The 63,710-nt window shown below is 51.8% G+C and overlaps 2 protein-coding genes across 4 annotated transcripts in view; both read left to right on the forward strand.

The window, feature by feature from the left end:
- Nucleotides 1–22,067, forward strand: part of PARVB (parvin beta) — a 139,337-nt gene extending 117,270 nt beyond the window's left edge. For both annotated transcript variants that reach the window (XM_058431119.1, XM_032139637.3), the window contains exons 10-13: nucleotides 1,128–1,196; nucleotides 7,236–7,337; nucleotides 13,052–13,124; nucleotides 17,750–22,067. In XM_058431119.1, the coding sequence (XP_058287102.1) occupies nucleotides 1,128–1,196; nucleotides 7,236–7,337; nucleotides 13,052–13,124; nucleotides 17,750–17,826 (321 nt within the window). In that variant the 3' untranslated portion in view covers nucleotides 17,827–22,067. The remainder of the gene's footprint in view (nucleotides 1–1,127; nucleotides 1,197–7,235; nucleotides 7,338–13,051; nucleotides 13,125–17,749) is intronic.
- A 9,261-nt stretch (nucleotides 22,068–31,328) lies between these two features.
- On the forward strand, nucleotides 31,329–58,906 carry PARVG (parvin gamma). 2 transcript variants are annotated; one of them, XM_032138495.2, is made up of 13 exons: nucleotides 31,331–31,708; nucleotides 33,109–33,199; nucleotides 35,578–35,642; nucleotides 37,543–37,645; nucleotides 38,881–39,021; nucleotides 40,290–40,405; nucleotides 41,776–41,831; nucleotides 42,302–42,324; nucleotides 44,673–44,731; nucleotides 44,865–44,933; nucleotides 47,141–47,242; nucleotides 54,309–54,381; nucleotides 54,869–57,016. In XM_032138495.2, exons 2-13 carry the CDS (start codon nucleotides 33,121–33,123, stop codon nucleotides 54,976–54,978), a joined length of 996 nt encoding a protein of 331 aa, XP_031994386.1. In that variant the 5' UTR covers nucleotides 31,331–31,708; nucleotides 33,109–33,120; the 3' UTR covers nucleotides 54,979–57,016. The 2 variants fall into 2 exon arrangements, with proteins under 2 accessions (XP_058287103.1, XP_031994386.1); XM_058431120.1 differs by lacking the exons at nucleotides 54,309–54,381; nucleotides 54,869–57,016 and adding an exon at nucleotides 58,701–58,906 and having other exon boundaries at nucleotides 31,329–31,708.
- The last annotated feature ends 4,804 nt before the right edge of the window (nucleotides 58,907–63,710 follow it).

Below are 63,710 nucleotides of genomic sequence, written 5' to 3' on the forward strand. Positions count from 1 at the left end.
AAACCCCATCTCTACTAAAAAATACAAAAAAGTAGCCCGGCGTGGTGGCGGGCACCTGTAGTCCCAGCTACTTGGGAGGCTGAGGCAGGAGAATGGCGTGAACCCGGGAGGTGGAGCTTGCAGTGAGCTGAGATTGCGCCACTGCACCCCAGCCTGGGCGACAGAGTGAGACTCTGTCTCAAACAAAACAAAACAAAAAAATCATATCATGGGCAGTGGTGGGTGATATTGAGTTTCCATCAAAGTTGGGTTTGGTCACTGAGGAATTACAGGTGACAGGTTTTAAGCTTGTGCTGGAGAGAAGCCAGTGCCCATTGGTACCTACATAATAGGGCTCAGAAAATCCCCACAGCCCAGAGAGATCACCCTGGGTGGATCTCCCCATGTATTGCAAATCGATAGGCGGACTGGGCCCTATGGCTCACGCCTGTAATTTCAGCACTTTGGGAGGCCAAAGTGGGTGGATCACTTGAGGTCTGGAGTTCGAGACCAGCCTGACCAGCATGGAGAAACCCCATTTCTACTAAAAATACAAAATTAGCCGGGCTTGGTGATGGGTGCCTATAATCCCAGCTACTTGGGAGGCTGAGGCAGGAGAATTGCTTGAACCTGGGAGGTGGAGGTTGCAGTGAGCTGGGATCGTGCCATTGCACTTTAGCCGGGGCAACAAGAGCAAAACTCCATCTCAAAAAAAAAAAAATTCAGTAGGTGTGGCTCAAGGCAGCACTCTCCTCGGTCTTCTGAATGTGCCGTTTACTGTTCCAGGTCACATCTAAGATACATTTGCAAATGTAATGATCCTCCCCTGGCAGTTTCATCTTTCTTAAGAGCACAGAGTGCTCTCCAGTTTGATTGTTAAATATGGCATGCGTGCACGGATTGGCATATGTGTGCATGGGTTGGTGAACAGAGACATGTGTAGCCAGGATAGATGTGGGCATTATGCCATGAAAACTAGGGGCTACTGTCGGGATGTTGAGTTTGAAACATGGGCTTTTTATTTTAGCAAACAGGAGATGATGAAAGCATTTCACAGAGCTGGGGCTGGCAAATGTCAAGCCTGCCCCTCCAGATGGGACCTGCACGCCGGCCATTCACGGCTCCTGTGTCTCTTTTGTTCTTGGCAGTCTCTCATCACTTTTGTGAACAAGCACCTGAACAAGCTGAATTTGGAGGTGACGGAACTGGAGACCCAGGTATGCGCTGCTTTGGCTTGAAGGATCCTTTGTCCACCGCCGTTTGCAGTCAGCGTTTTGATCCCAGGTGGGGTGTGTGAACAAAGCTGGCGCCATTTTGTTCATCTCACAAGGAGCTCCCGTGGTGCGGGCAGAAATAACCACCGCGGCCTTCTCAGCCCCTCCGTCTTCCTTTCCTGGGGCTGCTGCCACAAAACACCACAAACCGAGTGGCCGAAACAACAGAGCTTTGTGTCCTCGAAGTGCTGGAGGCCGAAGTCCAAAGTCAAGGTGGGACCCGGGTGGGCTCCCTCCAAGGCTGTGAGGGAGGAGCTGTTCCTGGCCTCCCTCTCAGCTTCTGGGGTTTTGCCAGGATCTTTAGCATTCCTTGGCTTGTACACACATCACTCCCTTCTCTGCCTTCATCTTCATGTGGTGTCGTCCTTGTGTGTGTGTCTCTGTGTCCAAATGTCCCCCTTTTATCAGGACGTGGTCACGTTGGATTAGAGCCCACTCATGGCTTCATCCCAACCTGACTGCATCTGTGTAAACCTTGTTTCCAGATACGGTCACATTCAGAGGTCCTGGTGATTAGGGTTCCACTGTATCTTTTTTTTTTTTTTTTAAGACAGAGTTCCGCTCTGTCACCCCGGCTGGAGTGCAGTGGCGTGATCTCGGCTCACTGCAACCTCCGCCTCCCGGGTTCCAATGATTCTCCTGCCTCAGCCTCCCGAGTAGCTGGGACTACAGGTGCGTCCCACCATGCCCAGCTAATTTTTGTATTGTTAGTAGAGACAGGGTTTCACCATGTTGGACAGGATGGTCTCGATATCTTGGCCTCATGATCTGCCTGCCTCAGCTTCCCAACTACTGTATCTTTTTTTGGAAGATGCAAAACCCCAAAACACCTGAATGGTGTTACTCAACCCATAACACCTCCAGGGCTCCACCCCAGCCCACCACAGGGCCTTTGCACATGCAGTTCCTCTGTCTAGAACATGCTGGCCCCTTCAGCCTCTGCTCAGTGCTGCTGTCACACTGTGGCCAGGACCTAGCAAATATCCCCCTGGTAAGTACATACAACACATTTCTTCTGCAATAAGTATATCAAATCTACTCCCCCAGCCCCGACCCCTACTCAAAGCTAAAGGAGCATCCTTAAATTATGTTTTTGGGCACTCCGCGAGCATTAAAGACAAAATATAATTTTCCCAGGATTAGCGGGATGCTTGAATGCGGAAGTTTTTGAGCTCTTGGTACAGATATCCCTAATGCACAGCTGATCCTTCTTAAACCCCAGGGTGAATGCATTCATTCCCTTCTCTTTCTTTAACTTTTCTCATTTGCTTTTCTAATTAGAAAAGTAATTCAGGTTCATTGTAGAAATGTCTGAAAATGCAGATAAGCAAAACAAAAATCACCCGTAATCCCGTCACCCGGAGATGAATGCACAGAGGGTTTTGTTCAGGCCTTTTTTCTACACATACGGCGAGTCATGGACAGCATGGGTCTGTGTGCAAAAGCATCACGGTCTGTTTTTAATGTGTGTATTTATTTGTGTATCACTGGCCAACACATTTCTTATTTTCCGCAGTTTACAAATGTTGCACATTTAGCCTCGGATTATTTTCTGTTTGAGACGTTAGCACCCCAGAAGCAGCCGAGGTGAAAAGTAAAAATCCTCCTTTCTGCTTTTCTGGAGACCTCCCCCTTCAGACTCTCCAGGGGCAGTTAACTGCAGTTCATGGTTGGATGTGTATTTTTCTAGATATTTTCTTGTCCTTTCTTTCTTTTTTTTGAGACAGTGTCTCGCTCTGTCGCCCAGGCTGGAGTGCAGTGACACAATCTCAGCTCACTGCAACCTCTACCTCCTGGGTTCAAGCAATTCTCCTGCCTCAGCCTTCTGAGTAGCTGGGACTACAGGTGCGTGCCACCATGCCTGGCTAATTTTTTTGTATTTTTAGTAGAGACGGGTTTCACCATGTTGGTCAGGCTGGTCTCGAACTCCTGACCTCGTGACCTGCCTGCCTCGGCCTCTCAAAGTGTTGGGATTACAGCTATGAGCCACATTTTCTATGCACAAAGGTATTTTTCTAAATAACAGTGGATCTTACTGCCCACTGTTTTGTAATGTGTTTTGTGTCACTAAATACACTGTGGGCATCTTTTGGTGTTAAGAGAAAGTGTGTGTGTGTGTTTCTGTCTTTTTTCCCTTTTTCCCTTGCTCGATCTATTGGTCTATCTATATTTTGTCACTTTTAATGGGAAGTGTATCTCATCAGCGGGAAGGCTGCACTGCACCTCATTAAACCAGTGCCTCACGACTGGATGTTTTTCTGCTCCTGTAAACAGCAGTGCAGAGAGCATCTTTGTGCATGGCTGGCTGTGCTCGTGCCTGCTTCCTCGGAATAAAAGCCTAGAAGTGGAGTCATTAGAGCGAAGCCTGTACCGCACACTTTGAAGGCTCAGGAAGATTTGCTGTGTGGGGGCCCCTGGTACTGTCATGGGGCGTGTGGGGGCACTGCTCCCCCACATCCATGCCAGGTGTCCCCACAGCCCTCTCAGAGCGTCTGCACATCAGTATTCGCAGCTGGGCTTCTTACACTGAGACTCTAACATTAAATTTGCATTTATTTTTATTTATTCAATATCTTCATTTTTTTTCCCTATTAATCATACTATATAGAGTCTTAAAAGTACGTTTAACCACTGGTCCCCCAGAAAAGGTCGCTGGTCACAGAAATGCACGGATTTTTGTTTTGTTTTGTTGCAAAGGAATTTGGGTGTTTTTATAAATACCGTATACATTTATGAAGACTGTAAATCTTTAACGTCTTGATGCCCTAGGAGTCAGAGAGGCCCTGGTTTAATTTCTTCAGTTTCTGCTTGTGTGTGTGTGTGTGTGTGGTTTATGTAGTCTGGTGTGTGTGTGTGTGTGTGTGTGGTTTATGTAGTCTGGTGTGTGTGTATGTGTGTGGTTTATGTAGTCTAGTGTGTGTGTGTGGTTTATGTAGTCTAGTGTGTGTGTGATTTATGTAGTCTAGTGTGTGTGTGTGTGATTTATGTAGTCTAGTGTGTGTGTGTGTGTGGTTTATGTAGTCTAGTTGTGTGTGTGTGGTTTATGTAGTCTAGTGTGTGTGTGTGTGTGTGTGTGTGTGTGGTGTGTGTGTGTGTGTGTGTGGTGTAGGTGTGTGTTTTCCCTCCTTTTCCAAACCATTCTTACGTTGCGGACAGCGTTCCAGCTCTGTGATGTGAGTGAGCTCCTCAGCCTCCCTGAGCTTCTGTCCACAGGATTAAACTGGAGGCGACGGGCAGTGTGAGGATCGGGTGAGACAGCGCACTGAGATCAAGTGGGCAGGGCTCGGCAGGGGTTAGCACTGCGGATGAGGAGGCGGTGGTGGGGCCTCCGGGCCTCCGTGGGGATTCTGCTCCCTGCAGAGCTACACAGCAGGTTGCAGAGAGAGGGCACCGCCCTGGGTGCTTGTGAAAGTGGAGGGTCATCCGCTCACAGCTGGGCTCCCTGGCCCTGCCCTCCCTCTCCGTGTGGCCGTCCCTCCCTCCTTCCTGTGACCCCGTGTGCTGGGACGGTGAGGAGACACCACGGAAGGAAGAAAAGACTCAGCAGGCTCAGGGCCTGCGGGCGCAGCGGCGTGGCCACCCCAGACCTCCTGGGGAGAGGTGTGGGTTGGTGCCTTCATTCACGCGGCAGCTTCCATTCCCTGGAAGTTAGTCCATGGAGACTTGGGCATGACAGCTCAGTGTTGTTCTGCTGGGAAAATGCCAGCACGCTTGACCAGGGTGCTGTGGGCATGAAGCTTCCGTGTGGAGACACACTTAAACGAATTCTTCAAACCCGTCTGATCTCCTTAATGAGAGGAGTGGCTGGCTGCTTCATGGTGTGGAAGGCTGAGGGCATGTGACATGGAGGCCAAGTGCCATTTGGCCATCAACTGATAGCGCGTTGAATTTCCAGGCGCAGTGGCTCATGCCTGTAATCCTAGCACTTTGGGTGGCTGAGGTGGGTGGATCATGAGGTCAGGAGTTCAAGACCAGCCTGACCAACATGGTGAAACCCCCGTCTTACTACAAAATACAAAAATTGGTGGGTATGGTGGCGCGCGCCTGTAATCCCGGCTACTCGGGAGGCGGGGTCAGGAGAATTGCTTGAACCCAGGAGGCGGAGGTTGCAGTGAGCCGAGATCACACCGCTGCACTCCAGCAGGGCCCAGACCCTGTCCTGAGTCCCTTGAGGGACTGTTGCCCACTGGCACTTGCTTTATGCTTTACAGCTCTAGCTGCAGCTCCCCCTGCTAAAGGTCAGGGCTTCTGATATTGGATGTTTGTGATTTTGACTTTTCATCTTTTTTTTTTTTTTTTTGAGACAGTTTCACTCCTGTTACCCAGGCTGGAGTACAATGGTGCGATCTTGGCTCACTGCAACCTCTGCCTCCCAGGTTAAAGCGATTCTCCCGCCTCAACCTCCCGAGTAGCTGGGATTACAAGCACGCACCACCACACCCACTAATTTTTGTATTTTTACTAGAGACGGGGTTTCACCATGTTGGTCAGGCTGGTCCTGAACTCCTGACCTCGTGATCCACCCACCTCGGCCACCCAAAGTGCTAGGATTACAGGCATGAGCCACTGCTCCTGGAAATTTTTAATTTTAATTTTTTTAATTCAAATTTAAGGATTCTGGAGATTGTTTGTACAGTAATGTGAATGCACCTAACATGATTGAGCTGGACACTTAAAAGTAGTTAAGATGGTAAATGTTATGGTATATTTTATGGTATATTTTACAATTTAAATTAATTAAAGAGAAAGGTCAGCATAAGCGAGACACAAAAAGACAAATGGATATGTGATTCCACTTACGTGAGATATGCAGAGGAGTCAAATTCATGTAGAGAGAGAGCAGAATGATTGGTGGTTCTCAAGGGCTGGGGGGAGGGTAGAATAGAGAATTGGGGGAGAGAGTGTCACTTGGGGAACATGAAGAAGTTCTGGAGATGGGTGGTGGTGAGGGTGGCCCAACAGTGAGGATATACTTAATGCTACTGACCTGTGCACTTACACACGGTTAAGATGGTAAATTTCAGCTTATGTATATGTTATCACAATAAAAAATAAGTTAGCAACATTCAAACAAAAACATTTTAATTTAAATAGCTGCATGTGGCCATTGGGTACCATGTTGAATAGCAGCTCTAGAGGCCCCCTGGAGCCTGGGGCCGCAGTCACTGTGGTCTCTGCTGCAAGACAGAGTGGTGAGGGCCACCAGGTCCCAGCTCTGCGCCCTGCAGATTTGAATGAATCATTCCAGCAGCTGATGCTGATGGAGGACTCACGTGTGCCAGGTGCTCCCTGCCAGCCGTCTCGCTGTGTCTTCATGACAGCCCTGAGTGATGGGAGTCACTACTATCCCTGGGGTCAGCAGTGGGGGACAGTTCCAGAGGCACGGTCCTAGCCAGGCAGCTGCACTCAGCTCCAAACACTCATTATATTTGGTCTTTGCAGTGCCCCATGTATTAGAGCCCTCCTCCCCTTTTGCTTTTTTCTAGATTAGGAGCCAGGTCTCAAAAGACTTCACGTTCAGGCCTTCAGTTGATTCCAGATTCTCCTGCCTAAAGTGAGAGGAGGGATGGATTGCTTTACTTTAAAATATTTCCAGCTGGGTACAGTGGCTCGCACCTGTAATCCTAGCACTTTGGGAGGCTGAGGCAAGTGGATCACTTCAGCCCAGGAATTTGAGACCAGCCTGGGCAACATGGCGAAACCCTGTCTCTACAAAAAATGCAAAAATTAGCCGGGCATGGTGGTGCATGCCTGTAGTCCCAGCTACTTGGGAGGCTGAGGTGGGAGGATCGCCTCAGGGAGGATCACCTGAGCCTGGGAGGCCGAGGCCGCAGTGAGACTTGATTGCAGCAGTGCACTCCAGCCTGGGTGACAGAGTGAGACCCTGTCTCAGAAGAAAAAAATATGCCCGCCTTGAGTTTGTGCAAAGCATTTGCCAACTCCTTAACGCTGCCCGGAAACATCACAAGTCTTTCTCTGCAGTTTGCAGATGGCGTATACCTGGTTCTGCTCATGGGCCTTCTGGAAGACTACTTTGTTCCTCTCCACCACTTCTACCTGACTCCAGAAAGCTTCGATCAGAAGGTATGTGCATGGTCTCCGTCCTTGGTAGTGGCTCAAGAAATGCTCATTGAAATGCAGAGCACAGACTATCCCAGCAGCTCTTTCTGCAGCCTGGCTGCATTCTTCAGAAAGTAAAAATTGCACAAGTGATATTGCAATTAGATGTAACTCTCAGCAAAAGAAATAAGCCCATCAGCCGTCCACAACACATCCGAGTTTTGTTTGCCACATTTTCTTTGCGATCTTTTCCATGGGACTGTGTAGTTTTTAATAATTGTGGTCACATCTCGGTAGAGTTGTAAACCCTTCCCCCGTTCTGCTGCAGCTCCAGCACCTGTGGTTTTCCCTGCTGCTTCCCAAGCTTTCCACATACCATCTCCAGTGGTGGCACAAAGTCCCAAGGATGGCTCTGTTACCAGCGTCTTTCCATTCCCCATTCTTGGGCAGTTAACTTGAACGCGTTTCTATTTTTTTTCCCTACTGAAACAACAGAGCGTCTTTTTGATACAGACTTTTTTTTTTTCATTCTGTGGATTGTTTTCTTAGGAAAATTTCTCAAATAGGGTCAAATTTGGGGCATTCCTTTCAATCTGGGCTGGCCCATGCCACCTGGTCCCACTGTCACTGCCCTTGTGCGTGGGCCTCTCCCTGCTGTCTGCCCTCTGTCCAGGGCTTCCCGCAGCCAAGCCTCTCACAGCAGTATTTAGCACATTGCCTTTAAAAACTTGGCCATGGATGGTCTATGTTGCTTTGGATTCATGGGCATCTGTCATTTTATTTTCCCAAAGTGTTAGACCCATGAGTCAGGGAGGCAGACAATGTAAGCTGGTGGCGGCAGCCAGAGAAATAGCAGAAATGGGGCCAGTGTTTATCAATCTGCCCACTTCTGGCATGTTGCAGTCTGTTTGCTTGTGGCCAAATGTTGTTCCTATCTTGCCTGCTGAGATGGAATCAGGACAGATTAGAGAGGTCTTGGCACATGGAGTCCATGTTGAATCGAGAGAGAGAGAGAGAGCGAGCAAAAGGGAGTGCAGAGGGAATGAGCAGAATTATGCAGAACTCACCAGGAAACATGGGTGTGCCTGTGCTGTCATCCTGGAAATGAAAGGTCAGACCATCCAGAGAAGAAGCGCATGCATTTCCCGGCCCCGATATGGCTGGTTGCAGACACATTGTTTTGGAGAGATGTTTTCTTTGTTCAAACTAATAAGAACGCTGGCGAGAACAGTGAGTTTAGCCAGGAGACCTAGAGCTGGTTTCTTTCCAAGACAAGGCTTTGTACAAATGTCAGAGGCATCATCTCCTGGGCCCTGGCCTTCTTCCCTTTGAAACTGGGATGAAAGTCTTTGACAATTGCTGCCCTGGCCTGCGAGGCTTGAGTCATACACCTTCCCCTCTGAATCAGAGCGAGGAAGGGAAGGCTATTTTCAGGTATAGCATGCAGCACACCATTCATCCTGTTCACTCAGGAGAAAGGGAGCCTGGGGTGGTGGCGTGGCTCTGCGGGAGGCTGGAACACTCTCCTTCGGAGGATGGGAGGCTGTCAGTAGTTCCTCCTCCAGCCCCTGCCTTTTTTCCCTTTCTCCTCGTGGCGGCTGCTGGCAAGGTCTTCGTGAGCCCATAGTGTTTGTTATCTACCTTGTAGTCTTCATGACCCCTAGACAGGTGGGTGGTCCCCTCCTGTGGAGGACTCACCCACTTCAGGCTGGGCCCAACACCCGTGTGCTCAAAACTGCTTGCAGATGGGACGTTGATGATATCCCTTGCTAATGTCTCCTGTGGGCTGAGACCCCAAGGTGCGTTTGCTCTGGCCCTGGGGATCCTTACAGCTGCTCCACATTTTTGGAGGAGGGACTGAGGTTCAGTGAGCAAAACCAGAGATGCATCGTGAGCTGCTGTCCCCGAGGGTACTAATAACTTATGGTTTAAAACAATTACATTGGATTTAAAAAATATCACAGTGGACAGCTCAGAGCCTGTAGGCTCATGCCCTGTGAGCTTCCTCAGAGGCATGAGTGTGGCCTTCGGTTTTTTGTTGCAAAGCCACTGTTTGAGCCTTACCCTGCACTGGCCACGTGCTGAGCAGCTTGCACCCATTGGTAATCATTTTGGGAGACTCTGCAGGCTCCCTCTCTCTGTGGAGTGGGGTGCATCCTGGAGACGTGGAGATCACTCCTAGAAGAAGACACGAGTTGCTTCCCCCTCAGCATTACTGGACGAGGACAGGGAATCTCGGGAAGGCTTAGAGACCAGCCCAGGGTTGCACGGCCAGCAAGGACAGAGCCAGGAGGGTCGACTCCTATTCCAGAACCCTCTATTCTTTCGTCACCTGGTCAGGTTGATTAAAACCTTTTGAATTGCAGAGAGAAAGGATTTCTGCCCATGTAGCTGGCTCGAAGCAGGTGTGTATATGGCCTGGTCTCTGCTGGGCCTTGGGGCCTCCTATTGCAGTCACAGCTGGGGTGAGCAGTCCCCACGCCTCGCCGGGTGCTGCGTGCTGGGTATCCAGGGGCCTAGGCTCAGGGGACACTTCTATGCCGGGCATGAAAAAGGGCTGGGGGAGGAGGCATGGCCTTGAGAGATAACAGGCATGGGAGGGTGGCAGTTTCCTGCCTGGCATTTCCTCAGCCTGAGAAGAAAGCAGAAGGAAAATCTCACTTCAAAACCACTTACTGTGGGGCCGAGCGGCTGCAGAGCAGTGAGGCTTGGAAGGGGCTTTGCTCTCCCCTTAAACTGTTCTCTCATGCGGTAGGGGTGACCACCTCGTCACCCGATCACACTCTCCAGCCATCTCTGAGTGTCTCCGCGTGTCATGCATCTCATCCCCAGCTCCTCCTGAGCATCCGCTCCCTCTGCGTGGAAGAGGATTCCTCAGGCTTAAGAGGTGCACGGGAAAGGCACGTGAAAAGACCGGTCCAAATTGGTGCTGACGTTTACAATGGAGAAGAATCTTTTCTTAAAAGAAAAATCTTTTCTCGCTATTCCCCCTCTTTGCTACCCTGTCTCCATCTCGATTTGGGGTCAAGCGTGTTGTGTGTGTGTGAGTGTGCATGTGTGCACGTGCATACGTGTATGTGAGTTCATTTGATGATATGGACGGTGGTCAGCTAAAGGGGCCTGCGTTGCTAGGGGAGTGGAGGTGGGAGGCTCTTGGAGGAGAACAGGCATGGATTCTGTGTTTCAGTCCTGGTTCCATGCCTCTGAGCCTTGTGCCTTTTTTTTCTTTTTTTGGGGGGAGGTGGGGGAAGGAATCTCACTCTGTCGCCCAGGCTGGAGTGCAGTGGCATGATCTCGGCTCACTGCAACCCCCGCCCCCTGGGTTCAAGCGATTCTTCTGCCTCAGCCTCCTGAGTAGCTGGGATTACAGGCACACGCCGCCACGCCTGGCTAATTTTTGTATTTTTAGTAGAGATGGGGTTTTACCATGTTGGTCAGGCTGGTCTTGAACTCCAGACCTCATGATCCACCTGCCTTGGCCTCCCAAAGTGCTGGGATTACAGGCATGAGCCATTGCATCTGGCCGCCCTGTGCCTTTTTAGGGCACCGATATCCTAGCCCGTCTCAGCCCAGTGCCCTCCTCTGTGAAGGAAGATGATACCCACCTCGTACAGGGCTGGGAGGGGACAGGGAGCCTGTACGGAATACACTGACCCCATGGTGGGTGCCCAGCACCCGCAGGTCGCTCCCTGCTCTCTCCTTAGGGGAACTGCGTTCTGCACCCTCCGCACGGGCCATTCTCACTCCTCTCCCATTGCCAGTGTTTGACCATCCTCAGGCCCAGCCCTGGTGCAGCACTCCCGCACCTCCAGGCAGGCTGTCCTGCAGGGTTGGGGTGTCTGCCATGTTGCCCAGGGTTCCTATTGGCAGTTTCTGAGTTGGCCTCTGGAGCAGGGTCTCGGTCTGCTGCGCCCCTGCCCCTGGGTGGACATGGCCTGCCCTCCTGCCGGGCTGTGTCTTCCTCACTGATCCCGTGACTCGCGGTTGGTGCTGGCACGTCATTCACCCCTTTGCTTCTCCAAGCACAGGCCGTGTGCACTGTGGAAGCTTTTCCAAAGCATCCCACACTGTTTTCCAGTGTTGTGCGTTTGATTAACCCAGGGAAGCCTCTTTTTCCTGGTTAATTATTAAATTACATTGCAAGTAAAATTGTTCATGTTTCTGATTCATTGACCTCAAAATCATGAAAATATAATTGTTGAAAGGATTTTTTGTTTGTTTGTTTTGAGTCATAGTGTTACTCTGTCGCCCAGGCTGGAGTACGATGGCACGATCTCAGCTCACTGCAACCTCCGCCTCGCGGGTTCAAGTGATTCTCGTGCCTCAGCCACCCAAATAGCTGGGATTACCGGTGTGCACCATCATGCCTGGCTAATTTTTGTATTTTTAGTAGAGATGGGGTTTCACCACATTGGTCAGGCTGGTCTCGAATGCCTGACCTCAATTGATCCACCTGCTTCGGCCTCCCAAAGTGCTAGGATTACAGGTATGAACCACCACGCCTGTTCAGGATGTTTGATTACTAAGAACCCCGAAGTCCCTTGCACTATGACAACATCTGTGTTTGTTTGCTGTTTGTTTGTTTGATGTCCCCTCCTCCTATCAGCCTTGGCTTGTGGCAGGTAGGTGGCTGGATGTAATCTGGTTGATCACCTGCATCCCTCTCGAGTGGTCTTTAAACACAGCCCAGAAGGCTTTTATTGTAAACCTGTTCAGCCATCATTAGCAGAATAAAAGCTTCAAGTACACTTGGGGGCTGAGGAATAATAGACACTTTAATTTCAGGGGAAGTCATGGTAGGGCAGAGGTGGCCACCTTTCTGCAGCATCTAACAGGACCAAGGCCCTGCAGGCTGACTCTTGCAGCCACCATCGGTCTGACTTCCGTTCTGACCGGTCCACTGTCCCTACTCAGTGCTAGGGCCCTCCCTCCCCTGAGGGTACCCCATCCTGCAGAGACACAGCCTCACTTGCAGGTCTTTACAGCCCTTCCTGGGGGCAGTGCCAGGCCTGTGTGCCTCTGCATGGGACTCATCCTCTCTGGGCCTCGGTTTCCCTGTCTGTAAAATGGGGTCACTGCGGGCCAGGCGCGGTGGCTCACGCTTGTAATCCCAGCACTTTGGGAGGCTGAGGCGGGTGGATCATTTGAGTCCAAGAGTTAGAGACTAGCCTGACCAACATGGCAAAACCCATCTCTAAAAAAAATAATAATAATACAAAAATTAGCCAGGCACAGTGATGTGTGCCTGTAGTCCCAACTACTGGGGAAGCTGAGGCAGGAAGATGGCTTGAGCCTGGGAGGCGGAGGTTGCAGTGAGCCGAGATCTCGCCACTGTGCACTAGCCTGCGCTCTAGACCCTGTCTCAAAAAAAGTAAATAAATAAATAAATAAATAAAATGGGGTCAATGTGACTTCTCATCGTGTGGCTGGCGTCTGGGGCAGAGCAGGCTCTTGGTGGCCGTGAGCCCTCTAGAGCAGGCCGGGCACCTCATCCTTCCATCTCGCAGCCCAGATCGCTGGTGTGAGGGGTGAGAGCCACCTAGTAAGTGCATGTGGCCCTCCGCAGACTTCCTCACCCGTCTCTGCCCACCCTGTGGGCTGCCACAGGCTTACTGGGTCCTTGTGGACGTCAGCGTTGCAGAGGCTCGGTCCTGTCCATGCTGGGTGTCCTCCAGCAGTGGGCAGTGGGTGGGAACGACTGTTGGACCCTAACGCTGACCCACCCCCTTCCTTGGCAGGTCCACAATGTGTCCTTCGCCTTTGAGCTGATGCTGGACGGAGGCCTCAAGAAACCCAAGGCTCGTCCTGAAGGTAATGCCCCTGGCTCAGGTTCCTCCAGGAGGGGTGCGCGTGGAGGGGAAGAAAAACGGGTCCTAGAAGTGGCTGGAAGGCTGGCATGTTGTTCCCCAGATGGGCCCCAGGTCTCTGGCTCTGGGGCAAGGGTCTGCCAACCCCAGCTCCTCAATGTCCTCATTTTGAGAACCAGGAGGACTTTGCTGGTGGAGCTGGCAGTGCCGGTTCTTTAATAACCACTTGACTTTGAAGGACGTGGCCTCTGCCCACAGACCTCAGGATTAAGTGCGTCTCTAGCTGGCCACTCAGGCTGGAAATGCAGCTTCGTGCCCTGAGAAGATATTAAAGGCTTACTCACATGTAATGACTGTTGGGCTGGAGGTCCCCTGATGCTCAGCCAAAGGCAGTACTTGGTAGCAGGGACTTGGCACGCTCCTGCCCTGCGTGGGTCCGAGCTGGAGGCAGGAGGCCAGCAGAGCCGGGGCGGGCGGTTGCTTCCCTGTCCCCACCTGGCTCCTGTGCCAAGTTACCTATAGGAGGACTCTCTAACCTGAGTGAGCATCAGAATTCCTGGGAAGGCTTCTTCCTAGGTGCTTGGGGACAGCCAGGCTCAGCAGAATGTGGGTGGCACTGCCTGTGAACCCTGCTGGAAAGTTACAGGGCAGAGCTGAACATTAAAGGCTTTGACAAGTCCTGTATGAAGACATCTCTTTGCCTCCATCAAAACCTTTGCCATACAGGAGGAGCCCACAGAACTCAGACACTGTGGTTTAGTGCCCTGGGCCCCCACTTTGACCATGGCCCCCTACCTAGCCCTGCTCCCTCTCCTGAGTGCCCCGTGGTGGTATATGAGTTGGGAGTCCATGGTGCTTCCTACACCTGTTGCCAGCATCTGCTCAATGGCAGGCTTTGTGGAGTCTCCAAAATAGCTAGAAAATGGATCCTGTCCCTTCCATCTACCCACTGCAGCTACCGCCTCCTGCCAGTCCACGCGGAAGGTTCCTGGCCGGTCCCTTCCTGCCTGTTCATCCTCCTCTTGGGGTTCACAGGACAATTTCACACCCTCCTGTCTCGTGTGTGTGGCTGTTTATTCTTTTTTGTTTTGAGACAGGGTCTCACTCTGTTGCCCAGGCTGGAGTGCAGTGGTGTGATCACAGCTCACTGCAACCTCTTCCTCTTGGGTTCACACCATCCTCCCACCTCAGCCTGTTGAGTAACTGGGACTAAGGTGCATACCACCATGCCCGGCTCGTGTTTTCACTTTTCTTTTTTGTAGAGACTATGCTGCCCAGACTGGTCTTGAACTTCTGGGCTCAAGCCATTCGCCTTGTTAATTTTTTATTGTCCCTCCCTCCCCACTAGAACCGAAGCCTCAAGGGAGCAGGGCTTTGTCCCCTGCACACCGGTGCTGAGAACGGTGCCTGGCCTGGAAACCGCTCGACGGCACTGGATCAAAGCACACGTCCAGCGGGGAGTGTGGCGAGCTGCTGCCTGTACAGGCCGGCCCGGCCTGGGTCTCTGGGACCCCTCGTTGCTGCTGCCCTGCAGCCCTTTTGTTGCTGCGAGGCAGGGGCATGAGGGAGTGGCTAGGGGCCTGAGGGATGCTGCTTTGCCTCTCCCCAGCTGTGCATCCTTGAACAGGTCACTTTGCCTTTCTGTGTCAGGGCCTCCTCATGTGTGCAGGGGAGTGATGACGGCACCTGCCTCCACGCGTCTCATGGGGTTGCTGGCGGAGGGGGCGGGTGCATCACACCAGACTTGTCAGAGCCTTCACTGTTCAACTCTGCCCTGTAACTTTCCAGCAGCACTCACGGGCAGTGCCACCCATGTGCTGCTGAGCCTCACTGCCCCTGAGCACCTATTACACTCAAGTGAGCTGCTCCTATGAGCACTGGAAGAGGGTCCTGCCCACAGAACACACCAGGTTGTGGCTGCTAGCTCGGCGTTAGTGTCTGGTGGGTCGCACACTGTCAGGGAGGAGAAATCCTTGCTCATGTCCACTGTGGGCTTGGCTGGGGATTCCTTTAGTTTCCTGAAGCCCAAAGCTGCAGCATGGGGTGCTTCCCCCATACCCTCAGAAGAGCCCCTGGTGGCCCTTGGCCTCCGAGCTGCTGAGGGAGCCCTGGTTCTTTGTCCTCCCGAACCCCCCGACTTTTTTTTTTTTTCTGAGACAGAGTCTTACTTTGTTACCCAGGCTGGAGTGCAGTGGCGCGATCCCAGCTCACTGCAATCTCCATCTCCTAGGTTCAAGCAATTCTCTTGCCTCAGCCTCCCAAGTAGCTGGGATTACAGGCAGCCACCACCATGCCTGGCTAATTTTTGTATTTTTAGTAGAGATGGGGTTTCACCATGTTGGCTAGGCTGGTCTTGAACTCCTGACCTCAGGTGATCCACCTGCCTCGCCCTCCCAAAGAGCTGGGATTACAGGTTGTGAGCCATCGCACCTGGCCCTTTGTCCCGTTTTTGAGGAGTGAGGCAGGAGCCTGTCCAGAGGCCAGGATATCCTCTGACAGGCTGGCCTCCAAGGAGGGGGTTTGCCCCTGAGCCCAGATGTGTTTCCTACTCATCTGCCGCTGGACGGCACATTAGGGAACCCACCACGGACATGTGGAAACCAGGCCATAGGCAGCGGCGCCGGCCCAGGGCAAATAGCAAGTTCTGCAGCCTCCCAGGCAGGGTCCCTTGAGTGTCCCAGGGCCTCTGTCCAGCCCAGGCAGGGGGCAGAGCTGGTCTGCAGTGCTCATTAGCACCTTCGCTGGGCCAGCACTGGGCAGGGGCCAAGCCGCAGAGATTTATGAGATGGGCTCCCTGCTGGGCCTCTTTATTTTGTGGCTGATGCAATGAATGAGAGACTTTTCCTTCTTCATTCAAAACCAGCTGGGGAGCAAGAATCAGGAGGTAACAGAGATGAGAATGATATGGAGAATGGGGTGCAGTGGCTGTGGTCTCCCTGATACCCTCCTCTGAGCTAGGCAGACTTACCCGGGTACCCAGGGCTGGTGGGGAGGGAGGCAGTGGCTGTGGCCTCCCCTGCAGGCCTGAGACTGCCCTGTTGGTCCCCACCCGGAGGAAGCAGAGCAGTCTCATGCCCCCTGCATGTGGGTGGGTCTGAAGAGCCAGGCCCGCACCTGGTTCCCTAGGCCCCCAGCTCTGATGGGCATCCTGGCCCCCTGCAACCCTTGCGGGGACCTGGCGGAGACTCCAATGGGGTCCCTGACCCTGCTCTTAAGGAGGCCCCTTGCCTGGGAGAAAGGGTTGTGGCTCGCTCGAAATTCACAGATCTGAGTGCCAGAGCTGGATGGTGGGGTGGGCGTTTGGGGGGCACAGAGGGACTGAGGTTCACGGGTCACAGAAGGGGATTCCTATCCCTGGGCGCAGGTGCTAAGGGATGGCCGTGGTTAGCAGGTCTGGCAGGGGTGTGAGGGTTGAGTTCTGTTTGTCCAGCGAGGCTGTCTTGAGGTTCTCAGAGCTCAGACCTGGGGGCTGCTGCGTGGGAGCATCGGTGTCAGGCTGCTGCTCTGGTCTCCCTGTGAGTCCACCATGGGAGTGGACTCAGAGGGGGCCAAGGGGTGGCGGTCCCCACCCCTGGGAGCTCCTCTGTCCTTGCTGCCCCCCTTGCCTTGGCCACCTCCAACTCCATGGCCGCCATTCTCCCTCCCCTGCCTCCACTGGGCTGTTGGGAGCTGGGGTGGACTCTTCAGGCCGGGGGAGACCCTGGATTCCCCGACAGAGCCCCGGATATGTCCCCAAGCCCGCCAAGCCGAGTTCCCCGACAGAGCCCCGGGTGTGTCCCCAAGCCCGCTGAGCCGAGTTCAGCCCTGCTTTTGCTGTGACAGCACACTCGTGGGCAGGTCATTTCTCCACGTGAGTCTTGGTCCTCTTTGTAAAATGAGAGGGAAGGAAAGGAGGCTGTGCAGGCTCTGAGGAGGATGTGCAAGTGAAGAAACTCCACGCCCAGTGACAAGGACAGTTGCTGATTCTTAGCGTCCACCCCACCTGCTCTCTTAGTAACCGACGTCATTTCTTACTCTTGTGATCACGGCTAAAGCACAGGGTCATCCTGTGGCTGCTTTTGGATCACAGGGAGTCAGGACTCAAAGGGCCTTGAGCGTTATCTGGTCCAGGCCCGTTTTACAGATGAAGAGACTGAGCCCCAAATCACAGAAGTCACTTAGAGGTCACAGAGCAAGTGAAATGAACAAGGTGTCTGATTCCCAGGAAGGTTCTTGTCCACCCAAAGAAAGTGGCCCAAGACTTCCAGGGCCCCAGAGGGAGCTGTCGGGTCCATTAAGTGTTACTGGGGTTTTTGGTCCCGGTAAGTGTCATTAGCTATGTCCCCCAACCGGTTCTTAGACACGTCCTGATGCACATCTAGGAGGGGCTGTGGGAGTGTCTCTGTTCTTTTCACCCCAGGTGCCTGTCCCCGCAGGGTGTCAGCCCACCCCGGGAGCTCTCACACAACCTGTGTGTCTGGGGAGGCGCTGTCCAGAGCGTCCTGGACATGGTGGCGCCCGGTCTTTAAGGTGAAGCGCTCTGTGTGGACGCGGCAGCTGGTGTCATGCTGGAGACATGGCTTCTGAGAGTACCTACTGCAATGACAGGAGGATGGCACACCTCTGAAGTTTCTCTGTTTCCTTCTGCAGACGTGGTTAACTTGGACCTCAAATCCACTCTGAGGGTTCTTTACAACCTGTTCACCAAGTACAAGAACGTGGAGTGACGGAGGAGCTGTGGACGGTGGCAGCAGTGTCCCAGCAAGAAAGGCGGCATCCGTCTGTGCCCTGTGCCTTTCCAGGGAGCCAGGTGCCATGGGCTTCTGGTCCAAGCTGTGTTGACTGTCATCCCCACCCCACCCCTACCTCACGCCCGCCCCACCCCCTGCCTCTTTTGGTTGTTGTTCTTAATCTCCTTTCTGTGTAATTCCCAGTGGGCAAGAGCCTTTGAAAATGCAGGATTCTAAACACTCGTGCTTGCGTTTGAGGCCTCGCGTCACTCAGTTGTGTGGGATGATGAGTCTGTTGTCTGCCTTGGCCGAAAGATGAAAAAAAGCCTGAACCCCAACCCCCAGCTGATTGAGAGCGCCCTGCATTCTGCCTGATGGTGCAATTAGCGATCACAGGCCTTCAGAAGTACAACATCAGCTCAGCAGGAACGCCAGCTCCCCGAGGACCCGGGCTTGGTGATTCACCGGGGATCTCCTGGGCTGGGCTCTCCTTGGAAGTGAGGCCTTTTTCATAAAAGGGTTTTGCAGTTTGAAAAACTTTAAAGTCCCAGAAGCTTAGATGTGACATGGGTGTCCTCCACCCACATTCCTATCACTTCTTGGCCACTCGTTTTAATGTAGCTTTTGCACAAACATCCAAGACCCAGGATGGCCCAGCTCCCAGTCCTTGAAAGGAGCTGTTTGCTGGGGACGTTTCTTAATTTCTTGCTGGGGTTGAGGGGCTGGGTCTGGAGATGGCTCTAATTGTGCTGCTTGAGACAGCCTGGGCCACAGCTTTCCCCTTCAGAGGCCCTTTTGGGGAATGAATGCATCTTTGGAAACTTTAAACTGAGGGGGTGCATTGGTTCACTGGCACTGTGTAGTAAAGTGCCACAGGGGAGTGGCTAAGACATCAGAGAGTTACATCCTCAGGCCTTTCGCCTTGGCTTGTAGATGCTGGCTTCTCCCTGTGTCTTCACATGGTCTCCCCTCTGTGTGTCTGTGTCCTCACCGCCTCTTTTATTTTTTATTTTTATTTTTATTTTTTGAGACAGAGTCTCACTCTGTCACCAGGCTGGAGTGCAGTGGTGCAATCTCAGCTCACTGCAACGTCTGCCTCCTGGGTTCAAGCGATTCTCCTGCCTCAGCTTCCCAAGTAGCTGGCATTACAGGCAGGTGCCACCACATCTGGCTAATTTTTGTATTTTTAGTAGAGACGGGGTTTCACCATGTTGGCCAGGATGATCTCCATCTCCTGCCCGCCTCAGCCTCCCAAAGTGTTGGGGTTACAGGTGTGAGCCACTGTGCCCAGCCTATTTATTTATTTTTTTTTTGAGACAAGGTCTCACTGTGTCACCCAGGAGTAAAGTGGTGCCATCTCAGCTCACTGCAGCCTTGATCTCCCAGGCTCCATTGATCCTCCCATCTCAGCCTCCCAAGTAGCTGGGACCACAAGTGCACACCACTAGGCCCATCTAATTTTTTAATTTTTTGTAGAGACGGGGTTTCATCATGTTGCCCAGGCTGGTCTCAAACTCCTGGGCTTGAGCGACCCGCCCACCTCAGCCTCCCAAGGTGCTGGGATTATAGGCATGAGCGGCCATGCCCAGCCTGAGCCCCTCTTTTTAGAAGGGCCGCAGTCCTATTGGATTAGGGCCCACTTATATGACCTCATTTAACCTTGATTACCTCCATAAAGACCCTGTCTCCAAATACCATCACATCAGAGGTGCTGGGGTTAGGACTTCAGCATGTGGATTTGCGGGGAGCATAATTCCCCTTGTAACGGGAGGATATGAAGTGTTCATCTCACTCTCCCTGTAGCCCTGAGAGCATCTCCCTTAGAGTATCCTATAAAAGGAGTCGCTGCTCACTCAGTTATGGGGTGTTCACCCCCTCGCTCACCCCAGTTCTGCAGAGAATTGGGGATCCCATCGGCCATGCTTTCTGGGCTGGCCTCTGGTCGCAGTCAGTCCCTCGCTGTGGCGCCCCCTCCCCAGCTCCTTCCCAGGGTTATGACTCGCTGACCCCCTGGGGTGTACCTGCTGCGAAGCAGCCCCCTTCCTTGGCTTCTCTCAGCGTTCTCCGTAGTGAGCCTGGCCTTTCTGATCTTGTTAGCTTTTTGTCTTCCTGCCGCAGATCAGAGCTGTGGAATAAGTTTTAATATGAAATCGAATGCCAACACCGAAGTTTTAGAAAACAGTTTAATATTCCCCCTCAGTTCCGGCTGTTGCTAGGCTGGGAATGGGTTCAGAATAGCCATTTTGATGGAGGTGATTTCCCAGCAGGGGAAAGAAATAATTAAAACAGCATTACGGTGTCTCCTGCGGGATGCAGTGACATTAAAGAGCCACACTGACAAAAAACCTGGGGCTGGAACGTTCTGTGCTGCCTGCATGGCATGTACAGGACCGCGGCCCCCTGGAGTTGGCAGAGCGGCCCAGCCTTGCCCTGCTTACAGGTGGGCCTCGAGAGGGCACTGTGCCTTCCCAGGGATTGGGATTTGAAAAGAACAGAGCTTGGCCAGGTGCGGTGGCTCACGCCTGTAATCCTAGCACTTTGGGAGGCTGAGGCAGGTGGATCACTCGGGGTCAGAAGTTCGAGACCAGCCTGGCCAACATGGTGAAACCCCGTGTCTACTAAAAATACAAAAATTAGCCATGCATGGTATGCATGCCTGTAATCCCAGCTACTGTGGAGGCTGAGGCAGGAGAATTGCATGAACCCGGGAGGTGGAAGTTGCTGTGAGCTGAGATCTGCCACTGCACTCCAGCCTGGGCAACAGAGTGAGACTCTGTCTCAAAAAAAAAAAAAAAGAAAGAAAGAAAAAAGAAAAAAAAAAAAAAAAGAACAGAGCTGTGATTTTCAGCCAAAATGAGCAGTCCTGGCCCATTCTGTGTCATCAGAGGGGAGAGGACGGTTACTCTGGGAGGGGGCTTCAGCTTCTCAGGGAGGTCCTGGTGGCTCCCATCTAGTAAACACATGCCTGTCCTCATGCCCACGTCACACTCTTCTGGGTTTCAAGTCGAACAGTAAAAGGAATCATAAGATCTGTGGGGAAGCTACATGGGCACTCGTGTTTCACAACAGGGACCCTTAAAGACCATGTTTCCAGCAAAGGATGTGATTTTTTAAATTATTATTATTTTGAGATAAGTTCTCACTGCGTTGCCCAGGCTGGAGTGCAGTGGTCATTCACAGACACACACATAGCAGACTACAGACTACAGCCTTGAACTCCTGGGCTCAAGTGACCCACCCGCTTCTGCAACCCGAGTCCCTGGAACTGCAGGTGCACACCACCACACCCGGCTTGGATGTGATCTTTTGTCCACATTCTTTTCCAATTGGTTCAACGTGTAGGTGTGTCTTTGGCATACTTGGGAAGGGCCCCGTTAGGCTTGACTCCTCTCATTTTTCTCCATTCACCGTCAGTTTGAGTCTGAATTCATAGCATGGCCTGGACAGATGCATCAAGGGGCCAGTTCCAAGGCAGAATTCAGGGTGAACTCGATTCCTATAGGCTCGGGATGAATGGCTGCTGGGACATGAGGCTTGGGTATGAGACGCCCCGTCTGTTGCTGCTCTTGGTTCTTAGTTCAGAGAAATTCTGGGACCCTTCCTCCTCCCGGCACCACATTTTCAGTGAATGGTTCTTTGAAGAGGAACCCTGGTCCACAGGAACTAAGTGAAAGCAAGGCCAAGTATGTCCATCCATGGGGACAGACGTCCCAGCACGAAGGGGTCTCAGGCCTGCAAGGCCCAAGTGGATGCTCGGACAAGGGCAGGAAGGTATTTGCTGATTCTCCTTCTCCATGTGACATGTCTCTCAGCCCACACCAGCTAGGGGAGCCTCCCGCAGCTTCCTTTCCCCTTTGACACCCACACAGTGTTATGCAAGCACCGAGCCCAGAGTCCCGCTGGGCCGTGCTGTCCTAATTGGAGGTGACAAAGAGCAATTTTATTTTAAAGCAACTGAATCCATTCCCCCTGTCTTGTGTGCCAGTATTTTACTGTCTTCTTGTTTTAAGCAATGTTTACTTTGGATTTCTGGATGTTCAATAAAAGCCACGAAAATCGTGGCCATGCTGTTGGTCAGGCCCACCTGGCTGACCGCAGGAAGCAGGCGCTTTTCAGGAGCTCGCTGCAACACCGGGCAAACACTTCTTAAGCCAGAGATGTGGTTAGGACAATGCCATGTGGCATCACAGTATGCTGTTATTTATTCCAATAAAGACCTTGTGAGCATGGGCCTGTCCACCGTCTTTGTTTGGCTGCTGTTTTAATCTTTCATGCGTTTAGCAGTCATGGATGGTGCCAGCCAAGGAACAGGTGCCAGGGCGTTGTGACTCCACCCAGCCCTGCTTCCCGGGGCCTTCCAGTTGGACAGGAGCTGGGGGAAGAGCCGGTTCATAGCCCTTTGTGGGGGATGGGACTTTGGGAACCCCAAACTTCTGCTGGGACCACAAGGAGAAGAGGGCAGCAGAGTCACAGCTGCAGGTGAGTAATAAAGGCTCATCTGCCCCTCTGCCTGGGTCCAGACCATACATGCACAAAGCTAGTGGCCAGGGGCACAGGCTGCATGAACACGTGGAGGTGGTCTCCTTACTCTTCATGATGTGACGTCATGGGACCTTGCATGCTGACCAGTAAGTGACTGCTTTTGACTCTGCAAGGCAAGGAACCCCTGTGTGACGGAGATGGTGGCCTGCCCTCCATGCTGGCCCTGCCATAAACCCTCCTTGGCACAGGTCACAGCAGGCTTCAGGCGCATCGAACTTTATGAAATGATGATCAAATTGTGACTAGTCCAGGATGGGTAGCCCGGAGAGAAAGGCAACCATGCTATTAAAAAAAAAAAAAACAACTAAAAATTATAAACTGTGGATGGAGGGAATCTGGGCTTTGGAGAAGTGCCTGGGTTTGTGTCCAGCTTTGTCACTGTGTGACTGTGACTTCGGGGAGTGAAGTAATCCCCACCTTCCAGCTGAGGGTTCTGAGGGACAAATTCAACCTCCTTCCTTCAGAGTCAGCCATCGTCAGCGGAGAGGGAGGTTCTGCCCCTTGGGGGATCTTTGGCAATGTCTGGAGACAGTTTGGGTTCTGGGCAGGTAGCTGGTGGGGCCCGGGTTACTGCTTAACGTCCCGCAGTGCACGGGACAGGCTCCCTTGTCCCCAGCAAAGAATCACCCTGCCCCTCTGTGCACTGTGCTGCGGTTGGGAAGCCATGAAGTAGAGTGCCAGGTCCCTGAGCCGGCCTGTCTTCGCCTGTGCTTTTATTGGGTAGGACTCAACTGTTACTATTGATGGGGATAAAATATTGTCCACTGAGATGCCGAGTCTTTAAGGCCAGCAATGGTGCAGAACCTTCTGGGGATCTTCCGATTGGTTCTGTTCAGCAGTCATTTACCAAGGGTCTGGTTTGTCCAAGGCTGGGGCGAGTGGCCAGTGAGAAGAGCATCCCCTGCCCTTGAGCCGGTGGAGTGAGAGAAAACGCCCAGAAAGGAGGGGTGTGGGTGGGGCAGGGGAGTGAGAGGGAACTCCAGAAAGGAGGGGTGCAGGTGGGGCAGGGGGGTGCTTACTGTCTGGAGAGGGACAGCTGAAGCCTGGAGATGGTGTGGTGGAAGCCTGTCTTCGAGAAGGAACAGGACCTGAGTGCTTCAGGTGGACCGGAGTAGGGACTAATCCAGGTGGCTTTAATTATTTGCCTATTATAAAAATTGGTTTTGGGCTGAGTGTAGTGGGCTCTGGCTCACGCCTGTAATCCCAGCACTTTGAGAGGCCGAGGTGGGTGGATCACTTGAGGCTAGGAGTTCAAGACCAGCCTGGCCAACATGGCAAAACCCTGTCTCCACTAAAAACAAACAAACAAAAAACCCACAAAAAATAAAAATTAGCTGGGCATGGTGGCGCACACCTGTAATCCCAGCTACTTGGGAGTCTAAGGCATGAGAATCACTTGAACCCGGGAGGCAAAGGTTGCAGTGAGCCAAGATCACCCCACTGCACTCCAGCCTGGGTAACAGAGTGAGACTGTGCCTCAAAAACAAAAAAGAAAAGTGTAGGTGATATAGGACGGTTCTGAAGGTGCTCTTAGACTGACCTGATTCTCCAAACTTTCTCACTTGTTCTCAAATATAACTGCAGTCCGGGCACGGTGGCTCACGCCTGTAATCCCAGCACTTTGGGAGACTGGGGCAGGTAGATCACCTGAGGTCAGGAGTTCAAGACCAGCCTGGCTAACATGGTGAAACCCTATCTCTACTAAATATAAAAAAATTAGCCAGGTGTGGTGCCAGGCGCTTGTAATCCCAGCTACTAGGGAGGCTGAAGCAAGAGAATCACTTGAACCCAGGAGGCGGAGGTTGCAGTAAGCTGAGATTGTACCACTGCACTCCAGCCTAGGCAACAAGAGGGAAACTCTATCTCAAAAACAAAACAAAACATTGCTTCTGTCCCATTCTTCCAGGCCGATGCACTGGCGTAGCTGCATGTCCCCAGAAAGGCCCCCCCAATTCAGCTGTCACCTCCCCAGGGGGCTGTGGTGGGGAGAGGGCTCTCTGCTCAGGACAGGGCCCCTCCTTTCCTGGTGGCCACAGCCACTTGCCCTCAGATGTGACAGAACTGGCAGAATCTGAGAATCTCGAGAAGGAAGGGACCTTCTGAGGTCACCTCCATTCATCCTTACCCAGGCAGGAATCCCCGGCCACTGCAGGGATGGGCATCTCTGTTCCTTCCGCAAGGACAGTGCTCTGGGGTTGGGCAGCTCGGAATTAGTGAGGTTTTCCGTGGAAGCCCACTCTTTGGGGTTTAAATTTGATTTAATATACCATCATCATCTTCACCAGGGTGAGGCTTTGCCCTGGGGCAGGGAGTGGGGAATCCCTGTGTCCAACACAGTAGGACCTGGAGCATTCATTGGGTCAGTGCATATTGGGAGCCTGCTGTGTGCTGCTGAGGTGTTGGGCGTTGTGGGGGGTGGGGGTGTGCTAGGGCACGAGAACCAGGAGAGAGTGGAGCGGCAGGTGGACAACACAGTGAGGCCGATGAAGAAATGCAGCTGGGGGCAGGTCTGGGACGAAGATGGAGCAGAGGGCTGCATCTGTGCATAGAGGCGGGTAGGGAGGTCTCTGACACCAGGGAAATGGGGCAAAGGCCACATATTCTTCCAGTCCCCAGCCCCCCGGATTTAGGTGGCCATGTGGCTGGTCCTAACAGCCAGGACGTGGTCACACCGGACAGCTTTTGTCGCATCGTAGGGCAGACCGTCACCTTAAAGTATGCAACACCTTTGTGGATGTTTGGTGTGTTTTCAAAACATCCACACAGGGTTCTGATGTTCTAGATGGCTTTGGAATGTAGTGCTAGATTTCCTCCCACAATCTCATTCTGAAAAATGTATTGCCAAGGTGAGCCTGAAACGCTGTGCTGGAAAGCAGGGAAGCACAGTCATTCCTGGTATCCTCTGTGGAGTGAATCCGGGACCCTGGAGGATACCAAAATCTGAAGATGCTCAAGTCCCTGATATCCAACTGCACAGTATTTGCATATAACCTATGCACATCCTCCTGCATACTTTAAACCAGCTCTAAATTACTTATAATACCTAATACAATGTAAATGCTATGTAAATAGTTGTTACACTGTATCACTTAGGGAATAATGACAGGGAGAAAAAATCTGTACGTGTCTGGTACAGATGCAATTTTTTCTTGATATTTTTAATTCGTGGTTGGTTAAATCCATGAATGCGCAACCAAGGATATGGAGGGCCAACTGCACTCAAGGAATGATGGGGACATGTCAAAAGGACAGAGGCACAAACAGCGTCCACATTTTGGATACTTCAAACATCTGAAGGAGCAACGTGGAGTATAACACATTGGATTTTTTTTTAATTCATGCACTTAGCGTGATATTAAACTAGGATGAGAGCAAAGGCTTTTTTTTTTCTTTTAACATTTTACTTTTATATAGTTTCAAACCTGCAGAAAAGTGGCAGGAATACGATTAATATGTGTATTAATCCATTCTCATGCTGCTAAAAGAGACATACCGAAGACGGGGTAATTTTAAAAGGAAAAAGGTTTAATGGACTCACCGTTCCACATGGCTGGGGAGGCCTCACAACGATGGTGGAAGGCGAAGGAGGAGCAAAGGCACATCTTACATGGCGGCAGGCAAGAGACTGTGTGCAGGGGAAATGTCCTTAATAAAACCATCAGATCTCATGAGACTCATTGACCATCATGAGAACAGCATGGAAAAACCCATCCCCATGATTCAATTGTCTCCCACGACATGTGGGGATTATGGGAGCTGCAATTCAAGATGAGATTTGGGTAGGGACACAGCCAAACCCTATCACTATGTTTATCTGGAGACTCATGAATGTTAACATTTTTACTTTATCCTCTTTACTCTCTGTCTATCCCCGCCTGTCTGCCTGCCTCTCTCTTGATTTAATAATAATGATATATATATATTTCTTTAGACACACACATTTTTTTTTTTTTTTTTTTTGAGACAGAGTCTCGCTCTGTCGCCCAGGCTGGAGCGCAGTGGCGCAATCTCGGCTCACTGCAAGCTCTGCCTCCCGGGTTCACGCCATTCTCCTGCCTCAGCCTCTCCGAGTAGCTGGGACTACAGGCGCCCGCCACCATGCCTGGCTAATTTTTTGTATTTTTAGTAGAGACGGGGTTTCACCGTGGTCTCGATCTCCTGACCTCGTGATCTGCCCGCCTCGGCCTCCCAAAGTGCTGGGATTACAAGCGTGAACCACTGCACCCAGCCTAGACACACACATTTACCTGGTGATATATACATTTTCTGAATCTTTGAGGGTAAGTTGCATGCATTATATCCTCTTCACCTCTACATACATCAGTGTATGCTTCCTAAAAGTAAAGACATTCTCTTCCATAATCTCAGTATGTGTCATAATCAGGAAATAACACTGATACAATGGCATTGTCTAATCTACAAACCTTAATTATGTTTTTTTCCAATTGTCTCAATGATGTCCTTTATACCAAAATAAGAGGCAGGACAAGGCATTGAATGAGTTGTCCCATCTCTCCAGCCTCCTGTAGTCTGGAGTGGCCCTTCAGTCTTTCCTTATGTTTCATAGCCTTGATTCTTTGGAGAATCCAAGCCAGTTATGTTCCAGAATGTCTTGCAGCTTGGATTGGTCTAGTATTTTCCTTGTTATTAGATCCAGGTTATGCATTTTTGGCAGAAGTGATGTGTTCTTCTCAGCGCATCATTACCAGGAGACATGTCATGTTGATTGGTCTATTTTCTTATGATGTTAATTTTGATTACTTAGCCTGTGAGCACATGTCTGTGGTCCCAGCTACCTGGGAGGCTGAGCGGGAAGGATCACTTGAGCCCAGGAGTTCAAAGCCGCAGTGAGCTGTGATCACACCACTGCATTCCAGTCCAGGTGACAGAGTGAGACACTATTTCTATTTTTTAAAAATATATATTGCTTAGTTAATATAGTGTTTATCAAATTTGTACACTAAAAAATGTAACTCTTCTTTGTAATTGATCAACATTTATGAGGAAAGAATTTTCGCTTTTGGAGTTACCTTTCCATCAGGAATAACTAGAAGCCTCCATAAAACATGGGAAACAGTTACTTCAGACTTTGGACGTGCCTTTGCTCCCCCTTCACCTTCCACCATGACTATGGGGCCTCCCCAGCCATGGTGGAACTGTGAGTCCATTAAACTGTCTTTCTTTATAAATTACCCAGTCTAGGGTATGTCTGTTTTAGCAGCATGAAAACAGACTAATACACATAGGAACTCTTTGTACTTCCCTGCAGCTTTTCTGTGAGTTTGAAACTATATAAAAGTAAAATGTTAAGAGGCGAGTCAGATCTGTGATCCCCAAGAAAAGGGTGGCAAGTGAGGTGAGCCCTACCCTGGTCTTGGCTTTCTGCCTGGACATAATTCCTGGACTGTGCTGTAGTGAGGGGGACCCAGACAGAGCCAGGTCTCACTGATTTGAGGAGACAAAGATCAGAGCTTGCAGAGATTACGCTTATTAAAAACAGACATCAAAAGAATATTTCTGCCAGAAAAATTCCAACACTTCTTAAAGAAATGCATCAAAATTCAGCACGCAACGACATAAAAATTTAATGTCTAGCATTCAATAAAACACTCTTATAAAGAAGCAGGAAAATGTGACCCACAATCAGGAGAAAAATCAGTCCACAGAAGCAGACCAGGAAATGACAGAGGTGATAGATTCTAGAGGACAACTGACCTGGATGTTTAAAAAATGTTAGTGTCATGGAAGATTGTTGTAGATTAAAGGGCTCTAAAGAGACATGAAAACCAAATGCAATCACATGTGATATGTGATGCCTGAATGGATCTTGGAGTAAAAAAAAAAAAATACAGCTGTAATAGACATTTTTTGAAGCCTTGGTGAAATTTGAATGTGGATGAAGTATTAGAAAACCTTCTATCAATGCTAATTTTCTTAGGTATCATAATGGTACTGTGTCATGCAGGAGAATGCTTTTAGGAGAAACACTGAAGTATTTAGAGACATCCCTAAAGTGATATGATCCCTGCAATTTTTGTTTTTATTTTATTAATTTTGAAAAATTTTAGTTGTGGTTAAAAATACACGTAACATAAAATTTACTGTCTTAACTATTTTTAAGTATACAGTTCAGTAGTGTTAGGCATATTTGCACAGGTATATTTCACACTGTGTCTCTGGAAAAAAAAAAGGCTGGAATAATTCCCTTCTATCCATGCCTTTCTCTTAATTGGGGTTTGGGGGTGCTTGGACTTATCTCCATGTTACTCTTCCAATTCTTAGAGTCCCTCTCTTCCCCTAAACAACGCTCTACACACAGGAGGCTTGGTGAGCTGTGGATTTAGTCTGTTGTAACTCCACACCATACAGGATTAGATTCCGCATCTGATTCTTACATCAGCCCTGCAGCCCCAAGAGATAAGAGATGCTTTGAGGGCTATCAGAGAACTCCCTGTATTCTGAACATACCTTGAGCTGAGAATGTAAAGCCCCGGGACTGTGCTTTTCTTGCTTTAAACTCTTTGGTGTGATGATAACAAGCTCACCCCACAGTCCTTAGATAACCTGTGTTTGTATTGGGTGTGGAAGCCACAACTCTGCCAAAGCCGCAATTTAATAGGTACTTAGTTCTGAGTGATGACAGGTAATTATTTTGCCATCACAGGCTACGATCTATTAGAACTCCATTCTCTAACAGTTACTAGGTCCCCACTGCCTTTAAATCAACCAGAACAAGTAACCAATCCCAGTTCCCATCCTGGAGGTCATGTTGCCTGCGATTGTTTCTGGTAACAAATCCGAAGTTAATAGGGATTCAGCTGCCGATGATTAGAGTCTCTTCAGTTGTTTGGAGGAGAAAGGAATCTAATACAGGAAACTGTGATTCTCAAGCTGTTGGAAGGCTGGAGGCAGCGCCTCCAGCAAAGACTCTTGGAAGAATACTGCAGAGCTGGCTCCTGAAGGAAGCTGCCGAGTGAGGCTGGCCCTTTTCAGAAGCATGCTTTCTGGGTTGAATGCTTTAGGTTCACCTCTGCAGATCCACTCCCCACCATTTTCTCTCCTCACATCTATGGGCCGCAGCAGGGGACTTCTTTTCTCTGGCTTCTGGCTGGATGTGGCCAGGGGAGGCCCTGGCAGGAGGGAGGAGAGTGAGGCCTGGTCATTGATACCTCTGCCCTTCTGCTGGTTCACCATGAGCTAGCTGTGTCCCTCTACCAAAGGCCACAGCTCCTATCCCGAGGCCCCTCTTAGAGCTTTAGCGATTCTGTTCCTGGGCTCTGCCACCCACTCCCTCCTTTGCCCTCTAGGTTTTGAAGAAGTAACAGCTCCCCCATGTTGCTAGCCTGGGGTGCAGCACTGTCTCTTCTGGGTTCCTTTAACCCTGCCCTAGCTGTCCCTTTATTAAGCAGTCTTCAGTTAGCACACGGGAATGTACCGTCTCTTTGCTGCTGCGACTGTGACTGCTACATCTATGTGGCTGTGATCCAGAGTCAGAAGCCCCACCAGAACCACTGGGTCCAGAGATGGACTGAGCCTGCTACACAAACCCCAGCAAAATAGGTCCTGCACGGTGGCTTCTCTCCCCACCTGTCACAAGCCCCAGTCTAGCACGGGCACATCAGAATGGCAGGGACTGACTCATGTGCCTCAGTTTCTTCCTCTGTAATATGGGGATGATGATTGTACCTACCTCACAAGGAAGTTTCCAGTAAAATGAAAGCCCTTAAAATTACGTTTGTTTCATCACCAATGACTCCATAAATATTAGCAACAATACCAGTACTAAGTTTTGTCATTTTTTATTAACTTCTTGTAAACCCTACTTTCCTGCTATCACACACTCCTTATACCTGCATCCCACCTGATTTAGCCACTTTCTGCCTAACCTGTCAGAAAGGGTAGATAGCTTCCCAGTCACCTGTTGCTAGGGAAACTCACCATTTCAGCCCGGATGGTGAAGATTCCAGCTTGAGAGACCAGCTCAGGTCTGAAGTGTTTCTCTGACTATCTACTGTGCTGAGATCTCTCCTTCTCGAACCCTGCTATGCCTTTGCATGTGCTATTTTCTCCACCTGCCAGGTTCTCACCCCTTCTTCCACTGCAGCCATCAAGGCCCCATTCTCCTCTGGAAAGCCTTCCCGATCCCCTCGGCAACAACCACCACCAATATTTATTCACTGAGCCCACTTTGTGCCAAGCATTGTTCTAGACACGGGTGTGTAACCATGATTGAAAGAGACAGACCATAGCAGCTTCTGAGGAGCAAAGGTCTGGTGGGGAGGCAGGTGTCACACACCAGCTGACCGACTGGTTGAGCCAATAACGCCATGGGTTTAAGTGCCATGAAGGAAAGCTCCAGGGGCCGTGCTAAATAATTACAAGGAGGACCTACTTCAGGTATGGCAATCAGGGAAGGCTTCCCAGAGGAGGAGGTGTTTAAGCAGGTGTGAAGGATAAGGACTCAGCCACGTGAAAACTGGGGCAGGGGCTTCCAGGCGGAGGGAAAAGGACATGGGAAGATGCCAAGGCAGGGAGGCAGGTGGTCGCTGTGGCCGGGACAGAGGTTAGGGGATGAGGACGCAGGTGTGGCTGGCAGGTTACTTATGCTGGGGCTCCTAGGCTGGGCTGCACAGCCTGGATTTTATTTTAAGAGCTATTGGGCGCCGTTGGTGGGTTTGAGAGAGTGGGGACAAGAAGTGACTCACTCCTCCGAGGGCTTGTGGGAGCCTCAGCTCAGGGGCGGGCAGGGGGCGTGGGGAAGGCTGCAGCCAAGAGTCCAGGTAGGAGGCTCCCGCTTGGTCCCGGGAGAGGAAGGGGCCTGGCCCGGGGCGGGGTGTGGAGGTGGGAGGACGGCGGTGCGGGATGGAGCGTGGAGGCCAGGCTGACAGGGTGCTGGGGGTGGGTTGTGGGGGTGGACCCCAGGCTCTGGCCTAAGTAGCTGCCATTTTGGAGGTGAACAGCCTGCAGGGAAACTGGCATGGTTTGGGGAAGGCGGGGAGAGGGAGAAAAATAAAAGCATTGAGTTTAAGTGGCCCGCAGAACCCCGGGGGCCCAGGCGGCACGGCGGGCGCTGGGGCTCCGGGCAGAGCTTTCTGGAGGTTTGTGGCAGCTTCACTTTCACAGCATCCACCCCCCTCGGGCCCTGCCGCAGAGAGGAGGAAGCTCCTGCCGGCTCAGCGGGCCCTGGAGGAAGTGAGCAGCGGGGCTACTGCCTCCCGGCCTGGTCCCCGAACCCCCAGAAGACCCCAGAAGAACCCGGAACTTGCTTCCATTCGGAACCCAGGGACCACCCTTTGCACCCAGTAGGCCTTTGTTTTCCTGCGTGGAAAGCGGTTGGGTGAGTTCTGGCATCGGGGCCGCCATACTTGGGTGCTGGGGGTCACGGAGGGAGGGGCCCAGACACCACCTGGGAAGGATTCCAGAGTGCAGTCCCAGCCGAGGCCACCTGGGGAAGGGAGTCGGTACAGTGGGACCTTGAGTCCCCATGGCCCCTCCCGCTGCCCCTGCTCAGAGGCTGCTCGGCGTCCTCCCTCCCTGTTCTATGGAGGAGTTGCTGCCCCTGAACTTCCGCCAACCCCTCCGTCTCCAGGGTGAAGAAACTGAGGCCCTGGGGCCAGGAAGGGGCTTGCCAAGGCTGCTGATCCCTTTGGGCAGCATCGAGTCCAGGCCCTCCTTGTAACCATGCATCAGGACCAGAGAGGGCAGGGGGTTTGCCCAACGTCACACAGCCCGAGTGAGGAGGAGCTGGCCTGGGACCCAGGCTTCCTGACGCCCAGGCTGGGTGCTTTCATTTTCTCTGGCCATGGCCCTCAGCTTGGGGATTAAGGGGCTGGGAGTCAGTTGTGTGCCCACCACCTCCACGCTACAGGGCAGGATGGAGTCTGGCATCCCCCACCCCAGGCTGGCTGCTGGTGTGACACAGGTGACTCTGCTCGAGTGAATGCCTCCGTCTCCCACAGCTCTGGGGGCTCCCTGCTCTGGCCACCAGCTTCTGCCATGTGACCCCCCTACCTCAATGTCTGACTGAGTTTGAAAACACTGAGAAGACCCAGGGGCTGAAAAGGGAGGAAGAGGGAGGCCAGAAGGCGCCCGCCGAGCCGGCGAAGCCTTCACAGAAGAGGAAGTGGGCCAGGGGAACAGGAAGGAGGGCTGGGCTGGCCCCTGGGTCTGCCCCTGTCCCGGGCATGTGGTGAGCCCCCAGCTTCTGCCCGTAATGAGGAGGAGGAAGATGAACAGTGCCTCTGTCAACCCTGGCCCTTCCAGTTTATGGGATGGGAGATGTCACCATTCCACGCGTCCACCTCAGCCAGCCCCACACAGGCCGACCGGGGAGGTTTCCCTTGAGCTCAACCTGACAAGCTCTGAGGAGTGAGCTGTACCTGCTTTGTCCTGTCTGGGGTGGGGTGGGGGTCCCTGGGTAGGGTGCTGGGGGCTGCAGGAGCATGGTGGGCGGCCGCTCTGCACCTGCCTGAGGAAGGACCACTTCCCCACCAAGCCTTTGCTTGGCTGTGCCCGCCCTCAGCTTCTGTGCCTTTTTCTGCCCCGTCATCCCGCAAGGGTTGGCTCAAGGGCTCTTTCTCACAGGGCCCGTACCCCCTGCCTAGGCTGGCATGGTGACGTGTCCCCGGAACCTGGCTTCGACCCTCCTTCTGTGCCTCCTGGTCTAGAGGAAATGAAGGGCTCAGTGAGTTTGGGGCTTCTCAGACCATGACGCCCTCTCCTGCCTCCTCTGTACAGGCTTGGGAGGCGATGGAGCCAGAGTTCTTGTATGACCTGCTGCAGCTCCCCAAGGGGGTGGAGCCCCCAGCGGAGGAGGAGCTCTCACAAGGTGTGTGCCCATGCGGGTCTGAGGGTGGAAGGTGAGGGTCTGTGTGGCAAGAGTGAGCCTGGCCATGCCTGGAACTTGCAGTGCCTTCCCAGCTGTCAGCTGAGCGCCCAATTCTGCTCACCCCTGCCTTCACCTTCTGCTTTATGCTTGACCCAACTCCTCCTCCTGGAACCTTCTGCAGAGCTAGAACCTCTTCTCTCCAGGTGAGAGACAGTGTGGATAACGATGATGAATACCGATTGCTGTCGTTCTGTGAGCCTTCTGTGTGCCCCTACTACACTAGCACCTCTTGCCTATAGCAACTCATTTATTCTCAAGGGTGGGCAGCATTGCCTGCTTTATACAGATGAGGAAACTGAGGCACAAGGGGTAATGTGCCACAGTAACAGGAAACTCTTAGCAAGCGGTGGAGCTGGGTTCTGAGCCCAAGGAGAGTGGTCCCAGAACTGAGGTTCCACACGGACCACACAGCGATGCCCACCATGGAGTGATGCTTTGCAGGGTGTGGGGCTCCTGATGTGCTCCCCTCACACATGTGGGTCTCTTTCAAAAGCGAGGTGAGCATAGGATGGAGCAATTCAACGAGCGTGGGTCACCCTTTCAGCAAAGCTCTGTGTCATGAGCCCTTTAGGGGGTTGGCGGCCACAGTTCCTGCAACCTCCCTTTTAGGAGATGGCTCAAAAGAAGGACAGGGGCAGGTACCCAGAGCTGTCACCCTCCCTGTGTTCTCTGAAAGAAACAAATGAACAACAGCATGCAAGGAAGCAGCCAGATGTCCCAGTGGGGAAGGGCTTTAGGTGAACTCACTGGAATTTATGTAACCACAAAAACATAAATGTGCTGACAAAGAAGACATGTGAAATAATTTAAGGGAAGGGAGCAGAATGCGGCTTTCTCCAGCTCCTGTGAATACTGCCTTTTAATGTTTGTTAATTTTTTTTTTCTTGAGACAGAAATCTCATGTCACCCAGGCTGGAGTGCAGTGCCATGATCTCGGCTCACTGCAGCCTCCCCCTCCCAGGTTCAAGAGATTCTCCTGCCTCAGCCTCCCGAGTAGCTGGGATTATAGGCACCTGCCACCACACCTGGCTAATTTTTGTATTTTTAGTAGTGACGGGGTTTCACCAAGTTGGCCAGCCTGGCCTCAAACTCCTGACCTCAAGTGATCCACCCACCTCAGCCTCCCAAAAGTACTGGGATTACAGGCATGAGCCACTGCACCCAGCCCTGAATGCCACCTTTTAAGTAGGTGTTATGGAGCGAGAACTCCAGCGCTAACAGGGTCCCTGGCATGGCAAGTGAGACCCCAGAAGGGACAAGCTTGGTCCAGAGTCAGCTGGCTGGCTTCTTCACCATCTGGTATTCTGTGTTTAAACCATTGAAGATTAGAAAGTGTCCTGAGGAAAGTTGCTGAGTTAGAATAGTAGGATTTAGTTACTACAAAACAAAACAAACAAACAAAAAACCCATTAATTTTTTTGTTTTACAACTGATTTAAGATACTAAAAGTTCTGGCAAGCAGAGCTGGGACATTGGATGATTCAAGTGGTGAGAAGTCTGCTCCAGGAAGGAGCAGCACCATATTCATTCATTCATTCGTTCATTCATTCACCTGCTCACTTGCCCAAGTGTTTGCTGAGAGCCTGCCCTGTGCTGGGCACATCAGCCCATGACGCTGTTGCCTTCCCTTTCATCAGAAGACATGGGTCTGGGTAGTACTTGAAGGTTTTCAGGATGTCTAGGAAAAGCCTTTATTGGGGTCACATGAGAGATGATGCATTTTGTGAATTTAGGCAAGACAGTCCCCATTACTGACTCAGTTTCCCCCCATGTATGTTGGAACTAGTTGATCTCAGAGGTCGTTCTTGGCCCTGACATTTTGTGGGTTCTGTGAGTCTAAAATGTGGGCAGATGCTGGCCATGGCCTTGGGGAAGGGGAGCTGCTGGGCCTCGGAGGGCCACCCCGGGGAGTCTGACTACGAGAGGGGCCATAGAGGGGCCTGGCAGGCCTGGGGTGAGTCCCACCTTAGCCGCTTAGAGCCTGGTGAGCCTGGGCACCTCTTTCCCTCTCTGGCTGGGGTTTCACTTTACCTAAATAGGTAGGGCTGCCAGATATATCAAACATAGGATACCCGGTTAACTTTGAATGTCAAGTAATCAAGAAATAACTTCCGAGTTTATGTCTGAAAGTATAAATGCTGCAGTGTCTGAGGATGAGCTGGTGTTCGTGAGGGAAATGAGGGAAAGCACGCTGGGGCGGAAGTGGCAGGACCAGTGCCCCGGGTCTGCGGTGCTGAAATCTGTGGGTGACCTGCAGGGAGCGTGGCCAAGCGCCCCACAGGGTCACCATGTGCCTGTCATACCCACTCTGCTTCCAGGAGGAAAGAAAAAATACCTGCCACCCACTTCCCGGAAGGACCCCAAATTTGAAGAACTGCAGAAGGTACAGCAGCCTCCACAGCCCTGACTTCCCTGGGTGCCTCTTCTTGGCAGACCAGGCAGCGGCCTCCATGGGGCAGGGGCAGCAGGCCGCCTCCACTCCTTGACCTCAGGCTGGGGGGTGGTGACCCCTGAAGACCCCTGGAAGGCCTTTTGAATGGAGCAAGTCACCCACAGAGCCTGCATGAACAAACATCTATTGAGCACCAAATGTGTGCCTTCACATACACCATCCCAGCAACCTCATGGGATTTGAGGGGAATCTATTGTCCCTCACATCCTGGGGACAGGACAGACAGCGAGGCTTAGACAGGTGACCTCATCTGTCAGGGGCATGCAGCTGCCCGTAACGGAGCTCTGGTTTGACATGAGCTGCCAGCCCCTAAGCCTGTGCTCCTCCCCAGCTTGTCTGCCCGAGGTGTAGGAGAACTGGTGAGGTGGTGGCGGTGGGCCTGGGTCACCCATTCTTAGTTCTCTCCTTGGTCATGGGTCTGCTGCTATGGCCACTGGACCAGCTGGTCACAGGTGGGCTCCAGGCCTCTGTTTCCCTCAGCCTCTGTGTCTCCAGTCTCCACATGGCCTCTCTGTTGCCTCCTCCAGGGAGGCCTCCTGGCCTACACCATCTTCCATACCCAGAGGCTTTGTGGGCCATTTTCCATCCTCCTTCCTATTCCCTCACTCCATCCACCCACCTTTCCCACCTTTGACCAGCACACCTGGCCCAGCCCTGTGACTGGCACTGGGGACACCATCGTGGTCTTGCCTGGAAGACCTGGCGGGGTGCTGACACGTCATCCCAGCTTGGGCTCCTCCAGAGGCTGATCCAGAGACAAGGATTTGGATGCCAGTAGTTGAGTTGGGAGGTTATCCCAGGGGTCATGGGAGGGAAGGGACCAACACATGGTTAATGATGGAGCTGGTCATGGTTTTGGGGGCTCAAGCCTGCTGGGTACCCTGGAGCCAGCATAGAGCAAGCTCAGAGCATTCCTGCCCGAGGGGCGATGGAGCTGGGGTATTTATACACCACGCCCTGACAACCTCCTGACAACCTTTAGTGAACAGCTGCTCCCTGAGAAAGGGCTGGGCCTTGATTCCCTGGCACTGTGACCTTTTGAGCACAGCAGAGTAGGGACAGTTTCGAGCAGAGCTGCAGGTGGGAGCTGGGCCAGTAGGCACCAGTCAAGGAGTGGGTAGGGCACCAGCAGCCCCTGCATTAGCTTCCTAGGGCTACTGTAACATGTGACCACAGACTGAACGGCTTAAACCACAGAAACCTATTGTCTTACAGTGCTGGAGGCCAGAGGCCCTTACCCAAGGGGTTGGCAGGATTGGCTCCTTCTGGAGGCTCTCGGGGGGCCCTTGTCTTCTCCCTTTCCTCCAGCTGTGATGGCTGCAGCATCCTGGTCTCGCAGACCTGTGGATGCATCGCTGCAGTCCCCACCTCCATCTTCACATCCAATGTCATGTCCCTCATTTCCTCCTCGGACCTCAGCAGGGGCACCTTTAACATCCATATTTCTACTGACCACCTCTTCAGGGCAATCTAGGCTTTTTCTATCAAGTGTTCATTGTCCAATTCTTTCCATTCCCCAAGCCATTTCCCCATTTTTGGGTATTCGCTGTGGTAGTACCCCATTTCCTGGTACTAAAACCTCACACATGATAATGACAGCCCCACACTGCTCAGGTTTGTGATGGAGAGAAGGAGGGAGTCTGCAGGAACCTGAAGCAGGCCCCTAACTCAGCCTGGGAGATCAAGGAGGGCTTCCCAGTGGAGGTGACATTTGACCAGGCCTTGAAGTATGGGTAGGAGTTGGCAGGCGAGAGGCAGGCATTCCGAGCCAGGTGGCAGGCCAGGTGAGAAGTCCCCATCCCCCCAAAAGTTGTCCCCTTGGAGCCTGCAGGTGCTGATGGAGTGGATCAACACCACTCTTCTCCCTGAGCACATTGTGGTCCGCAGCCTGGAGGAGGACATGTTCGACGGGCTCATCCTACACCACCTATTCCGTAAGTGGCGTTTCTGGGGCTGCCTGGGTCTCGGCCCCATCCCCCTGACCTGGTCCCTCCAGGACCCACAGGTGGGCTCTCTCCTTCAGTCCCCACAATGGTCCCGGGTTTAGGGACACCTGTCTCACTTTCCAGATGGGCCTGGGCTGGAGAGATGGAGGCGCTGTCCACGGCCCATGAGTGAGGGGGCTGAGGTGGGGCTCAGGCTGGGGCTCTGACGCCAGGGTTGGTGCTCTTTCTACCATACCACACTGCCTGTGTAACACTTATTGAATGCCTGCTGTTTTGAGGTGCTGGGAGGTAACAAAAGAACCCATGGTCCCTGCCCTCGGGCTGCCCCGGGCTGCTAGAGAGAAAAAGGGCAGTCCTGGGTGGCTGGGGGCAGGGCTGGGCTCCTGCCTCCGTGTTCCTCCTCAGTCTGGAAAGCTCCAAGGCGCTTTGCAGGGGGTGTGCATTCTCAGGGCCTCCTTCTAGCCCCGGGCAAGTGTTCCCCACAAGCCCCAGAGTCACCCTCTCCCTTTGCCCTTGTGTGGTCATGTCTGGTCTACGCATCTCTTCTGCACACAACTGTGGTGTCGGAGGCCACAGATAGGCCCAATTCCATGTCCTTAGCACTTCGCCTGGGGCCAGCCTCCGCAGTGTTCGCCAAGCTCTTTGGAGATGGGCTGCACAATCCCCCTCATTTGGCTAGCACTTCCGGGCGTGTCCCATGTAGCAGGCGCAGTTCATCCTTAGAACAGCCCTGTGCTGTTACTATCCCCATTTCACAGATGAGGAAAGGGAGCCTCTGAGAGGCCTCATAATTTGTCCAAAGTCTCATGGTTAGGGAAGCAGGGGGGTCAGGATAGAAGCCTAGGAGTGTAGGCTTTAACCAGTAGGCCACACTGCCCTGCAGAGATGAAGTGGACACAGCTGTGCAGAAGGGTAAGGGCTGCAGGCACAGGCTGATCAAGGTGAGGTGGGCTGTCTTGACCAGCTCAGGGGGCTGAGGCTTGCTCACATCATGTGGCCTGCATGCCCCACCAATCCTGTTCTGTGTGGATGAGGGTCTCCTGGGAGCTGGAGGGCATACCCGATTGAGGCTGTGGGTGTGGCCCAGGGTCCAACACCAAGAATGGGCTCTCCAGACCCATGTTCTCTGAAGCACCAGGCAGGCTCAGCCTCCTGGAGGGTCCCTGAGGTGCTCTCTGGTCTGTCCCTGGCCAGGGGCCCTCATCACCCTCTCCTGCCTCCAGAGAGGCTGGCGGCGCTCAAGCTGGAAGCAGAGGACATTGCCCTGACAGCCACAAGCCAGAAGCACAAGCTCACAGTGGTGCTGGAGGCCGTGAACCAGAGTCTGCAGCTGGAGGAGCGGCAGGCCAAGTGGAGCGTGGAGAGTATGTGGGCCACAACCTGGCCACCCCGGGGGAGTGTGGGGCCACTGGGGTCCTTCTGCTCCAGGCTTCTCACCCACCAGGAAGGTGCACTCATCCTTCTCCCAGCAGGGGTACAACCTGGGAGTCAGGAAGGAGGTAGAAGCCTCAGGCAGCCACAGTCAGGCATCTGGCTGAGCAGCCAACAGCCCAGCACACATCTGTGCCCCAGAGGGTATTACTGCAGCAAAGTGCAGCCCAAGGATAGCAAACAGTCTCTGTTTGCTATCTGAATGACAGCCACTGTTGAGCCCATCCACACTCTCATTAAAGTATTAGAATATCTGCAGGGCCTGCTTGTACAAAAAGTGAGTGTGCCTGGCCGGGCACAGTGGCTCATGCCTGTAATTCCAGCACTTTGGGAGGCCGAGGCGGGTGGATCACCTGGGGTCAGGAGTTTGAGACCAGCCTGGTCAACACGGTGAAACCCCATTTCTACTAAAAATACAAAAAATTAGCCAGGCGTGGTGGCGGGCACCTGTAATCCCAGCTACTCTGGAGGCTGAGGCAGGAGAATCGCTTGCACCTGGGAGGCGGAGGTTGCAGTGAGCTGAGATTGCACCACTTCACTCCAGCCTGGGCTGCAAGAGTGAGACTCCTTATCAAAGAAACAAAAACCAAGAGAGTGTGCCAAATACCTAGACTTCCCCACCCCACCTGGTTCACAGTTTGGTATAGATTTCCTTCCCTTCAATTCTCTATATCCCTCCACCCCACCCAGATGAGAAAACTGAGGCTGAAAGGAGTTAAGCAGCTTCTCCAAGGTTGGGCGGTGAGGATTTAACAGTCCGTTTTCAAACCCAGGTTTTGTTGGGTCACATGCGCCTGCATTCGCACCTGTAAGGTCTCACAGTCAGTAATTGATGTTGATGAAATCAACCCTGAATTAAGTCACATTCAGCTGAAATCCAATGATTGTTCAGCCAGGGCCTTCCCAGAGGTCACTTGGTTGTTTCCAATTGTAAACAGCACTGCAGTGAACATCTTTGTGTCTAGAGCTCCTTCCACAAGGTAGACCGTACCCCTGGGCTATATTCTAAGAAGTGGGATGATGAGGTGAAGTGTGATGATTTTTAGGTTCTGAACATGTATCTCCAGATCTCTGCTCTCCAGAAGACTGGAAACAGACCTCCTTGGTCTGCAGATGGTTGTTCTGACAATGAGGAAGCCTCCATTTGGCTGCACGTTTTGGCAGCCCCCTGGGCTCTGACCTGTCTCCACCCTCTTCCCAGCCATCTTCAACAAGGACCTGCTGTCCACCCTGCACCTCCTTGTGGCCCTGGCCAAGCGCTTCCAGCCCGACCTGTCCCTCCCAACCAACGTCCAGGTGGAGGTCATCACCATCGAGGTAGCAGCCTGGGCCCCAGGGATTCGTAAGCAGAAGCTGAGCGTCTTGGGCCCCCCATTGCTGTACCCTGCATGGGTGGAGCTGGCTGGGGTGGGGCTGACCCAGGGTGAGTTTCAGGGAACCCTGAGAAATAGAATCCAGCCAGGATGGCCAGGGGGTGCTGTCTGGAGCTGGGGACGGGCTGGTAAGAGTCTAGTGGGGCTGGCAGAGGCCTGGGGGCATGAGGAGGTCCATGGCTGGCCAGCTCCACTTGACCTCAGCAGGGGGCATCTGGCTGGCAGAGGCTGAGGCCAGGGGCTGTCAGGCCATATCCCTGAGCCATGTGTGGCCGTCTGTTCATTGCCACAGGGAGCCTTCACACCCCGAGGCAAAACCACTGCCCTCACCATGAGGGTACTGTCTCTTATTAAATTACTGATGGCTGTGACAGTGCCCTGTTCTCTTTCAAGGAGCCTTTCTGGGTTTCCCCACCCTCAGATGTTCTGTCTAGCGTGCGGCCTGCCTGTGCTGCAGTTAATACCCAGGAATCCGTGACTTTCCTCTCCACACAGACTCTGAGCATCACAATAGGGGCCCCCCCAGCTCTTTGCTTCCCGTGACCGCCCCCCCCAACCCAGCCCAGCCTCGGGTCCCTCGTGCATAGGGGCTTCGTGTCTGAGGGCTTACCTCTGACTTGTCCCAAGAGAATAAGCCAAGTTTGGCCAAACCCAGTCAGAGTAATTTCTACTTTTTTTTTTTTGAGATGGGGTCTTGCTCTATTGCTCAGGCTGGAGTGCAGTGGTACAATCTTGGCTCACTGCAACCTCTGCCTCCCCGGCTCAAGTGATCTTCCCACCTCAGCCTCCCAAGTAGCTGGGACTACAGATTTGAGACACTGTGCCTGGCTAACTTTTTGTATTTTTGGTAGAGATGGGGTTTCACCCTGTTGCCCAGGCTGGTCTCGAACTCCTGAGCTCAAGCCATCCACCTGTCTTAGTCTCCTGAAGTGCTGGGATTATAGGCGTGAGCCACCACACCTGGCCTTCTACTGTTTTTTAAAACCATTGATTATAATTCCCTACCAAGCAGTTGTGTGGCTTGGTCTATACTGCCAACATGAATCAGAAGTGATTTCATTGATTCATTCCTTCACCATTCATTTGTTCATAGCCACATGCTCAATTGATACTGCCCTCCTCCCGCCGTGAGACTCTGGGGATGCCTCGGGGAGTGAGGCAGACACATCCCCCACCTCAAGGCTCCTGGGGAAGAAAGACAAGCCAGGAGGCTGTCCTGAGGAGGGATGATGCAGAGCAAACGGGTCACTGGGGCTGCTTTGGGCCCCAGAGTTTTCTGGATTATTTAATTTCTTCCCCCTTTATTTTTCTTAGAGCACCAAGAGTGGTCTGAAGTCAGAAAAGTTGGTGGAACAGCTCACTGAATACAGGTGAGGGAAGGATGAGGGCCCATGGGTGGGGCTGGGGCTCACGGTGGTGGAGGGGGGTGGAGGGGAGGTGTGTTCGAGGAGGGAAGGGGGGAGGCGGTGCTGGGAGGTTCTGCAGCGTGTAAGTGGGGGTGATCATACAGGTGTGTATGTGTAAAATGCACAAGCTGTAAACTTACGACTTGTGCACTTTATGATACGTGTGATGTATCTCCCTCAGAACAGAACAGGAACCACAAAACCAGCAAAGTCCAAATGTTTCTAGACGTGGAAGCCTCAGGGAAGGGCACGAACCTGTTTCTGCCCTTTGCTTCCCATAAGACCTTCTCTGCTATCTGCCCTACAGGAAAACCACAAGCATGCCAGTTTGTTTGCAACCTTGCCAGCACTGAGGCTTGTCATATTGAGAAATTGTAGGTTTGCAGGGTGTTTTTTTTTTAACCATTTGTTTGCTTTTTCCACCCCCTGCACAGCACAGACAAGGACCAGCCTCCGAGTGAGTACTTTCATCATTTTTGGAAATCTGTTCCTATCTGATGCGTGTTAATGCAGACAAGTCTTAATGCAGGGTTAATTGCTGAGCATTCTCTCATTTCCCCGTCACCTGCTGTTTGTATCTCAAGCTTCATTCTTATTCATTTGTCCCTCTTTCTGTCTGTCCATCCAAGGAGCTGGCTGCTCCTTCTCATGATACTGTTCCTGTGGGGAGAGAGATTTATAATTCACATGAGCAGTGATGGTGGAGTCTGTTAAATGTGTGGGCTCTGGAGTCAGTGGCCTGGGTTCAAACGCCAGTTTTCCCACTCATTAGCCACTTAAGTTTGGGCCAGTATCTTAACTTGTCCGTGCCTCAGTTTCCTCATCTATAAAAGGGCACTCACCTTTTAAACTGGCAGTGAGGGTTAAAGGAGATAATTTATGAGTGTGTTCAGCATGTGGGCAGTGCTCAATAGTGAGTGGGCAATAATGTGGCTTCTGCTCTTCTGACAGAGCTGTTCACCAATCAGTTGATTGTTCTAGTTGTTACTTCTTTCATGCATCCATTCCTTTGTCGGTGGTCTGGCCAGCTCTTCCCCCTCCCATCCATTCATCTATTTATCCATCTATTGATCCATCCTTTCTTCCATTCATCTATCTACTTACTCACTTTCCACCCACCCACCTATCCATCCATCCATTCATCCATCCATGCATCCGTCAACCCATTCTTCCATTCATCTATCCACCCACCCATCCATTTATCCATCCCTCCATCCTTCCATTCATCCATCCACCTACCCATCCATCATCTATCCATCCATCCATCCACCACCTATCTATCCATCCATCTACCCACCCACCCACCTATCCATACATTCATCTACCCACCCACCCACCTATCCATACATTCATCCATCCATCCATCCATCCATGCATCCATCCCTCCATCCATCCATTCATGCTTCCATTCATCCATCCACCTACCCTTCCATCATCTATCCATCCATCCATCCATCCATACACCCACCTATCCATATATTCATCCATCCATCCATCCATCCATCCACCCATGCACCTATCCATCCATCCCTTCATCTATCCACGTATCCACCTATTCATCCACCCCTTCTTCTATCTACCCATCCAACAACCTATCTATTCACCCATATCCATCCATCCTAACACTATTTTTCCTCCCTCTACCCTCCCCACTCAGACACATAGCTATGTGGGCAGGGTTGCTATGAGGGGCACCTCACCTGCAGAGGTAGAGATGATAATGTGCCAGGAGCTTCTGAGAATGGGGGCTGAGGGAGGCTGAGTTTGGGAAGAAAGGAGAAAGGAGGGGCAAGGAGGGCTGGCTGAGGATCTGTGTATGTAGTGGGAGGGGCAGCCTGAGGACATGAGGGGTTGCTCAGGGAGCAGTATTTTGGGCAGGGGGCATCATGAGAAGTGGGTGTCAGAGGGTGAAGACAGGACACAGAGCAGGGGCATTTTAACGTGCATGATGCTATTTGGTGCTACTTTCCCCCCTTCACTAACAAGGGAACTGAAACAGAGAGAGGTGCTGTGACTTGCTTAGAGTCACACAGCTGCTGAGTGGCAGAAGCCACAGCAAACTCAGGCCAGTCTGTGTATTTGGTGCCCAAGGACCAGTGTCCCCATGGGAGGTGTGTTAGCTTCAAATAGCAGGAATCCAGCTAGTGCATAAAGGGCATTAGCCTGAGGACATGGGGCACCCAAGGCTGGACCCCCAGGGCCTGAGCCACTGTTCCCAGACTCCAGGGGAGTGACTGAGTTGCTGAAAGAGCTGGCCTTTTGCAGGCAGTAGATTCAGACACTCTTGGGGGCAAGGGGAGGCAGCAGGGAGCAGTCCTCACTCAGCCAATTTAAAACCAAGGGGAGGAGACTCATGGACCCCGATCACCCACCTGTGGCAGCTCCCGTGGCCCTGGGGAGTGGAGAAGGGCCCTGGGAGGAGGGAGTGCCAGCTGGCAGGTAAAGGGATGCAGCTGTGCCAATGCAGTAACAGGTGTCAGCTGCAGGAAGAGTGGCAGTTTATGAAGTCCTACTGTGTGCCCAGTCACTGTGCCATGGGGCTAGGTGTGTGATCTGCTATCGAATTCCATCTCTGCAACAACCCCAGCTAGGGAGGCACAGAGAGAGAAGGTGACTCCCCCGGGGCCACACAGCCAGGAGAGCAGTGACTCAAATCCAGGTCTGTTTTATTTGAGAACCATGATCTAAAACGACAGCTCCCTCTGGACTGGTTATTCTAAGAAACTTTTGTGAAAAAAAAAATTCCCTGTTTGGCACAAAGATAATAGCATCGTAATGAGGTGTTTATTGGATCTGTGTCTGCAGAGGACGTCTTTGATGAATTATTTAAGCTGGCTCCGGAGAAAGTGAATGCAGTGAAAGAGGTAGGAGAGATCAAAGCTCTCAGTGGCTCTCAGGCCGCCCACCCCACCCACTGCCCACCTGCGCTGTAGGAGGGACTCACGGGTCCTTGCATCACACCTGCTGTGTGCTAGGCCCTTGTTCTTCCCTGGTTAGGCCATCGTGAACTTTGTCAACCAGAAGCTGGACCGCCTGGGCCTGTCTGTGCAGAATCTGGACACCCAGGTAGGGACTGAGCTGCGGCGTCCCCAGGCAGGGCAGGGCCACTGGCCGTAGGAAGGAAAGAGGGTTCTGCAGGTCCCGGGAACCTGCTGTGTGGTGGGGGTTGCATCACTTCTTGGAGGCTTAGAGTCCCCCTCCCCAGTGGGACTGTTGCTGGCAGGCAGCACTGGCCACCAGGGACATGGTGGGATCCCGGGGGTGGAGGTGTGGGATCATGTCACAAAGCTGGAGTCACCTCGGCTGTCACTGCTTCTCATTGTTATAATTTTATTTTATAATTAATCTCAGACTAGCTGATGCCAAGACTTGAAGCACATGAGTCTTCCCTGCGTGGTTGTGTTCGCCCAAACAGAATTTATTAGATTTGTGCCATGTGCCAGGCGTAGGTGACAGCGCAGCCCCGCCGTCTGTAGGCTCCATGTCTCTCACAAGCACCCTGAGGAGCCCAGCCCCTCCCCCGGCTGACTTAAGCCAAATTTTCCCAGGAGCAGGAGCAGAATCTCAGGGGGTCAGCACCCACCGTGGGCTGTGGCTTTCTACGGTGAAGCTGTGTCCCTGTAGGCTTCCCACACTGCACGGGAGTGGGGGGTGCAGAGGAGCAGAGCAGCTGCCAGCCTGGGGCCTGCAGAGTGGGCATGGAGTCTGCTGGATGCCAGTGGCCTCAATGGGACATGACGTAGGCATCTGGCCGCCTGGGTTCTGCTGGGTGCTGGGGTCTGGAGTAGGGAGGGAGTCTGGTCCCAGATGGACCAGTTGGCTCATGAAGATTGTAGCCAGAGCTGCTGACCTCTCAGAGAGACTCTGGATGGGCATTGGCTGGGGAGGGAGGAGGGGTTAATGTACTCCCATGCCTAGTAGCTAAAACCAATAAAGCCCTCACTATGTGCCAGTCCCAGGGCAAAATGCTTTCCATGTTAACTCATTGAATCCTCCCCATAATCCTCTGAAGTGGGAACTGTACTACTCCACTTACAGAGGAGGATGTTAAGGCACAGAGAGGTTAATTAACTTGTCTAAGGTCACACAGTGATAAGTAGTGGACCTGGGATTGAACCCAGGCAGCTGGGGCCAGAGTTAGTGCTTATAACCACCTCACATGGTGGCCATGTGAGAAGTTTGTGTGTGATACAGTGTGGCAGCATGGCAGGGTGGAAGTACCAGGCCCAGTAGCCAGATAGACCCACATTTCCCTCCTGCCTCCACCACTTATGGGCCCTGGGCTTTGCTGATACCCCTCCACATTTGCTGTGTGACCTTGGGTGAGTTACTGGACTTCTCTGAACCTCAGGCTCTTCTTCTTATAAAGGGGGTACAAGACAGCAACTTGGTAGAATTGTGAGTGATACATGAGCTGGTGAGCCCCACGTGTTTGGTATATTACCTGGCATGCTGCCGGCATGAAATAAGTGAGAGATTTGTAGTTTTATTATGTTTTATGTGGGTATAAACAGGATGATTTCTGAGATTTACATTCTACCTGTTCTATCTTTATCTCTCCCTTGGTAAAATAATGGGTTTTAGAGACTCATGGCACGTGCAAAGGTGGTATTTAGCGACTGTTCAATAAAATGGGGTAAGGAAGCCCCTTGCATTCCAGTTGTATTACCCAGGGATAGTGGCAGAAAAGATTTCAGGCCCAAACTAGTAACATCGAAACAGACTTAATATGAGGAAATTCCATTAAGGGCTTCGAATGGCAGTTTCTTCCAATATCCCATCCTGTGTTTTGTATCTTTGAAGAGACTCAATAGGATTATATTAACATATGATATGCTGGTGGCGGGGACGACAGCTTTATCTCTGAACATACAGACAGAACAGACAGAAATATTAATGTGGCAGCTGGCAAGATGAGCCCGGTGTGCTGCTCTCTGCCTTTCCCTGATGGAATAATTTTACACTTAACTCTGTTTTCCCCTGTGTTTCTGTAGCTTATGGAACAGCATGCTGTTTAAAAACTGACATGAGGCTTTTCTGCAGTAAGTTTAGAAAGCACTCTTTTCGCTGAGCATGTACTATATCCCAGGCAGCCTGAAACCACTTTTTACCTGCAACCCTGTGAGGTCAGGCGTGGCTTCCCCACTTCTCACCAAGGAACCAGAGGCTCAGAGAAGTTATATGACTTCCTTAGGGCCACACAGCCTGTAAAAGATAGAGTGGGCTTCCCCAGGCTTCTTCCATATGACAGTCTCCAGTTCCTTCCTTTGTAGTTTGCAGACGGGGTCATCTTACTCCTGCTGATTGGACAACTTGAAGGCTTCTTCCTGCACTTAAAGGAATTCTACCTCACTCCCAACTCTCCTGCAGAAATGGTAAGTTTTCCAAGGATTTTTCTTTATTGCCTACCTCTGAGTGAACAGATATACAGAACTGACATGACCAGTCTGTTTATTTACTTCAGGTGAAGTGAAGGGTGTAGGGGAAGCTTATTTGTCTATATGTCTGCCTATCCATCCATCCATCCATCCATCCATCCATCCATCCATCCATCCATCCATCCACCTATTCACCTGTCCATCCATCTACCATCCACCCACCCACCCATCCATCCACCCATCCATTCACCCACCCACCCACCCATCCATCCATCCATCCATCCATCCACCCACCCACCCACCCAACCATCCATGCATCCATCCATCCACCCACCCACCCATCCATGCATCCATCCATCCATCCATGCACCCACCCACCCATCCATCCACCCACCCACCCATCCATCCATATCTACCCATTATCTACCTACCTGACTGCCTATTGGCCCTCCTCTTCCCCTACCAAGCCACCCACCATTTATGCACCCATCCATCTAACTGCCTACCTGTCCATCCACCTACCTGCCTGTCCATGCACCTATCTTCCTGTCTGTTTATTCATGTACCCAGTCCATCCATCCATCCACCTGCCTGCCTGTCTACCCACCTATAGGAAGTTTATCTATATGTCTGTCTGTCCATCCATCCAGTCATCCATCCACTTGCCTACCTGTCCATTCACTTGCTTGTCCTTTCATGCATCCATCTGTCTGTCCTTCAATCCATCTTCCTGTTCTGTTTATTGATCCACCCAATTTACCCATACACCTGCCTGCCCATCCACCCACCTGCTCATCCACCCATCCCCTACCCACACGCCTGTTCCCCCATTCTCTGAGGGCCTGTTTAGTGCCAGGCCCTGAACTGCATGGGATGTTAAGATGATCCAACATAGCTCTTGCTTTCAGGGACCTCTCAGTCTATGCCCACTGTTCTCCTAGTGATGTGTGGTCTTGCAGGGCCACAGCAAAATGTGTTGGTTCAGAAGCGTGGGTCAGAGGAGGGGCCTGGAAGAATTAGGGCTTAGAATAATCTCAAGGAGTCCAGAAGGGCATTGCATCAGAGGTGAGCCGGGAAGTTGATTAGGGATTGGTTTGCAGAGTTATCAAGGAAGGGCTTGCAGAGGGGAGGGAATAGCATTAGCAAAGGCTCAGAGTAGGGCCAGAACAGGAATGGGTCAGGGAGGTGTCGGTGCTTCACTCTGGCTAAAGGGGCTGGAAGGGTGGGGCCTGACCTGGGGGGATCAGCAGTTCCCACGTGGACCTAGAGGCTGGTGGACTGGCTGGGAGCTGGCTGTCTGCGTCCAGGCACGAGGGCTGCGGCTTGACCTGGGGAAGAGGGATGAAGAGAGTGATGGAGGTGAGGTGGGAGGGCAGGTGAGCCTGCAAAGATGCAGCTCCCACCGCCTCTTCCCCAGGTACAGCCTTCAGTGCCTGCTGGCTAGTCCTGCCTCCGCCCCCACCAGGCCCCTGTTGTGTGTGCCACCACTTCCTCCAGCTCCCTGGGCTCTCCCACCTCTGGGCTTTGCCACAAGCTGTTCCCTTGCCAGGAGCGCCCTTCCTACCTGGTAGGCCTGGCCCATGAGAAGGGATTTTACTACTTTCCAAATAAGGAAACAGAGGCCCAGGGCGGCCAAGGCTTACCCCGGGTCACTGCCAGGCAAGAGGCCAGGGTCTTATGCTCTTCGCCACCAGCTCCCTGCCTGCCTGGACCTCAGGTTTTCTGTCTCTGAAAATGGGCTGACAATCCCTGCCCCCTACTCAGGCCACACAGGTAGTAAGAAAGAGTTTGGAGAACCATCGAGGAGAAAGCATTGAGGGACATGTGGTCCCTAGTATCCCCAGCCTTGCCTCTCACAGAAGGTGACATTGGAGGCGTGCATCCCAAAGGACAGGCTGGAGTGTTGGTGGCTGGTGGCGTGCCCAGGATCCCGGGCAGCCAGCTTATCTCCATCCATGCCAGGGTTCCCGTGGCCTGGGGCAGGAGGACCTCTTTATCTCTCTGCAGCAGTAGCTTTTTCTAAATAGGTGAAGCAGGAGGCAGGGCCACATGGCCAGTCCCAGGGCCAACCTCTGGGGCCGTTTCTGGGAGAGACAAAGGCTTCCATCCCTTTCACATGCCCAGGGCGTCCCTGGCACTGGATCAGGCGTCTCGGCCTATCTGGGGCCCAGTAGCAGGTGAGGTCCCCCCTGGGCCCCTACCAGACTCCCCCTCCACCTGGGCCCTTCTTCTAGGCCCCTCTCCTTAACCTTCCTGGACACCCACCCTTGTGCCTTTCCCCTGCTTCCAGTGGAGCACCCAACTGCCAAGCCCCATCTGCCTCCCCGGCCACGTCCCCTCCTCCCTTCCTGCTGACTCCCAGCCACAGCCACATGACCTCTGGCCCCCTTCCAGCTCTCCAGGGCCTGGTCCTCCCCCATTCGCTCGCATCCACGCAGGCTGTGCTCTCAGCCCAGCCTACCCTGGCTTTCCTTCCCACCTGCTTCCCCGGGCGGGCGGCCAGCTCTGCCCACCTTCTCAGCTCCTCTGCAGTCCCTTGGTGCTCTGTGGGGCCCTGTACCACGGTCCACACTCTCTTGGAGTTAGCTCCCTGCACTTTGCCTCTCCTGGCCCTCTCCCCACTCACCCTCCCTCCTTGCCCCTGTGAGAGCGGGGCAGGGTTGCATCTCCATTTTACAGAGGGGAGCCAGGGGCCCAAGAGGCTTACCCAGTATCACCCAGCTGCTCAGTGGCAGCCTCATGCCAGGACAGCCTGCCGTCCGCAGCCTGCCATGTCCCTCGCCCCCACGGGGATGCGTCTTGAGTGGGTGTGGCCTCCACCTTCCCTGGAGGCCAGGTGCTCTGGACTTGGTTCCCAAGAGCTGGGATGTTGGTTCAGAGCAACGAGGCCGGGGCAGTCAGTGTCTATGGTCCTGGTGGTTGCGGCAGGCACGGTGGCCGCTGCTTCCATTCGGAGGAGCTGCCTCAGCCAGCCATTGCCACAAACGTGCTGCTTAACAAACCACCCGAAAACCTAGGGGTTGAAAACCACAGACCGGCAGGTCGGCTGAGTTTAGCTGCTAGAGGCTCAGCTAGGCTTTGCCACTCCTCCGAGGACTGGATGGGGATCAGGCTGCCGTGGCTGGGTGGCTGGGCTCTGTGCCACAGCCTGCCATGTTCCTCCTGGGACCAGCAGCTGGCCCGGGCACGCTTTCCTCCTGGCAATGGCAGACACATGAGAGACCAGGCAGAAGGCATGAGGCCCTGGCTCAGAATGGGCAGGCTGCCACTTCCATCGGAGCAGGCCCTATGGCCTTGGCAGTGACATGGGACAGCCCTGCAAAGTGTGTGGGTGCAGAATTGGGCCGATGGCGGGGTCTCCCAAAGGCAGTGTGGACGAATGTGCTAGCAAATCGTCATGTTGCGTCTTGGAGTTAGGAACTCTTCCCATCCCCATTTCCACAGAGGAAACAGTTCAGAGAGGCACAGAAGTCTGGCCCAGCACACACAGTGAGTTAGGGTCCTCCCTGTTTCCCTCCTGTGGAGCCAGTGTGACTCCCTGGGAGATGGAGGGGTGCCAGGGCTCAGTGGGGTTGAAGCCAAGGCTGAGCCTGCCTCGGGAAGGCAAGGCACTGAAATGTGAGCGGTGAGGAGAGAAGGCGGAGGAAGCGGGCAGGCAGGACCACCTGCGGGCTGAGGGCCTGGGGCTCAGAACCCAGCTCAGAGCCGCTCTGGGGCGCCCCCAGGCTGCAGGGCCTCTGCTCAATCTGTTGCACCATCCAAGCCCCAGTTACAAGACGGGAACAAACGTGCAGACTTCCATGTTGTTGTGTGCAGCCGCTTTGCTGAATCCACTGATTTTAGAACCTACTTCTGAATATGAGTCAGATTAGATGTGGGGGAAAAGCAGCAGCCTCTTAGCTCAGACTCCAAGAATGAATTTTTACAGCATATTGTGGGCAATCTCTGCTGCAGGAATGTGCAATCAAAATGCTGAAGAGGTCGTCAGCTGAGGAGGGCGGGAACACCAGCCCTTGCTGAAGGTGGGCCTCTGCGGAATTGTTATCTTGGCAGAGTAGCCTCTCGAAATTGGATTTCTCATTATCAGACCTTCTTTGCCGATGGTGTTTATGTGAGATAGTTATTCGTTGTGGGCACGGAAGTTAAGGACAGAGGGAGAGAAGATCATTCGCTCCCAGAAATAAAATCCCTGGAGCCAGGAATCCTTGGCGTCCTTCCACGTTAAATTATTTTTCCCAGGAGGGTTTGCACATATCCTCCTGGGTTGTAACCGTCTCTCAGCTCCGTGGAAGGTGGTAGTTTTACCTTCATCTCAAACCACACACGGAAGAAAAATCTCTGGACAGAGTATCGTGAGATAGCTCTGGAGCCAGGGTCAGCTCTTCTGGGGGATGATCTTTTGTTCAGATTCAATGTCATTGAGGAAGAGTGTGACAAGCAGAAGCAGATGTCATAATTTTCAGTGTTGATGGCACTTCCGAAAGCATAAGCTCCATGAGAGCAGGAGGTCTGGTCTGTTTCGGGCACTGGTTGTGTGGCTAGCACATAGGAGATGACAAGTATTTTTTTAAATAAGTGAATGAACAAAGTGTTTCCAAAACATTGGTCCCAGGAGGTGTTCTGTGACAAATGGGTTCTATGAATAAATAACTTGGGGAAACATATCTAGTCTTGAAGGTTCATGAGACCCACTAACACATTCAGGGCTCTGATAAGTCCTGCAGTGAAGGACTTGCAGATTATTTTATTTAATCCAACAGTTTCTAAAAACGTTTGGCCACGGATATCCCCTTTCCTGTCCATCCTAGATCACAGTTTGGGAGATGCTGGCTCACTGAGTATATCAAAGGCGGGGCTTTGAGGCAGGAGAGCACAGTGTGGAGTGTGGAACCTCAGGTTCCTCAGGGTCTTGTTCTCCGACGTTTACTCTCCGTGTAACTGCAAATAATATTCATGATGAGAATGTGAACAATAGCAACAATTGCAACCCTAGTTTCCCAGAATATTCCAGTCTAGGAGGAAGAACTGGGGACACAGTGATGGGAACTTCCAGTGAGGCTCTGGTCTGTCCACTCGGAGCTTCCCATCCACCTTGGTCTGGACAGCCTCAGAGTTTCACCCCGCATTGGCACCTGCAGCATGCCACATCCTTGGCACCGTGTGATAGCCTTTGTTTTGCTCTTGTCACCCAGGATGGAGTGCAATGGTACAATCTTGGCTCACTGCAACTTCTGCCTCCTGGGTTCAAACAATTCTCCTGCCTCAGCCTCCTAAGTAGCTGGGATTACAGGCACGTGCCACCACACCCAGCTAATTTTTGTATTTTTAGTAGAGACAGGGTTTCACCATGTTGGCCAGGCTGGTCTCGAACTCCTGACCTCAGGTGATCTGCCCACTTTGGCCTCTTAAAGTGTTGGGATTACAGGAATGAGCCACCGCGCCTGGCCTGCTTCTTCTTGTTGGTTGACTACAGAGGAGCGGTGCTGCTGCTGCTGGGCACCTTGCCCGTACACTCCTTTCCATCTGGGACCCGCCCTCCATCTTCGTGTCCCCAAGTGGAGAAGGACTCTGCTCACCCACTTCCAGCTCCTGTGCCTTCATCATCCTCACCTTCGAATCTTGCTTTGTGGCTTCAGTTCTGTGTCCGTCATCACATTGGATGCACATGGCAGCCTTGGAGAGGCAGGCAGACAGATGCATCATCTCCATGACACGGATGAGGCACCTGAGGCCCAGCCAGGATATGTGACTTGTCCGAGATCAGACACTTAGTGGCAGGGGTGGGGGTGACAGTGCACAGACATCCAAGCTAGATCCCAAGAGTCCTCTTGCTCGGGCCCTCCAGGTGGCTGGAGGTGGCCTGGGCCAGGCTGGCATTTCTGGATGAGTCTTGCCTGGCCTTGCTCATCCAATGCTCGGCCAACCTGGCCTCTTGGCCCCTGGCTGGGTTGCCATGGGAACTGCCCTGACCTGGTGGTGCTGGTGTGGTCAGGCAGATAGGGAACAGGACCAGGCACAGCTGACCCCCAGGCTGGGATGTCCAGCCCCTCTAGTGGATCTACGGATGGCTAAGTCATTGAAGGGAGGACCTGTTTGAGGTCACGGTGAACCAGGAGTTCGTCCGTCTTCACACACACCAGGCTGCCGCCCTAAGGCAAAGGCCTGGGACCTACTGTGGTTGTAGATGAGGCCCAAGGGAGAGGCTGGAATGGAAAGGGAGGGGACCTATTGCGGGAGGGCCGGCAGGCTCCTGGGCTCTCCCCATATCCTGTAGCGAGGCACAGGGGAACTGTGGTGAGCCCACTTTGCAGGTGAGCAAGGGGAGGCCCTCGGCAGGGACTAAGCTGAGCTCTGAATCCCTGGGGGACCTGACTGATGCCCAGGCAAGGGGTGGCGGGAGCCATCTCTGAGACTGCACCCCAGGCAAGGGGTGGCGGAAAGGACAGCCGCCTGGGTGGGGACCGCTCCAGTCTCTAGCCTGCTTCGCATGAGCATTGGAGTGGACAGACCTGCTTTGAGCACTTGCTGTCTCGTGAGCTCCAGCGAGTCCCTTGGCTCCTCCGCGCCTTGACTTCCTCACTGTGCTTTGCCCTGGGAAACAGCTGTTCTCAAAGGGGCTCTGCCACCCCAGGCCCTTGCTCCTTTCCCTGGGTAGTTATCCCTGCCTGGCAGGACTCACCACTGGGCGTCACCTCCACCAGGAAGCCTTCCCTGATCCCTACTGGGTATCCTCCTTGGTGATTGCCTTTTTCACGGACAGTGGCCCCTGGACACAAGTATGTGCCCAGTGTGGTATAGCACCTGCTCAGAGCGGGGCCTGTGAGTGGCTGAGGAATGAGGCATGGATTGCTTGTGTGACGGAGTGAGCTTCCCATCCTTGGGGGCTGTAGGGAGATGCTGGATGACCATGGACTGTGGTTGTGGTCAGGGATGCCCACCTTGGGTGGGAGTTTGGGCTCATGATGGACATCACAGACAATAAGAAGGGCTTGGCACTTGGGACCCAGGGCCTGGCCTGGGGCTGCTGCTTGTGCCCACATCTGACAGGGCCTTGTCATCATAGCTGCACAACGTCACCCTGGCACTGGAGCTGCTGAAGGACGAGGGCCTGCTCAGCTGCCCTGTCAGCCCTGAAGGTGAGTGCGAGGCAGATGCCCACACGGTGGCCAGCCCTGGGTGGCAGCCTCGTGTGAGAGCCACAGAACAGGGTGCAGGGCGTTAGGGGATGAACACGTGTTGGCAGAGTCCTCTTGCCTGGCAGGGGTGGAGAATGGGCGCTTGCCAAGGTTTCCTGGGAGGGGGCACTGCAGCCCCAGGGGAAGAGGTTCTGGGGAGGGGGAGACCAAGGTCTCTGGGGACAGGCTGTCCAGAGAAGCCAGACCTTGAGGAGTTGCTGTGTTGGGGGCACCACAGGAGGGTTCAGAGGAGGACTGGCCAGGAGGAGGAGGCAGTCACGCAGCGGGCACAGGGCTCAGGCCTGGAGTGACCAGCTGTCCTGGCTTCCAGGGATTCTCCTGGTATTAGTACTGAAATCCTGAATGCCAGGAAACCTCGACCACACTGGGACGGTCGGTCACTGCCACCCAGGCCTGACTGGCTGCCCTGCCCTCCTTTGGCCCGCAGACATCGTGAACAAGGATGCCAAGAGCACACTGCGGGTGCTCTATGGCCTGTTCTGCAAGCACACGCAGAAGGCACACAGGGACAGGACGCCCCGTGGAGCCCCGAATTGACCCTCACTGCCCCCAAAGCCCAGAGCCTGCCTGTCAGCCCAGCTGGAGGGCCCGAGGCCGCAGGGGGTCCTCCCACAGTCCCGCTGTTTCCTGTGCATTCGTGACCCGCTTCCCTCCCACCCTGTCTCCTGTCTCCATCATCCGATTATCTTTGAACCCCCTTGTGGGGATCATTTTGAGCCGCCTGGCCTTGCTCAGGTTATTTTAATAAAAGTATTTCTGGGAGGGATTCTGGGAACTTGCCAGGGTCTTGGGGAGGGCCCTTAAACCTGCGGCCTCCCTCCCATGAGGTGAGTGTGGGTCACATCAGCCTCTCATCTGTGGGCCTAGGCTAGTGACAGCCCAGAGGTGGCATCAGTCAGGGCTGGGGGCTCTCAGGGACAGGGCCCACAGCCCCAGACCCCAGCTTTTCGAGCCCAGCTCCCCACACCCACCTGCTTCTCACTCGGGATGATGGGCCCCAGAGTCATCCTCCAGGGCAGGAGCCCGCATGGCTCCATAGCCATGCCCCCACCCACCGGGAGGAGTGGATTCCGTGACTGTCAAAGCAACCCGGGCCGGGCTGAGTCCTGCAGCTGCCCTCGTGAGTTTTGCCCAAAAGTCACAAGCAATCTTCGGGGTTGATTAGTGGGTTCAGGTCATCTCTAGTCTGTCCTTGGGAGCTGTGGTTTTCCACTCGCTCCAGTGAGACTTGGCATTTTCTGCACATAAAGAAGAGTCGTGTGGGAGAATTGCACATAGTCAGTCCAGGGCTTCCAGAGTGGAGCAGAGCTGATGGCTGATGGGAGCCGGGGAGGAGGCTGGCGGGGAGGGGTGAGATTGGTGGGGAGGGCTGGGGCTGGTGGGGAGGGGTGAGGCTGGTGGGGGATGGGGCTGGTGGGGAGGGGTGAGGCTGGTGGGGAGGGGTGAGATTGGTGGGGAAGGCTGGGGCTGGTGGAGAGGGGTGAGGCTGGTGGGGGTGAGGCTGGCGGGGAGGGGTGAGGCTGGCGGGGAGAGATGAGGCTGGTGGGGAGGGCTGAGGCTGGTGGGGAGGGCTGGGGCTGGCAGGGAGGAGTGGGACTTGTGGGGAGGGTTGAGGCTGGGAAGAAGGGCAACCACTGCCCCAGGCTGCTGTTCCTCCCTAGACCCTGAAGAGGCCTCTGGGTCTGGGGTTTTCGCAGTTTGACAGCTGTGGCCTTGGGGAGGGGCTTTAGAGGGGGGTTAGGGGCTAGGTCATCATTGACACCCACTGGGGGCGCCTGGGCAGATGTCCTTCGGGGAAGCAAGATGGGAGCCAGTGACGCAGCGCCAGGTCAGCCCTGGGAGCTGGTGTCTGGGTGTGAGAAGGCCTTGAGGGGTCCTCCCTTCACCTAGCCTCCCATCTGCCTGCCCCTCTCAGCTCCCAATGCACAGGGCAAACCCAAGCCCATAAGCGGGTTCCACATGAGCACTCAGATGCACCCCGTTCATGGATACCCACCCTACTTCCTGGCTGCCTCTGGGAAATGTGCATCCTCCCACACCAAGTACCTGGAGCCCAGCTCCTTCCACCTGCTCAGCTGCCCCCTCCATTGAGATGCCCCCTCCAGCACCTCAAGTCCTCTCCTAGAGCTTCTGGGGACACAGGCTCAGCCTCTCTCAGCTGGCTTCATCCCAAAAGCCTGAAATCCAGCCCCACTTCCTGGGGTCTTTGCGTCCTCACTTGCTTGGGCCCCATCTGCTGCAGGCTGGCTCTGCCTGGCTGTTGCATGTCCTCACTCTTGTTCTATTTGACAGCAATTAAAAAAAAAAAGTGACTTATTTAATTTTTGTAGCTTTATTGAAGAATAACTTCCCAGTTTGAAGTGTACAATTTGATGAGTTTTGACAAATGCACGCAGTCATGTAACCACCACCATCGTTATCCAGACATGGGACACTCCCATCACCATGCAAGTTTCTGTACCTGTCTGCAGCCAGTTCCCTTCTCCCGGCCCCTGGCCCTGGGGACCACTGATCTGTTTTCTGTCACCGTCATTTAGACTTGTCTAGAATTTCTTATAAACTGTGTCCTATGGTATGTTGCTTTTTGTGTGTGATTCCTTTCACTTAGCATAATGCTATTGAGAGTATCTCCATTGTTTCTTGTATCAACAACTCATGTCCTTAGTACAGCACCATTGTATGGGTACACAGCAATTTGTGTATGCATTTGCCAGTTGATGGCCTTTTGGGGTTCTTTTGGGGTTTTAGTTTTTATGAGTGGCATTCGTATTCATGTTCAAGTCTTGGTGTGGGGCCTATGTTTTCATTTTTCCTGAGTAAGTACCTAAGACTGATGTGGCTGGGTCGTATTAGTGTATGTTTTACTGTATAAGAAACTGCCAACTAGGCTGAGTGTGGTAGTGCATGTCTATAATCCCAGTACTTTGGGAGGTTGAGGTGGGCAGATCACCTGAGGTCAGGAGTTCAAGACCAGCCTGGCCAACATGGTGAAACCCCATCTCTACTAAAAATACAAAAATTAGCCATATGTGGTGGTGCACACCTGTAATCTCAGCTACTCGGGATGCTGAGGCAGGTAAAAACTCGAACCTGTGAGGTAAAGTTTGCAGTGAGCTGAGATTGCACCACTGCACTTAAGCCTGGGCAACAGAGCAAGACTTTGCCTCAAACAAAAAGACTGCCAACTGTTTTCTAAAGTAAGTGTACCATTCCAGCAGTGTATGAGAGTTCCAGTTGCTCCACATCCTTGTCAACACTTGGTATTGTCCATCTTTTCCATTTTAGCCATTCTAGAGGGTACAATGGTATCACATTGTAGTTTTAAATTTATTTCCCTAATGACTAATAGCACTGAGTATGTGTGTTAGTCAGCTCAGGCTGCAGAATACCATAGAGATTTATTCCTCACAGTTCTGAAGGCTGGTAAGTTCAAGATCAAGGTGCTGGCAGATTTGGCTCCTGCTGAGGCTCTTTTCCTGGAACACAGATGGCTTCCTTCTCTCTGTCCTTACAAGGTCAAGGGAAGAGCGAGAGAGAGAGAAGGGGAGACAGAAGAGAGAAGAGAACAAGAGCATCAGAGTGCTCTGGTGTTTCTTCCTCTTCTTATAAGAAAACGAATCCCATCATGAGGCTCCATCCTCGTGACCTGATCTGACCGTAATCACTTCCCAGAGGCCCCACCTCCAAATACTACTACACTGGAGGTTAGAGGTTCAACATGTAAATTTTGAGGGGACACAGACGTTTAGTCCATAACGTCTTTTCATGTATGTTGCCATCTGTATATCTTTGGTAAAGTGTCTGTTCAAATAATTTGCCATTTTTTTTTAATCTAGAAGTTTTATAATTTGAGCTCTTATATTTAGGTCTATGATCCATCTTGAGTTAATCTTTGTATATGGGGTTAGGTAATAGGTCATTTTAAAAATTTTCTTTTCTTGCCTGTGTGTGTGTGTGTGTGTGTATATATATATATAGATAGATGCCTAATTGTTCCAGTACTATTCATGTAAAGATTTTCCTTTCCCCATCAAATCACATTGGCACCTTTGTAGAAAATCAATTTGCCATATATATTTGGGTCAATTTCTGGACTCTCTATTATGTGTTATTCTCTTCTGTTGATCTACACAATCTGCATCTTTATGTGGACATGTGTATTTTTATGCCAATACTATAGTGTCGTGATTACTGGAGGTTTATAACAAGTCTTGAAAGCGGGTAGTATAAGTCCTCCAATTTTTTTTTTTTTTCTTGAGATGGAGTTTCAGTCTATCCAGGTGGATCATCTGAAGTCAGGAGTTCGAGACCAGACTGGCCAACATGGTGAAACTACGTTTCTACTAAAAATTCAAAAATAAGTCCTCCAATTTTGTTCTTCATTTCAAAAATTATTTTGGTTCTTCTAGGTCTTTTTAATTCTTTTGGTTTCTACATAAAATTTAGAATCAGTTTGTCATTTTCTGCAAAAAAGTTTGCTGAAATTTTGACTGGAATTGTGTTCTTTAGATCAAATTGGGGAAAACTGATACCTTAAAAATATTGGGGAGCTAAGATCATTGATTTGAGAACATTCTTCTTTCATATAAACATTTAATGCTGGAATTTTTTTTTCTAAGCACAGCTTTAGCTGCATCCCACAAATACTAATATGTTGTGTTTTCACCTTCATGAAGTTCAAAATATCTTCTAATTTCAAATGTGACTTCCTCTTTCACTCATGGGTTATTTAGAAGTGTATAATTTCCAAATATTTTGGGATTTTTTCCAGCTATCTTTTGGCATTGGGTTTTGTTGTGGTCAGAGAACATACTTTGTATGATTTAAATCACTTAAAATGCATCATGACCTGTTTTATGCACGGGATTATGGTCTATCTTAGTAAACATTCTGTATGCACTTGAAAAAGAATGTGTGCTCTGCTGTTGTTGGACAAAATGTTTCAGAAATGTCAATTAGGTCAAGTTGGTTGATTATGTTCAGATCTTCTATATCCTTACTAATTTTCTCTCTACTACTTCTATCAATTACTAAGAGAGAAGTGTTAAAATCTTCAACTGTAACTGTACATTTCTCTATTTCCCCTTTCAATTCTATCAATTTTTGTTTCATACCTCATATAAGATTATAATGTCCTTTTGTCTCCTTTATCCCTTGTAATATCTGTTACTCTGAAATCTGCTTTGTCTGATATTAATATAGCCACTCAAACTTTCTGTTAGTATTAGCATGGTATATCTTTTACTATACTTTTAAACTGCATCTATTTAAAGTAGGTTTCTTATAGACACAAATAATTGTGTCTTTTTATACAATCTGGAAACCTCTGCCTTTTAATTAGAGGGTTTAGTCCACTTACATTTTTTATTGTGGCAAAATATACATAGCATAAAATTAACCATTTTAGCCATTTTAAGTGTACAATTCAGTGGCATTAAGTACATTCATACTGTTGTGCAACCATCACCTCCATCCATCTCCAGAACTTTTTCATCAACCCAAACTGAGACTCTGCACCCAGGAAATACTAACTCTCCATTCTCCCCTCCCTCAGACCATGGTAACCACTATTTCTCCCCTCCCTCAGACCATGGTAACCACTATTCTACTTTCTGTCTCTGTGAATTTGACGATTCTAGGTACCTCTAGTCCATTTACATTTAATGGAATCATTAATGCCATCTTGCTGTTTGCCTTGTTCATATGTTTTTCTTACTTCTTTTGGATTGAGGACTTTTTAGCGATGTGAATTTATGTCCATTATTGGCTTGCCAACTGTATTTCTTTATTTTCTTTTCCTAGTAATTGCTCTAGACTTTATATACACATCTGCATTCATGTCCTGTTGTTGCTGTAACAAATTACTACAAACTTCTTGGCTTAAAACAGCAGAAATTTATTCTCCCACAATTCTGGAGGCTAGATGTCTGAAATTAAGGTGTTGGAAGGGTCACATTCCCTCTGGAGTCACATTCTAGAGGGAAAGTTGTATCTTGCCTCTTCAAGCTCCTGGTGGCTACCAGCATCTCTGGGCTTGTGGATGCATCACTTTAATATCTACCTCCACAGTCATTTTGCTTCTTTCTCCTTTCTCTGTCTATCCCTCCTCTGTGTGTCTCTTATAAGGGCACTTGTCATGGGATTTAGGACCCACCCAGATAATCCACGATTATGTAATCTCAAGATCCTTAATTTAATTGTATCTGCAAAAACCTTTTTTCCACGATTATCTCATCTCAAGATTCTTAATTTAATTTTATCTGCAAAAACCCTTTTCCCAAAGAAGTTAACATTCATAGGTTCTGGGGATTAGCATGTGGACAAATCTTTTTGGAGGCCACCATTTAATCTACTATAACATCTTAACTTATTACATCTACCTTTAAGTAATATTACTTCCATTTCACTCTTCTGTGTCCTATTGTTGTCATGTGTCTCATTTCTACAGAATAAATTTCACAATATATTATTTTTGCTTAAAAATGTCGTCTTCTTTTGAGGCAGGGAGACAGTCTTTCTGTCACCCAGACTGCAGTGCTCACTGCAGCCTTGACCTCCCGGGCTCAATTGATCCTCCCACCTCAGCCTCCTCAGTTGCTGGGGCTATAGGCATGCACCACCACACTTGGCTAACTTTTTTGGAATTTTTTTTTTTTTTTTTTAGAGATAGGATCTCCCTATGTTGTCCAGGCTGGTCTCCAGCTCCTGGCTTCAAGTGATCCACTTGCCTTGGCCTCCCAGTATGCTGGGATTACAGGTGTGAGGCATAGTGTCCAGCCACATCGATTGCCTTTGAAAGAGTTTTTTTTAATTGAGAAGAAAGTCTTTTATATTTACCCACATGCTTATTATTCCTGGTGCTCACTGTTTCTTCTTCCATTTGGTATCATTTTCTTCCTGCCTAAAAGACTTTATCATTTTGTGTAGTGTTGGTTATATGTTAGTGAGCTTGTGTACTTACAGAAATAGACTCAGTATTGGTCCTTCCCACTCCAAACAGCTTTCCTGGCGATGCCTTCTGCTTCTGAAATTCCTGTCCCTCCTCCCTAAGGGTCACTCTCCAATCTCCACTGCAGCTCTAGCCCTGAGCTCCAGACCCACATTCCTTTCTTTTTTCTTTTCTTTTTTTTTTTGTGTGGTAAAATACACATAAGACAACATGTACCATCTTACCATTTTTAAGTGTATTCAGCAGTATTAAGTACATTCCTATTATTGTGCAATTGTCACCACCCTCCATCCACAAAACTCTTTTCATCTTGCAAAACTGAAACTCTGCATCCATTAAACAATAACTACCCCCATCCTCCTCCCCTAGCCCCTGGCAACCACTGTTCTACTTTCTGACCTAATCGACATTTTGAACTTCCCAGGGCATAGCTGTGCATGGTGTGCCCACCCCAAGCTCACCACATCCAAGTCAGAGCTTGCCCCATTCCCTAATCCTCACTCTGAAACTTTCCAGCTGGCCTCCCTTTCTTGTCTCCTCTGAATTCACTTCTGCACCAGCAGCCAGAGTGTTTTTGTCCTGGGAACCCAGTCTCACTACCATCCTGCTCTAACCTTCCCAGGTCCCAGCCTCCAGGCAGCGTCTGGACTCTGGGTGCTCTGGTGCTGCTGGCTTTGTGGTCCTCCTGCTCACTGTGTTCTGTCTCCGTCCCTGCCTCAGCCTTTCCACACTGCTTCCAGTTATATCCTTGACATCTCTGTGATCTTTCCAAGTCTTTCTGATGCTGTTCTCTCTGCCCAAGATGCCCTCATCCCGCCTGCCCCAGGAACTTGTCATTCAGAAAAGGAGTAGGGACATTCTTTGAGAAGAGAGTGGGAAAGAGGGTTCACTGTGGGACAAGGTGGATGCCTGGGGGCCCTGGGTGCCTGGGCGTGGGTGGAAGAAGTGGTTCCCACAAAGAAGACTGAGAAGAAGCAGGATCAGGGAGCCCTTTCCTCCCCTTATTTCACTATCCATGGCCTTCACTCTTTTTCTCTCTTCCTCCATCCCAAGAAATCCAACTCCCGTGGAAGTTGCAGCAGAAGTTGGAAGCAGGATAATTATAGCAAGCTGAACAGGAAGGCGTCCAGGGCCAGAGAAGGAGCTGGCAGCTTGGGCTGGGTGTGCAAACAGCTTCGAAGCGAAGGGAAATGCCTCGAAGGCTGGGGTGCCTCGGAGTTGAGCTGCTTCCCAAAATAATCCAGAGGGCAGCTGTCTTGGAGTCTGAAACTGGGTCTGGCCGCCTGAGCTGCAGGAAGCCCCAGGACTCACACCAGCTCTGCTCTGGGAACAGATGGAACTAGGATTTTTTTTTTTTTCTTTTTACCAAAGTCAGCTGGTAAGCGAACAGCTTGTCTAGAGAAAAGTGTGTTCCTGCCCCCATGTCTTCTGGCAATGGATCAAAGCTGCCAGTGCCATCCCAACCCCCATCCCTGTCCCACCAGCCTACTTTCCTTGTAAGACTTGGGCAGTGGTGAGCAGAGGGGCATCATGGACCTAGAGACACATGGGGTCCCCACCCTCTGGGGGTGTAGCCCAGGGAGTGTCCTGGACCCCTAGGTCAGTGGGGGACTGGGCTGAGGGGCCTGGCTGGTAAGAAAGTAGATGATGAAGATGTCCCAGAAATGATTCTTCCAAGAAGAGTCAGCCAATGGACCTGGGTTGGCCAACAATTGCATGAATTCATTTATTTATGCACAAGCATTTCATATGGGTTGGTTTATTATTACCTAGAACGGTGATGCATTAATACCTAGGTGGGTTTTTACAAAGGTACAAAATCATAGTGCACACACCATTCGTAAGACAACTTCTCCACCTACTGTGTGCAGGCCCAGGGCACAGAGCTGGGTATAAAGAGAGTGCTCAGACCGAGGCTCTATCCCAGGGGAGGTGTGGCCCAGGGTGGAAGGGGCTGGGTGGTGCAGTGGTTAGAGTGTGATGCTTGAGTCAGACCCTGGCGTGTGAATCCTGGGCACATCCTCACCTCACTCTGTGACCCCAGGCAAATCACTTATGTCAATAAGCCTCAGTTTCCTTCTATGTCAAATGGAGGCAATAAGGAATCTATTCTTCATAGGGCTATTAAAAAAGTTGAGTATCTGGAGAGCTTGAAGCTTGCTGGACACATAATATTCAATAAATGTCAGATGACATCATCAATGTCATCATCACCACCATCACCACCACTGTCACCATCATCACTATCACATCATCACCTCCATCATTATCACCATCATCACCACCACTGTCACCATCATCACCATCACATCATCATCAC

The sequence above is a fragment of the Hylobates moloch genome, unplaced genomic scaffold (genome assembly GCF_009828535.3).
Source record: "Hylobates moloch isolate HMO894 unplaced genomic scaffold, HMol_V3 SCAFFOLD_19, whole genome shotgun sequence".
In the NCBI taxonomy this organism is placed as follows: domain Eukaryota; kingdom Metazoa; phylum Chordata; class Mammalia; order Primates; family Hylobatidae; genus Hylobates; species Hylobates moloch.

Coding starts and splice junctions, on each gene's coding strand:
- PARVG (XM_032138495.2), top strand. CDS start 33,121: ATGGAGCCAGAGTTCTTGTATGACCTGCTGCAGCTCCCCAAGGGGGTG. Junction 35,643..37,542: donor AATTTGAAGAACTGCAGAAG/GTACAGCAGCCT, acceptor TGGAGCCTGCAG/GTGCTGATGGAGTGGATCAA. Junction 39,022..40,289: donor GGCCAAGTGGAGCGTGGAGA/GTATGTGGGCCA, acceptor CCCTCTTCCCAG/CCATCTTCAACAAGGACCTG.